The 72089-nt window shown below is 45.6% G+C and overlaps 2 protein-coding genes and 1 pseudogene across 2 annotated transcripts; 2 read left to right on the top strand and 1 right to left on the bottom strand.

Annotated features, from left to right (window-relative positions):
* Nucleotides 1-8498: 8498 nt before the first annotated feature.
* On the top strand, nt 8499-10562 carry LOC109785557 (glutathione transferase GST 23). Its single transcript, XM_020344141.4, has one exon. It carries the CDS (start codon nt 8549-8551, stop codon nt 9257-9259), a length of 711 nt encoding a protein of 236 aa, XP_020199730.1. The 5' UTR covers nt 8499-8548; the 3' UTR covers nt 9260-10562.
* Nucleotides 10563-28369: 17807 nt separating this feature from the next.
* On the top strand, nt 28370-29375 carry LOC109785556 (glutathione transferase GST 23-like; annotated as a pseudogene).
* A 10036-nt stretch (nt 29376-39411) lies between these two features.
* LOC120976224 (uncharacterized) lies at nt 39412-40977 on the bottom strand. Its single transcript, XM_073495627.1, has 6 exons — nt 40786-40977; nt 40391-40706; nt 40211-40312; nt 39971-40135; nt 39767-39881; nt 39412-39440 (listed from the first exon to the last, which is right to left on the bottom strand). The coding sequence occupies exons 1-6, from the start codon at nt 40938-40940 to the stop codon at nt 39412-39414; spliced, it is 882 nt and encodes a 293-aa protein (XP_073351728.1). The 5' UTR covers nt 40941-40977.
* Nucleotides 40978-72089: the final 31112 nt, after the last annotated feature.

Genomic DNA, 72089 nt, shown 5'->3' with positions numbered 1-72089 from the left:
ATTCCATAATGTCATGCTGGCAATTGGGGCACGTCGTGGCCTTGTGGAACCACGGCATGATGCACCGGCTATGGAAGGCATGCGAGCATGGCAGCCTGCTGGCGGTCTCCTGGTCTCCAAACCCAACAATCGTGGGGCACGTCGTGGTCTTCCAGCCCAACATTCCGTCTTCGATCTCCAAGTCCAGCAAACAGATGGCGCACACCTCGCCGGGCTCACCGCGGCGCTTTCGCTTCCGGCCACGTGGGTGACTCCGGGAACCTCGGTCACCGCGGCGGCCTCCTTGCGCACCAAACACACATGCAACTGGGGTATCTTGATGTCTATGACATGCAACTGGGGTATCTCGATGCCTATGTCGCAGCTCAAATCGCCGAAGGTCTCGTCCATCTCACGTACGTACCTAACGATCCCCATGGCAATGTTGAGGGCAGTCGTACGGAGTGAATCCATCCAGCTGAAGTACTCGCTGGTCGCCAGCGCCTCAGTGAGCATCTGGTGGATTTGTCCGCTGCCGGACCGCATGAACTTGAAGATGCTGGGATCGAAGAACTTGACCCGGAGGAGCTCCCTGACGACTTGATCGGTGACGTACACCAACCCGCCCCGTGGTCCGTTCCCGCGCGACCCCTTGGTCAGGATCAGGTCGCCGTGGACGCGCAAGAAGCACGGGTGGTCGCGTGGCTTATGCCGGAAGTGGATGGTCCCTTGCCCTTGGAAACGGCTGCGGGTCTCCGTCGCCGCCGCCGTGTCGGTAGAGTCCTCCATGGTCGGCTGATCAAAGAAAGAACAAGCGGACCGGCGGACGGGAAACAATCGAGGGCCGACCTGCGTTCGCGGCTATGTTTATATATGAACGCACGGGCAGGGAACGCTTCACCGTGTATCACTTCGGATATATCACCGCCGCAGCAAGTCAATAGTACATTAGTACTGTCCAGGTGCATATCATTCGATCTGTACAGGAGAGAATAGAGGGAGGAAGAGAGAGATGACATCTGGGCCACATAGTCAGTGATAGAAGTGCCTGTTCCCGGCCAGGATCGACTTTTTCCCTGCAAGAAACAGGCAAGTGTCGGTTTAGGGTTGGAACTGATCGGGATTGCTAAGTACAGGGTACCGATTTCAGGGATTGCGAGTTCGAGGTTTAATTTCGAGCGACTCTATGAGTTCAAGGTTTTTTTCAGACTTTTACTCTTTTTTTAAAGTAATATATTATTTTTACAAATAGTAAAAATACATGGTAAAAACACAATGGACACTGGAAAGGTGTTTGGTTCATGACCGAAACGCAAGCATAAATGGAGTCAAATAGCATAGTAATATACCCCGCAAAAAAATAGCATAGTAATATGTAAACGCGTATCGACCAAACACGAATCTTGATTGATTACCCTAATGAAATGTTTACCTGGATCCACAATCTCAAGGCAACATGTGGGCATGCGAGCACCGGGCCGATGAACTAGACCTCGAAGAGGTCCGAGGTGACCTCGTAGGCTAGGCCACGCTTGCCTCGTCATTCGCGTCGTCCATCAAGGTCTTACTGGCATTGGGGGGGGGGGGGGGGGGGGAGGGAGGGGGGCTGTTGAGGTGCTCGATGAAGCACTCATTGCGGCAGGATTGAACCATTCATGTTGCCTTATAGTATATAACAAGCAAGCATAGTCAAAACACAAGCCTAAATGTGTCTAGGGATGAGATAATTTGTTCAAAATTTCACATCCAAGGAAAGGCCTCTCCTAGACCTTAACCATATCTTGCATAGGAACACACAAAGACTTCAACACTTGGGGTAATCCCGACGATGGATTCCAGGATCCAGAGAAAAAGCGAGATTAGGAATCTGGCGGATTCCATCTCCCAGATGGAATCTGAAGCAACTACACAACTCATGGAGAAATTTCAGCTTTATGCGAGAACATGAGCTCACTTGTGACTCCGCAATGGTGGCAAGGTCCTTCCTTTACCATTGATCCCTCTTCTCTTATCTTCCCACGCCCAAGCCCACAAACGAACATGGGAGAAAGATGTGAAATTCTTCTTCAGGAAAATATGGAGAGAGAGGAGATATTCAATAAGAAAGTATTTCTTTCTCTCTTGGTGTGAAACTGTGAATGCATCTTTCAGACCCTCGAACGAATTAATTATGGGAAAAAATACCACTGCCCATCAACTCAACATTGAAGACTTGCTTCTTATTCTTTCCGTTCCTTTTATTCTTTTGTTTCCTTGTGTTCTGCATGTCCACCTTTTATCCACTGGTTGAGAGAGAGAGAGAGAGAGAGAGAGAAGGGAGAGAAATGATGGAGCAAGGAAGAAGGGGAGATTTAAAAATGCTGGGTGATTCATTAAGAGTTGCATTTTTTTCAATTGCAGTAGGAGTGTGTATCTTTCAGCCTTTGGGTGGTTTTTGTTAAAGGAGTGCAACTTAATTTCACCATTATGCATAGGTAGGTGTGACTAATCAAGTACATGTAGATAGGGCTGGAAAAAAAGCTCGAAGCTCGTGAGCTAAACGAGTAGCTTGTGACTTGGCTCGAATCGACTCGAACTCGAAGAATAACGATTCGAGCCGAGCTCTAGTTTAAGATCGTTTATAGACCAGGTTAAACGAGCCGAGCACACGAGTACTTGTGTAACTTGTTAGGCTCGGTACAAAAGATCAGCCAAGAACTCGGTGTCCCAGACACACAACAGAAGGCCCAACCGCCCAGGAGACACACGTCCCACAGAACGATTTCTCTTATTCCATTTCTATTCCTAGCGAAGTTATAGGCGGCCGATTTCCCTCCTATCTTCCCTATTTGTTTCTCCTATGAATCATGACGGCGGCGGCGCTGCGCCTACACCGCTGATGGTACTGACAATTGTAAATGATGCTCGTACATGCTTAATTTTTTTTGTGAACACTTTACATGTTTAATACGTACATTATTCATTCCCAAGTAATCATTTTTTATCATATTCGTAAGGTTTTATGTTTATATCTTTAACGAGCTTAACAAGTTAAACGAGCCAGCTCGCGAGTTATACGAGTCAAGCCAATCCTGGATTTGAGCTCGTTATAGTAATGAGTCGAGTCGAGCTAGCTCGTTAAAGACACGAGCTTTAGCGAGTCGAGCCAAGTTGGCTCGACTCGGCTCGAATTCCAGCCCTACATGTAAAGGATATTTCTTGACCCAATTACTAGTCAATTTACTTAACTTTAAAGCCCTCCATTTATGTGTCTTGAAAGAATCTTTTCTTTGCATTTTGCCCATTGATTGATCAATGAAGGGCCATCGTACATCCAAGCTGACACAGAAATAGCTCTGATTTTACATATGGAGGTAACTAGTTAAAGCAAACCATTCTTTGAATTAAAAATGTGAAGAAATGTGCGGGCCTCTAAAAAGGGCGGGAAAAATTAAACAGGTATATGATTGTCTGTAATTTCAATAAATATGAAGTAGGTGTCCAATGGACACGAGGCTTCTTAGGGCATCTCCAATGGTCATATGATCATCGTTGGTAAATCTGTCATGTAGACTGTTTTGTTGAGGTGGCGTAAAATAAAAGAAGAGAGAGAATGAGATCGTATGATCCTGAACCAACGTTCTAGCCACAAGCTCCGAGGTAATTACAGTCATTTCTGTGGGCCCTGACTGACCTGGTGAGAGCTACGGCAGCTGCCTCCCCAATTTCCTTCTCTTGGGCGTTAGTCATCAGGTTTGTTTATTGATTTAATGTGCGTGGTTTCCACCAGACTAACATACGATTCATTGGAGAACTTGTATGAAACGCCGATGACTGCTGACGTGATCCTTATACCAAAGAATCTATCATACAGACTATTGCAAATGCTCTTATAAGCGCGTGAATATTTAGACGGATATACTATAAACACAACATCAATAAATGCAAAGTGACTTCAAGTGTCACATCGAGTAATGTCAGTAGGCCTCTAACGGACAGGAGGCCTCTAAAAAGCACGGGGAAAGTTAAACATATGTATGTTGTGTGTATTCAAGAAATATGAAGTAGGCATCCAATGGATACTAGGCCTCTTATAAGCACGTGAAAATTTAAACAGATATACTATAAACACAACATCAATAAATGCAAAGTGACTTCAAGTGTCAGATGGAGTACTGTCAGTAGTCCTTTAACGTATAGGAGGTCTCTAGAAAGCGCGTGAAATTTAGACGGATATACTGTAAACACAATTTCAGTAAATGCAAAGTGACTTCAAGTGTTACATGGAGTGATGTGAGTAGGCCTCTAGTGGCCTCTAAAAAGCGCGGGAGAAAGTAAACATGTATATGTTGTATTTCAATAAATATGAAGTAGGCATCTGATGGGTACACGGTTTCTTATAAGCGCGTGAAAATTTTGATTGATATATTGTAAACACGATATCAATAAATGCAAAGTGACTACAAGTGTCACATGGAATAATGTTAGTAGGCCTCTAATGGATAGGACTCTAAAAAGTACGGGGAAGTTATATATTGTATGTAATTACAATAACTATGAGGTAGGCCTCCGACATATACAAGGCCTTTCGTAAGCACGAAGAAATTCAAATAGGTATGTTGTAAACACAACATCAATAAATGCAAAGTGACTTGTCTTTTCTCCGAAATAAGTCTGCAACCAAACAACCTGCCTTCCGTTCCGGCACATGCAAACTAGAGGAGATGCAGGTAACTAATCAACACATAGATGTTGTTTTTTTGCTTGCATTTCCTCAACCAGGCCCAATTGGGACAAGTATGCAAAGTGCCTAAAAAAATACAGGTAACCAAACACGCCCCAAGTGAAGGGTCGCGTCCACTCGATGGAGAGCGAGGAAACCGTTGTCACTCCTGCCAGATTGGCAACGCAAGTGCAGTAACACAGAGAGGATTATTTTCTTAATTACGGCATTAATTAAATCCTAACAGGCACATTGCACTTGGTTAAATTGCATGTATACAGATGATTTTTTTTTGCAAATCATGTATGCATAGAGAGATGCTAATGAGCCAGGCCACTTGCCACTTCCACTTCACATAGAAAAAGTGCAATCTTCGGATGATCCCCTTCCACTTCTTATAGGCTTCAAGTTTTCTCAACCTCCTAAGCCTATAAAATTCATCCGCTCAAATTCATCTCATGAATAGTGTAAATATGGAGCACGTTGCGTCCTCTTAAAAAATATATGAATTCCAAAAGGAAATGTGTCACATGTATGAGACAAAATGGAAGTCCACAGGCAGCGGCATAAAATTCATCCGCTCAAATTCAACTCATGATGTGCTCTCCTCATATTAGGCTTACATATATCTGGGTTCCTGCGCCTTCAGAACCTGTGGATTGTTCATCACTATCTTGGGCTACTTCATCTTGGAAGTTGGAACTGTTCATCATCGATCGGCTACTTCATCTAGAAACTGCCCATCGTCATCTGCTTTGAGATTTATGAGTCGTCGGAACGTACCGATCTCTCAAAGCTGAAGCATTCCATAATGTCATGCCGGCAAGCGGGGCACGTCGTCGCCTCGCAGAACCACGGCACAATGCACCGGCTATGGAAGGCATGGGAGCATGGCAGCCTGCTGGCGGTCTCCCCGTCTTCAAGCTTCCAGCCCAACAGCCCGTCCTGGATCTCCAAGTCCAGCAAACAGACGCCGCACACCTCGCGGGGCTCACGGCGGCGCTTTCGCTCCCGGCCACGTGCGGTGACTCCGGCAGCCTCGGTCGCCGCAGCGGCCTCCTTGTGCACCAAGCTCACATGTAACTCAGGCATCTCGATGTCTAGGTCGTATCCCAAGTCGCCTAAGGTCTTGTCTTTCTCACGTACGTACCTGACGATCCCCATGGCTATGTTAAGGGCCGGCGTACGGAGTGAATTCTCCCAGCTGCCGTACTCGCTGGTCGCCAGCGCCTCGGCGAGCATCACGTGGATGAATCTGCTGCAGACCCCCATGAACTTGAACATGCTGGGGTCGAAGAACCTACTCCGCTGGTCGAGCGCCCTAACGACCTGATCGCTGTCGCACACCCCGCCCCGTGGTCCGTTCCCGCGCGACCGCTGGGTCAGGATCAGGTCGCCGTGGAGTCGCAAGAAGCACGGGCTGTCGCGTGGCTTGCTCCGGAAGTGGATGGTCCCTTGCCCTTGGAAACGGCTGCGGGTCTCCGTCGCCGCCGCGGCGTGCGGCCAAGGTGGCTGTACTGCTGGCGCTGCCATGACCGCCGCCTTGTCGGTAGAGTTCTCCATGGTCGGCTGATGAAAGAAAGAACAGGCGGACCGGCGGACGGGAAACAGTTGACAGCCGACCGGCGTGCGCGGCTACGTTTATATATGAATGCGCGGGCATTGGGCGGAGTAGGAATCGAATTCCAGATCAGGTAGGAAACGCTTCTCCTCAGGGCCTATTATTTCCTCTCTTTTTTTTTAACACGCCTATCCTTTCCTTCACCGTGTATATATAGAACTATAGAGACACTACTATCACTTCCTGCTCAAAAAAAAAAAACTAATATCACTTCCGGCAGTATAGTAGGAAATGAACATCCCAATAAAAAGTACTCCCTTCATTTGTAAATATAAGCCATTTCAGAGATTTCAATGCGCACTACATACGGAGAAAAATGTGTGAACCTATACTCTAAAATACGTCTATATATACCCGTATGTAGTCGGTATTGAAATCTTTAATAAGACTTATATTTAGAAACGGAGGAAGTAGTACAGAAAAAACACATGGTAATGTATTTATATGTAAACACAATCGACGGTAGGAATGAAGGTGTTTGGTTCATAACCGAAAATGCAAGCATAAATGCGGTCAAATAGATCTATAAACGCGTATCGACCAAAAACGAATCTTGATTGATTACCCTAGTGAAATGTTTACCTGGATCCACAATCTCAAGGCAACCTGTGGGTAGGTGGGCACCGGGCCGATGAACTAGACGTCGAAGAGATCTGAGGTGACCTCTCGGGCTAGGCCACGCTCGCCTTGTCGTCTGCGCCCGGCCCGCTGCCGCCGCTGTCCATCGAGGTCTTATCAACGTTTGGGGGGGGGGGGGGGGGGGGGGGGAGGGACACTGACGAGGTGCTCGATGAAGCACTCATTGTGGCAAAATTGAACCACTTCTGTTGCCTTGTCCGAGTCTTTTTTGTTTCGGTTGTTTTTGTGGAGGTGGAGATGGAGGCCTAGCCATGGAAGTTGTGGAAAGAGACTAGCATTGTTGGGTTTTTCTGGTAGATGATCTGCACGCCTATATATTAAGATAGGGAGCTAATAAATTTACAGAGTGTTGGTCTGCATGCTGCACAGAGGCTGCCCCTAGACCCAATCCACAAGCAGCACCCTCAGGGAACTACTCACTTAAGACTATCGTTGCCCACTGTTTTTCACTCACGGCAATGATCGCGTATTTCATCAGCCACAACCGATGGTGGAAGGGACGAGTTCCATGACATCAACTTCTTCTTCTCCTTCATAGTGGCCGTAGCGGCGATGGACACCCACATCCTTGACTGCACCCAGACTGGCACAAGGATGGATGCCAGGACGAGTGGCCACCAGTGCTTCGTTCACCTCAACGGCAGCGTGTTCATGTCCCACGAGTACCTGCACACATCATGATCCCGGTCGATAGCGGCGGCATGATGGATCCTGCTCCTCTCTTCATCCGAGGGTGTTTGGCACATGCCAAAAGCGCCGCCATTAGCCAGGCGATATGTGCGCCGTCTATTTGCCGGAGGAGGAGACCGTCAGGCTACCATACTCCCATTCCTTCCACCACCCAGTCATCTTGTCGTGGTTCCACCTCACGGCAACGTGCCCGACCTCCTGCCGGCGTGATATTTTGCAGTGCTTCTCCCATTCGCGCGTTGCTAGCCCGATGTTACCCGTGGATCGTGTAGCCGGAGACGAGCAGAGCATGCCCCTATGCCTCCTGTCTGCCGTCCTCAGCCCGGTGATCCAAAACCCCCGCCCGCCTCGACCGTGGCCGGCCATGGCCACCACCACTACAACCTCCTACAGCTGCCGACACGTCTCCTTCACACCACGGGCTCTGTTGCAAAAAAAAAGTTTCTACAACAAGAGCTTTACTGCAATATGACCTCTGTTGCAACATGGGAGGGCAACGCTCAGCCGCTCGATGACGCCAGATCTGACGGCTCGCGACCCGGCCGGTCTTCATAGCACGCCCCTTAGAACTTTGGTCATGACTATTGATGCTTAGGCTTTATGGATCGACAAGGAATTCAGACGTCACGTGAGAGAGCGTTTACACTACAAACCAAAGACATGCAGGCAGTGGGTAAACAGACTTGATCATTACGTTTGGCATCAGCTTCTCCGTCACAGCAAACTTCAGCAAACCCTCGTCTTCAACGCATGAATAAAATAGAGTACGCAGGCTACCAAAGTTGACTGTCGACTTGATCCTGTCAAGCTAGAAATCCAACATATATGTATGCCATGAGCCCACGTCTGGTAGACAACACACCAGCAATTATTTTCAGCCGTGTTGTGAGCTCGCTGCAGAAACGAGAGAAGCAAAGATGAGCGAGGCGGTGCCGGTGAGGCTGCTGGGCTCCTTCGGGAGCCCGTTCACGCACCGCGCGGAGGCGGCGCTCCGGCTGAAGGGGGTGGCCTACGAGTTCATCCAGGAGGACCTCGGCAGCAAGAGCGAGCTGCTGCTCCGGCACAACCCCGTCCACAAGAAGGTGCCCCTGCTCCTCCACGGCGAGGACGACGACGACGTCCGCGCCGTCGCCGAGTCGCTCGTCATAGTCGAGTACGTCGACGAGGCCTTCGAGGGCCCGCCGCTCCTACCGGTCGACCCGCTCGCCCGCGCCGCCGCCCGCTTCTGGGCGCAGTTCGCCGCCGACAGGTGCTCGAGGACGCTGTTCAAGGCGCTGTGGACGCCGGAGGGCGAGGCGCGGAAGGGGTTCCGGGAGGAGGCCAAGGAGAACCTGGTGCTCATGGAGGCGCAACTGGAGGGGAGGCGGTTCTTCGGAGGCGACTCCATAGGGCTGCTCGACATCGCCGCCAGCGGGCTCGCCTGGCTCCCGGTGCTGGAGGAGGTCGCCGGCGTGGAATCTAGCATGATGCGCGAGGAGGAGTACCCTGCCCTCTGCCGGTGGCGCGGGGAGTATGCTTCCGATGAGGCCGTGAAGAAGTGCTTGCCGAGCAGGGACGAGATGGTCGCCTACTACGCGGCTATGAAGGACCGCTTCGTTCTCCTTGCCAAGTCAACGCACAAGAAGTAAGACCAAAATTGTACCGAACATTGTTGCGTCTGTGGTGAGTTGTGATCCAAAACTTTGCAGAAAAATTATTTGGCCGTTGCAATAACTTTGACAAATGATTCCAAAAACAAACAAACTTTGACCAACAATTACTAAAGCATATCTACGTGTGCTCTAAATATTGCACACCTAAATCCTTTGTCATTGATTTTACGTTAAGATTTGTGTAAATATTTTTTTTTGTTTTTTGCTTTTTTCTTTCTGTTCTAATTGAGTCACTAAGATGTAATAATTAAGGCACATCTAGATGCCCACTAGACAAACTCTTACTATAACTATATGCGGATTGTCTGATGCAAAACTGGTAAACATGAAAAAAATTGGTACGTGTCATCAATCCTGTATCCTGTACATTACGTATTGCTGAATAAATTCTTGTTAAAATAAATGGATTTGCTAATTCTCATCTAGAAGAGAAAATAACACGAGTTAATGCACCATTCGTGCTTGAAATCGGCATGGATGATCATTTTGGTGTCTACAGTTGTGGCATACAGAAAAGTGACGCACGGACTTAACTTTCATGTGTAATAAAATGCGTTCGTTGTCCATAGATGTTAGTTGCGCTGCAGTAGCATTGTATTTCTGTTGGCATGCGTGTGATCGTGCCAACGAGACACCAGGTGCACTTGCAGTGGCTTACACAATATGTGTCTTTACGACCGTTGGGTCCCACCTATCATTGAATGGCACAAAGAGAAAATCCAAATGAAGAATGATGACATGTCCTTTGGGGTTCGAATGAGCAACCTGAAGACTACCTGCCCTAGGATTAACAACTCTAGCCCACGCCCTCTGATGTCTACTAGTGGTTAGGTCCCGTCATTATGGCCCACTTCAGCGAAAGCTATATGCGCGTTTCTCCATCTTAAAGAAAAAAAACTGACCTTCATCTCAATATAAAAAAACTTTCTCGTATCACGTGAACATCATATCCATCTCAAAAAGAAAAAGAAAAGCTTAAAAAAATTCTCAAAAGGAAAAAGGGGAAAGAAAATCCCACTATCATCATCCAAAAAATAATATCCAGAAAAATTAAAAACTTCCTCATTACGTTCAACCACACGCGCCATGTGGAATAGAGGGTTGGCAGCTCTTCTCGTCCGCCTTAATGGGACCAATAGCTTTTTTTTTAGAAGAACTAATGGGACCAATAGCTAGTCCATGAGCCAAGCACTCACATAATAGGGCATAAATGGGCTGAACTCAGTATGACCCTTTTTCCCATTTTAGTTTTTCTGGTAAATTTGTAAAATATATATGTAAATTGTAATCACAATGATCAATAAATATTGGTGTGTTGTAAATAATACACAAACAAATATGTTTTTTAACTTGTTAATGTAATTTCAAAAAATATTCAGGTATTAATTTAGAAATATTCATATAATTTATAATATTTATAAATTATAATTTTTTATATAATATTTAAAAGTGGAGCTTATTTAATAAATGCTTGTAGTATTTTAGAAATATTAGTATAGTTTTAAGTTTTTTATATAGTTAAATAAAGGTTCATATTTTAAATTAAATATTCATGTACTATTTAAAAGGTTTATATAGTTAAATAAAGGTTTATATAGTTAAATAAAGTTTCAAAAATAATGATGTACTTGTAGGAAACAAAATGTTTATGCTTTACGAAAAATCATGTGCAACACCTATGAGTAACTTCTTTGTCTAAATAATATAAAAGGAGGCGGGTTTGTTTCGTGCGACGTGGGTTACCTCCAGATCATCGGTTCGAAACCCCGTGCGCACTATTTTTCCTTCCAATATGATTTGCAGTCTTATCCGATAGCTGGGACCCACTCAGTCTACGCAAGCAACTATTCTACTCACTAAATTTTTCCCTGACAAGTGGGACCCACCCAATGCCATGTAGGGCAACGATGCCATGTCGGCACAATTAACGTCTATGGACAACAAATACACCATATTACACACAGAAGGCGAGGCAAGAACGGGAGCAGGGTGCTCGCGAGGAAGAAGATGAGGAGGGTGCTGGAAGAAAGAAGTTAAGAAGACGACACGAGTAAGCAATTTACAAAATAGTCGCCTTTTATGCACCATGTGAGTTTTTAGGACTTATGCAAAACGTGCACCAGTTAAGTCCTCTTTATTTATTATATGCATTGTTTGGTCGGATTTTGAGGGTTTCGGTCTTAGGAGTTGATGCCTCTTTTACCAAAGGAACGATGCCACCAAATTTCAACACCTTTCCAGGTCCGAATTGTTAATATGAAATTTAACACTAGCAAGATGCCCGTGCATTGCACGGAATACCAATACACTGTTATTTTTTTTTCATCTTTTGTGAATGACGCATGCGGGAGTCATCTCATGTGTAGATCCTCTTCGTCACTCACCTCCGCAAGCACATCGACGGCGCCGTCCGTGTCCCAACAACTCAGACTGAGTGGAGTAGGGGGGGGGGGCAAAAAGAGGAGAGATAAGGCACTACAAGAAATCTGTTAATCCATGATGGATTTGCGATGACAAATTCAAAAACTGTCATGGACAATCTAGTACAGCCCCGCAAGCCCGCCTAAGCCCGCCCAACCATACCCCGTATAAAAGGCTAACCCTAACACACACTTCTCCTCGGCCCCCTCCTATCTCCCTCCTCCTCACAGCCCCTCCCGATTCCCCATCGCCGCTACCCACCAGCTCTTCCCATCCCCTCTGCCACAGCTCGCCGTTGGCCCTCCCCATACCCTCCTCTCATCTTCGCCAAGCAACTTCAAGTCATCTTCGCCTACGGACATACGACATCTTCGCCAACAAGCACCCCAAGACTACGCTCAAGAGAAGCTCCCCAAGCTCAAGTCCGCGACTTCCACGAGCTACTACGACCTCGACATCGACCATGCGATTCCTTTCTATGGGACTCAAGAACCCGAGGAGTATCTCGAGTGGGAGCGCCTCATGGACGACTACCTCAAGCTACATCAAGTTCCCCCCGAAGATCAAGTGAAGTTCGCAACAAGGAACTTCCACGACTACGCATCAACATGGTGGCTTCACACACCTTCGGAGAGCTACGACATGAGTTGGCCCAAGACGAAGAGAGCTTTGCCGAGAGAGTTCGTGCCTCCAACCTACACGGAACAACTTCTACGCCAATTGGAGAACACCACCCAAGGATCCAAGTCCATCGACACGTACTTCAAGGAGATGAAGATTGCCTTGCGACGAGCCGGCGTGGACAACCCCATTTCGATGAAGTTCCACTTCATGATGGGATTGCACAACGACATCTCCAAGACTATCTTCCTCGGGAACTACAAGTCCCTCGACGACAACTACATTGGTGCTCTCAAGGCGGAACAAGAACTCATGAAGGCCAAGGCTTCTCCACCCCAAGCACACTTCTCGACGACCAAGCTCCATGACAATGAGCATGAGGATAGTACCACCAAGATGTCCAAGCCCGACGAGCTCCAAGATGACGGTCCCAAGTTCGACTTCACCGCCATCCCTCTTTGTGGCATTGATGATGCCGAGTCTCCCATGACTCTTTTTGAAGACGGTGCGGCGACGACTACGACTACGGAGACTCTCAAGGACGAAGTTTTAGAGGCAAGCGACATGGTGACGAGCAAGGATGATGCTTCCATCGTTGGAGGCGAGAGTGATGATGTGCCATCTTCGGCCTTCATCCACGGCGATGATGACGAGATGGTTGAGCATGGGATTTTCCCTTCGACCACGATGACGTATGATGACTTGAGTGACTTGTGCCACCATATTGAGCGTGAGAGTGACTTCACCACTAGCCCCATATATGATGAGTTGCCCCGATTCCAATGTGAGGAGAGCCACAACCCCCACCACTTGAGTGAGATGAGTGACTCCACCATATGTGAGATTGAGTGCAACTACTTTGAGGGAGTGAGTGAACCACCACATAGAGACAGTGAGATAGTTGATAGGTCTCGTGAGGCCATTTGCATCTCTAACAACTTGACCTCTACCTCTATTGTGTCTTCTCATTTGGTGCTAGGTCCCATCTATGATGACGCGCCGATTCATGATGACTTCGTCCTTCATTTGGACAAGACGATGGCCATGGTGGAATATGATGCACCCCGGCCCCCACATGGTTCCATCAAGATGAAGATGACCACCATTTGGTCTTTCCCACCTCACTTACACCACATGAGTGGAATGACAATGGTAACAAAGGTGACGGTGATGCGCTAGTCCCACTAGTGGACATTCTAGACATTGCTTGCTTGCATGATGTTGATCCACCTATTTCCATGATTCATGCTAGTGCGACTTCCTCATGTGATGATTTCTTGCCCATTTATGATGAGTATGATGATTCTCATGTGGAGTCTATTAGTTGTGATGCCATGTTACATAGGATTTCTTGTCACAATTCCCTTGGTCACATCATGTTTGATAATTCGCTTGACTTGTCATATGCTATGCATGAAATCAACCATATGTCTTATTTGCAATCTCTTCATAGTGACTATGCATATGCCATTAAAATAAACCCAATTTGCACATATGGCATAGATGACAAGCCCATGGTTATTGGCATTTGTTTTTCTTGTGATTATATTGATATGCTCCCTTTGCATCATTTATCTCATATGCCATGCCATGCCCACCTAGCTTCGGATATGCATTGTTTTGGATGTTGTCCATTTTCTCCATATGATGTTACCAATTATGTTCATGAGGAGACCTCCATAGTTTCCTCATACATGTTAGGAGATTTTTATCCATCCCATCCATTGCATGATCCCAATAATTATGTGCACCATATGTTTCCCATGAATGAAAATGCTATTGATGTGCCATATAATTGTATGCTCAATTTGCATCCCCATCGTGTTATACATAACAACTATTCTTTCATGAGGGATGACATGTTCTTATACCATCAAATTTCTTTGAGCGATGCTTATCTTGTGCTAATTCACACGTGCACATACACATCATGATGGATGATGTGTACATTTACCACGCGCACAATTTCTTTGGTTTGTGTCTCTTTTGTGTAGGTACCCATGAATACTTGTCAACCTCGCAATCCCACGAGTTGACAAAACGAGCTCTAGAGAGCAATGAGGACTTGGGATCCCATGGATTATTTTTCCCATTGCTCTCTTAGCGCCAAGACTTCGTGCATTTATTCTACATGGCTCTCACATGGTTATGGCTTATTGTCCATTGTGTCTCATTTGCCCATATTGCCATGTTTACTTTGCATGATATGATCATTCCTATTACTTTTCCATGCACTTATGACCCATGCTTTGCATTACACATGATGATTGATTCTAGTACTTGTATGTGTATTTGCAAGCTTCACTAGTAAAAAAAGGGCCTTTAGTCCCGGTTCTAGAGGGCCTTTAGTCCCGGTTCTGGAACCGGGACTAAAGGATCGTTACTAAAGGTCCCCCCTTTAGTCCCGGTTCTTATACGAACCGGGACTAAAGGCCCTCCACGTGGCTACTGCCTGGAGGTCCACCTTTAGTCCCGGTTGGTAACACCAACCGGTACTAAAGGATTTTTTTTTATTTTTTTGATTTTTTTTGAAATTGTTTTTTGAAATATTTTCCCGTTTTTCAAATTTCTGAATTATTTTAACCTCTAATCTCTAATCACCCCTCAGCACTACTCAATTTAATCTCTAATCACCCCTCATCATTCCAAATCATCTAACTTCCCGAACGGTCACCCATCCTCCCACTCCCCCAGCCTGAGCACGCTTAACTTCCGGATTCTATTCTCCCTTGTTTCCAAGTCTGCACTTGTTGTTTTCCTGACAATAGTAAGATGTCAATCCTATTAACCCTCAGGAGTTTAGCTTGAGCATGAAGTCACACATTTCATTGTTTGAGTTTGAAACTATTGTTCTAAAAAACAATAATTATTTAGTAACACTAATATTTCTTGAATAAGTAGTTTCGCCATTGTTTGACCAGATTTGACCAAAATTCAAAAAAACCGAAATAATTATTTAGTAACACTAATATTCTTGAATAATTATTTAGTAACACTAATACTTCTTGAATAAGTAGGTTGCCATAGTTTGACCAGATTTAACGAAAATTAAAAAAACTGAAATTTGAGCATAACTTTTTTTCCTTTTTGAATTTGAGGATTCTAAAAATTTGCAAACAGGCGTAGGCGGTCAAAATTGGATGCGGATTTTCATGCTGAACATTTTGATATATTATACGTTTTTTCTGACATCGTATGCAAAAGTTATAGCCGTTTTACATTTTCCCTACACTTTTTGCAAAACATGTCCAAATTGAAGTTTTTAAATTTTCCTAACTAGTAGATGTGGTAACATAACTACATCTCGAAGGATTTTAACTTTTGAGGTTTTTATCATTTTCTTTTGCTTTTTACAAAACTGAAAAGGCGAGACACGGGGTGGGGGGGGTGGGAGGATTTGAAAATTGCACCATTAGTACCGGTTCGTGGCACGAACCGGTACTAAAGGTCTCAACCCCATTAGTACCGGTTGGTGGCATGAACCGGTACTAAATGTTAGACCTTTAGTACCGGTTCGTGCCACGAACCGGTACTAATGGGCATCGCACCCTTTAGTACCGGTTCGTGGCACCAACCGGGACTAAAGGTCCCATTTGAACCGGGAGTAATGCGTGTACGGTGCCCTCGCCGCTTGAACCGGGACTAATGCTCACATTAGTCCCTGTTCGTAATGCAACCGGTATTAATGCTCTTTTCTGGCTGAACCAAAGCCCTTTTTCTACTAGTGCTTGGTGGAGATATTGCTTGTTATTGCCATGTTCCATTTGTGACCCATTCTTATGATGATACTATATTCTTGCTTTGTGTTCGTGCTTGCGATATGTCATGTGCATTGTCTATGCCTATTATTTGTTCACATGGCATGATTGCCATGCTTTCCTCTAGTGTGTTGCATCTTCGCTCCACTAGTTTGCACAACATGATTGATATTCTTGCTTCTGTTGCATCATCCATGATTCATACTTGCTCATTTCATGCGGTTGATGACAACCATCTACATGCTTTGCACATGATTGTTATTGCTTCTTGTCATATCTCTCCATGTGTTGCCTCTCTCATGCTAGATGATTTGACATGTATTGAGTGCAACAATGCTTTTAGTCTTACTCATGATATTGTCTTGCACTTGACCCATGTGTTTAGACACTTCATTTATGTTGGTGTTGTGAATGATTCTTATGCCTAGCATCGACCATTTGTCGAGCGCTTTATGCATGCTTGCTATGACCTTGAGGTAGATGCGTGTTCAATTGTCAAACATATTTGCATCTCTACGTCCCATTTGCATACTTATTTCCATGATGACCTTCATTATGCTCAATTTATGTGCTTACATGCCATGTCACAATCCTATGTCAAACCATATCCTATGCTTGATGACAACACTTGTTTGGTGCATCACCTCTGGAATGCTTGGTTTTGCACCAACGCTAACCACATTTGTTTTTCCAAGTGTTTGTTGTCTTTGCTCCTTTTGAAGGAATCACTAGATGGTGCAACATTGGAGAGTGCCCATTTCGAGCTTCAAGATGACGAGAACTTGGTGATCGTCCACTTCTACACGGCGACGCCATCTCTTTCCCATGGTGATTTGGTTTTCGATCCAAGGTCGGATCTTTCCCAAGGGGGAGGGGATGATGCGGAGCATCCTACGGTCATCTCCTTGTACACCTTCATAGCACCTCAAGCCCCAAGTGGACCTACCGGACTTAAGGTGAACCCGCTCCTCTTTGAGATTTACATGAATATCCATGGGACGTGGTTGCTACCTCACCATGGAACGTTGTGCATCATTAGGTACAAGGGCAACCACCACCAAGCAGCTAGGAAGCTTCCCGGAGGCCAAGGAGAAGGACCCCAAGACCCAAGAGCTGACCGGAGGTGTCAAGATGAAGAAAACGAAGCGTGCAGAAATTGCACTACCGGACAGTCCGGTCCTCACAGCGGACAGTCCGGTCGCACCGAAATTGCAGTACCGGACAGTCCGGTCCCAACAGCGGACAGTTCGGTGGCACCCAAAATTGCATCTGTCCTCACCGGACTGTCCGGTCCTTACCACCGGACTATCCGGTCCGCCCAGTTTTGCTACGAATCGGGCTAAAAAGCCCATGTAAACACCGAGGCCCATACCCCTTCGCCCCTAGACTATATATTCCGTGCTCCTCTCAGTTTTTAGGGTTAGCTAAGATTAGAACTAGACATTAGAGCTTAGCTCATGTATCTCCCCTTGTGGGTTCCCTCTTGAGGGAGAAGACTCCATTGGAGTTCAAGGCCTCCATTGGGGAAGATCCCTAGGGATTCAAGACCCCTTCTAGGGAAAGATCTATCTAGATCATCAAGACCTCATCTCCTTCATAGGATTTGGGATGAACTTTACCATGTATCTTGTTTCCCTTTGATTGTTCTTGTACCTTGTGAATCTCATGTGTTTGTGAGTCTAGTGGATGTGTGATTGGACTTGTTCTTGAGTGTTCCTCTTGTGATTTACCCTCTTGTTCTTCGTGCTCTTCGCGTTCTTGTGGATTCCCCTCCAATTCGTGAAAGATCTCCACTTAGGGTCTCCACCCTACAACACATTGTGTACTCATTGTCCATGACCTTGTAATTGCAAGTTGGAGCATCACCTGAAGCTAGTCTTGCAAATAAAGGGGACCTTTGAAGCACATTGATGTCATTGAGTGTTCCCGGCAAACCAAAATATGCATGCCAAATCCATAAGTCTTGCGATGCCACGGCCTCAAGCACAATGGTAGGATCATGGCTTTTACCGCGATACATTCCATGCCATGCCTTTGGGAAATTTTTCCATTTCCAATGCACGCAATCTAGACTACCAAGCATGCCCGGCCATCCCCTTTTTTCATTTGTCTCCATCAACCTCTTTGTATCTTCCTCATTGGGAGCCCGAAGATACCAATCACCATACAACCGGATGACCATCTTGGCAAACCTACGCACGACTCGGTGGTAGTATCTTGGCCAATGCGAAGATACTCGTCACAGTAGTCCGCGGGTATGCCATACGCGAGCACCCGCATCGCAGCCGATATATTCTGGTATGCACTAAATCCCATGGCACTGGCAGCATTTCTACGACGCGTGAAATAATGCGAGTTGGCCTCGCAATCTTTGACGATTCTCTCAAACAAAGTACAGCGCATGCGGTACCTTCTAGGGAAGAGGCGAGGTGGGTATGTCGGTACCTCTGCAAAGTAGTCTTGCATGAGTTGCTCGTGGCCGAGTGCGCGGTTCCTCTCGATGCAAAGGCGCCCTTTCTGCGACCCCTTCCTCTGATCCAGCAGCTTGTTGCGATCCTCAACATCTTTCACGGCGAGAATGGCGACCATCATCTCCGTGTCATCGTCTTCTAGCAGCTCCTCGATGTCCGAATCGTCCGAAGACGACCAATTGGAAAAATCTGACATCTCCATCTATTGTCAACAAATTAAACAAGCAATTAGACAACAATTAAACAACGGAAAAGAAACAAAAAAAGGAAAAAAGACTTATCGAGTGGCTCGGCGGAGGCGAGCTCGGGCGGAGCCGGAGTCGAGGGGGGCGTGGAGGCGAGGAGGCGGACGGTGACGCGGCGGGGCAGCGGGAGGCGGGGGGCGCTGGGGCGGACGGCGACGCGGCGGGGCTACGGGAAGCGGGGGGCGGACGGCGACGCGGGCTCGGGCGGGGCGTGGAGGCGGGGAGGCGGACGGCGGGCTCGCTCGGGCGGGGCGGGAGGCGGGGAGGCGGACGGCGGGGAGGCCGGGGGCCGGAGGCGGACGGCAGGGCGGCGGGCCGGTGGCCAAATCGGGGCGGCGGGGCGGAGGCGAGCTCGGGCAAATCGGGCGGCGGGGCAGCGGCCAAAACGGGGCGCGGTGGGGCGGTGGTGACGCGGCGTGGCGGCGGCGGTGGCGGCCGTATCGGCGATGCCGGCGCCTGCGGGGCGAGGTCAGGTGGAGGAGGAGGGAGGAAGGTGGGGGAAATTTCCCTCCCGCACGGACGTTGACCGAGTGAGGGTTCGGCCTGAGAAATTGGCACAAACCCTCACTGCTGTAGGTTGGCCTCGAACTTGAGGGTTCGGCCTGGAAAAAAATTTGAGGGTTTAAAGATTTGAGGGTTCTGATCTGCGCCCTTTTTTCAGCTCAACCCTCAAACTGGCGGTTATTTTGAGGGTTTGACCAGTTTGAGGGCTCTGTTAGACATGCTCTTACCAGTCAAGAAACCCTAGCTAATTTTGCTAAAAAAGCTGCCGATGCGAGGAGTCAGTAAAAAAACACTGTTGCGAGCCCAGAGAGGAGCCGTCGGTTTCATCGAGTACCGATGCAGGCGCATAGAAGAGACGTGTGCGGTCTGCCTCCATCCAGCCGAGGCGTGGGTGGAGATTAGGCCAGGTTCGCGAGGGATTTCGGCGAGGGAGGGGATCGACTCGAGGCCTGTTTTACCCGAGACAGGCCCATCTGAGACACACATGCAATGGGGCAAAAAAGAGCAGGTAACTAAACGTGTCCTAGGTTAGCTACATTGAATGTGTGTGCTTGGGTGTGGAATGTGGTTTTACCATGGATGGGTGGGCACTGCATTTGCATCTCCACCTTGATTAGCCCGAAAAATGAACTCTTTTGCCATGTGAGATGTGCTTTCCCATTTCCTCTTCCACACCCCTTCGCATACTAAAACACTGAGCCAACGTGAAACTCCTCAGTGGCAGAGCCAGGCTGGCGATAGGCACCGGACCACCATGGGCCGCCTTCAGCTACAATAGTAATCACTACAATCAATGGTGGATAGGACATCACGTCTCAGGCCCAACCCTAGGGCCTGGATCTTGTCTCTGCCCCTGGAACTTCCCTACATCCGGAAAGTTTCACAGACGTCTTTTATCTCGGCACATAATGCCGGCGGACATGTTTTCCCCCCAATGCAACTACAAAGAGTGTATACATGCTACCATGTGTACTTGGAACTATTTTGAAAAAAATTGCAATTTGTAAACCCACTTTTTGAATTTTTTCACACATCGCAAGCATTTTAGCTCAAGTGCCAAAGTCTGCGGTCCAATCTCGCTAGGGATATTGCTAGCTAGTGTAAATTCTTCGATTGATGTCCTACAACTTGGTAATGAAAAAAATATACAACACGTTGGTGTAAATTCTTCGATTGATGCCCTACATCCTGGTAATGGAAAAGAATAGAGATCACATTGCGTTTTCTTGAAACGCATGGATATGAAATGCATGAATTCCAACAGAAAAGGTGCAATCTTTGGATGATCTCCTTACACTTCATATAGCCATATAGGCTTCAAGTTTTCTCAACCTCCTGGTTGAGTGCCACATGTATGAGTTAAAATGGAAGTTCTCTGGCGGCGGCATAAAATCTCATGATGTGCTCTGCTCATATCAATTATAGGCTTATATGTGGGTGCCTGCGCCACTAGCCTACATGATTTACATACTGCCGAGCGTCAACTAAAGTAACGTTGTGCCCGAATGGAAGCACACACCGGCGGAGCTACGACAAGGCTGAAAGGGCCATGGCCCGCCCTGGGCTGGAGCAAAAAGGAGTTTTACATGGAGTTTATCCAACAATAATGCATTTATTTTTAATTTGATAGTACTGTTTGCACTATCCAGCCCGCCCAAGATTTTTTGGGCAGCTTCGCCACTGGAAGCACACCCCACGACGCACGACCTGCTTGACCCAGCTCGTGTCGTGGCGGAGCCATGTGTGTGGTATGCACATTTAGCAACACCAAATTTGTTGAATAAAAAAAACACTAAAGTAACGTTAGAATTCTACATCTTCCACTTCAGAATTTGTCGATTGTCCAATGTGTTGGGCTACTTCATCTTGGAACTGTTCATCTTCGGGTATGTCATCTAGGAACTGCCCATCATCTGCTTTGAGACGTATGAAGTCGTGGGAAGATACCGATGTCTCAAAGCTGAAGCATTCCATAATGTCATGCTGGCAATTGGGGCACGTCGTGGCCTTGTGGAACCACGGCATGATGCACCGGCTATGGAAGGCATGCGAGCATGGCAGCCTGCTGATGGTCTCCTGGTCGTCAAGCCCAACAATCGTGGGGCACGTCGTGGTCTTCCAGCCCAACAATCCGTCTTCGATCTCCAAGTCCGGCAAACAGATGGCACACACCTCGCGGGGCTCACCGCGGCGCTTTCGCTTCCGGCCACGTGCGGTGACTCCGGCAGCCTCAGTCGCCGGCGGCCTCCTTGTGCACCAAACACACGTGTAACTGGGGCATCTCGATGTCTATGTCGCAGCTCAAATCGACTAAGATCTCGTCCATCTCACGTACGTACCTAACGATCCCCATGGCAATGTTGAGGGCAGGCGTACGGAGTGAATCCATCCAGCTGAAGTACTCGCTGGTCGCCAGCGCCTCAGTGAGCATCTGGTGGATGAGTCCGCTGCTGGACCGCATGAACTTGAAGATGCTCGGATCGAAGAACTTGACCCGGAGGAGCTCCCTGACGACTTGATCGGCGACCCCTGCGTCAGGATCAGGTCGCCGTGGATGCGCAAGAAGCACGAGCGGTCGCGTGGTTTGTGCCGGAAGTGGATGGTCCCTTCCCCTTGGAAACGGCTGCGGGTCTCCGTCGCTGCCGCCGTGTCGGTAGAGTCCTCTATGGTCGGCTGATCAAAGAAAGAACAAGCGGACCGGCGGACGGGAAACAATCGAGGGCCGACCTGCGTGCGCGGCTACGTTTATATATGAACGCACGGGCATTGTCGGACTAGGAATCGAATTCGACATCAGGCAGGGAACGCTTCACCGTGTATCACTTCGGATTTTTTTTAAAGTAATATATTATTTTTCACAAATAGTAAAAATACATGGTAAAAACACAATGGACACTGGGAAGGTGTTTGGTTCATGACCGAAAATGCAAGCATAAATGCAGTCAAATAGCATAGTAATATGTAAACGCGTATCGACCAAACACGAACTCTTGATTACCCTAATGAAATGTTTACCTAGATCCACAATCTCAAGGTAACATGTGGGCATGCGAGCACCGGGCCGATGAACTAGACCTCGAAGAGGTCCGGGGTGACCTCCCAGGCTAGGCTACGCTTGCCTTGTCATTCGCGTCTAAGGTGGCCCGCTGCCGCCGCTGTCCATGGAGAGAGAGAGAGAGAGAGAGAGAGAGAGAGAGAGAGAGAGAGAGAAGGGAGAGAAATGAGGGAGGGAGGAAGAAGGGAAGATTTAAACATGCTGGGTGATTCATTAAGAGTTGCTTTTTTTTTAATTGCAGTAGGAGTGTGTGTCTTTCAGCCTTTGGGTGGTTTTTGTGAACGGAGTGCAACTTAATTTCACCATTATGCATAGGTAGGTGTGACTAATTAAGTACATGTAGATGATATTTCTTGACCCAATTACTAGTCAATTTACTTAACTTTAAAGCCCTCCATTTATGTGTCTTGAAAGAATCTTTTCTTTGCATTTTGCCCATTTATTGATCAATGAAGGGCCATCGTACATCCAAGCTGACACAGAAATAGCAAAGATTTTACGTGGAGGTAACTAGTTAAAGCAAACCATTCATTGAGTTAAAAATGTGAAGAAATGTGTGGCCTCAAAAAGGCGCGGGAAAAATTAAACAGGTATATGTTGTCTATAATTTCAATAAATATGAAGTAGGTATCTGATGGACACGAGGCTTCTTAGAAGAGAGAGAATGAGATCGTATGATTCTGAACCAACGTTCTATCCACAAGCGCCGAGGTAATTACAGTCATTTCTGTGGGCCCTGACTGACCTGATGAGAGCTGCGGCAGCTGCCTCCCCAATTTCCTTCTCTTGGGTGTTAGTCATCAGGTTTGTTTATTGATTTAATGTGTGTGGTTCCCATCAGACATACGATTCATTGGGGAACTTGTATGAAACGCCGATAACTGCTGACGTGATCCTTATACCAACGAATCTATCATATAGACTATTGCAGATGCTCTTATAAGCACGTGAATATTTGGGCGGATATACTGTAAACACAATATCAATAAATGCAAAGTGACTTCAAGTGTCACATGGAGTAATGTCAGTAGGCCTCTAACGGATAGGAGGCCTCTAAAAAGCATGGGGAAAATTAAACATATGTATGTTGTACGTATTCAATAAATATGAAGTAGGCATCCAATGGATGCTAGGCCTCTTATAAGCATGTGAAAATTTAAACAGATATTTTTTTGTAGGAAATTTTTTAAGCAGATATACTGTAAATACAACATCAATAAATGCAAAGTGACTCCAAGTGTCAGATGAAGTACTGTGAGTAGGGCCCTAGAAAGCGCATGAAACTTTAGACGGATATACTGTAAACACAATTTCAGTAAATGCAAAACTTCAAATGTTACACGGAGTAATGTGAGTAGGCCTCTAAAAAAGCGCGGGAGAAAGTAAACATGTATATGTTGTATTTCTATAAATATGAAGTAGGCATCTGATAGGTACAAGGTTTCTTATAAGCGCGTGAAAAATTTGACAGTTATATTGTAAACACGATATCAATAAATGCAAAGTGACTACAAGTGTCACATGGAGTAATGTTAGTAGGCCTCTGACCGATAGGACTCTAAAAAGTACGGGAAAGTTATATATTGTATGTAATTACAATAAATATGAGGTAGGCCTCCAACAGATACACGGCATTCCGTTAGCACGAAGAAATTCAAATAGGTATGTTGTAAACACAACATCAATAAATGCCAAAGTGACTTGTGTTTCCTCCGAAATAAATCTGCAATCAAACAACCTGCCTTCCGTTGCAGCGCATGCAGACTAGAGGGGATGCGGGTAACTAACCAACACACATATGTTGGTTTTTTGCTTGCATTTCCTCAACCAGGCCCAACTGGGACAAATATGCAAAGTGCCTAAATAGATGCAGGTAACCAAACACGCTACAAGTGAAGGGTCGCGTCCACTCGATGCAGAGCAAGGAAACCGTCGTGACTCCTGTCAGATTGGCAACGCAAGTGCAGTAACACAGAGAGGATTATCTTCTTAATTACAACATTAATTAAATCCTAACAGGCAAGTTGCACTTGATTAAATTGCATGTATAGAGATGATTTTTTTTTTTTGCAAATCTTGTATACCGACGATTACTACTATTACTACTAGTAAGAGCATCTCGAACAACTTCGGTAAAAAACTTCCGGTAAAACCATTTTTACGGGCGTGTTCACACACTTTTTGGGAAAGTTGTCAGATGAGATCTTTTGTCAGTTCCATAAACATCTTCCGGAAAATAAGTAAGGCGTCATGGGGAAAACATAGAGAGAAGCTAATGAGCCAGGCCACTTGCCACTTCCAATTCACATACAAAAAGTGCAATCTTTGGATGATCCCCTTCCATTTCTTATAGGCTTCAAGTTTTCTCAACCTCCTAAGTCCTAAGCTTATAAAATTCATCCGCTCAAATTCATCTCATGAATAGTGTAAATATGTTGCGTTCTCTTAAAAAAATGAATTCCAAAATGAAATGTGTTACATGTATGAGACAAAATGGAAGTCCTCGGGCAGCGCGGCATAAAATTCATCCGCTCAAATTCAACTCATGATGTGCTCTGCTCATATTAGGCTTACATATATCTGGGTTCCTGCGCCTTCAGAACCTGTGGATTGTTCATCACTATCTTGGGCTACTTCATCTTGGAAGTTGGAACTGTTCATCATCGATGGGCTACTTCATCTAGAAACTGCCCATCGTCATCTGCTTTGAGATTTATGAGTCGTCGGAACATACCGATCTCTCAAAGCTGAAGCATTCCATAATGTCATGCCGGCAAGTGGGGCAAGTCGTGGCCTCGAAGAACCAAGGCACAATGCACTGGCTATGGAAGGCATGGGAGCATGGCAGCCTGGTCTTCCCGTCTTCAAGCTTCCAGCCCAACATCCCGTCTTGGATCTCCAAGTCCAGCAAACAGACGCCGCACAGCTCGCGGGGCTCATGGCGGCGCTTTCGCTTCCGGCCACGTGCGGTGACTCCGGCAGCCCCGGTTACCGCGGCGGCCTCCTTTTGCACCAAACTCACATGTAACTGAGGCATCTCGACGTCTATGTCGTATCCCGAGTCGCCTAAGGTCTTGTCTTTCTCACGTACGTACCTGAGGATCCCCATGGCTATGTTAAGGGCCGGCGTACGGAGTGAATCCTCCCAGCTGCCGTACTCGCTGGTCGCCAGCGCCTCGGCGAGCATAACGTGGATGAATCTGCTGCAGACCCCCATGAACTTGAACATGCTGGGGTCGAAGAACCTGGCCCGCTGGTCGAGCGCCCTGACGACTTGATCGCTGTCGCACGCCAACCCGCCCCGTGGTCCGATCCCGCGCGACCCCTGGGTCAGGATCAGGTCGCCGTGGAGGCGCAAGAAGCACGGGCGGTCGCGTGGCTTGCTCCGGAAGTGGATGGTCCCTTGCCCTTGGAAACGGCTGCGGGTCTCCGTCGCCGCCGCCGCGTGCGGCCATGGTGGCAGTTCTGCTGGCGCTGCCATGGCCGGCGCCGTGTCGGTAGAGTCCTACGCTGATGGAAGAAAGAACAGGCGGACGGGAAACAATTGACAGCCGAACTGCGTGCGCGGCTACGCTTATGAATGCGCGGGCATTGGGCTGAGTAGGAATCGAATTCTAGATCAGGCAGGAAACGCTTCTCCTCACGACCTCGAGCTAAAGTGGGCCTATTCTTTCCTTTTTTTGAACACGCCTATCCTTTCCTTCACCGTGTATAGAACTATAGACACACTATACTATCACTTCCGATAGTATAGTAGGAAATAAACATCCCAGTAAAAAGTACTCCTTTCATTTCTAAATATATGCCTTTTTAGGGATTCCAATGCAGACTACATACAGAGCAAAATGAGTGAACCTATACTTCAAAATTTGTCTATATACACCTATATATAATCCGTATTGAAATCTTTAATAAGACTTATACTTAGAAATCGAGGAAGTAGTATAGAAAAAAAACACATGGTAATGTATTTATATGTAAACACAATCGACGGGAGGAATGAAGGTGTTTGGTTCATGACCTAAAATGCAAGCATAAATGCAGTCAAATAGCATAGTATATGTAAACGTATGGACCAAAAAGAAATCTTGATTGATTATCCAAGTGAAAAGTTTACATGGATCCGGAATCTCAAGGCAACTTGCGGGCATGCGTGCACTGGGCCGATGAACTATACCTCGAAGAGGTCCGAGGTGACCTCCCACGCAAGGCCATGTGCGCCTCATGTCCATGGAGGTCTTACCAATGTTTTTTTTTGGGGGGGGGGGGGGGGGGGGGGGCACTGACGAGGTGCCCGATGAAGCACTGCAGGATTGAACAACTCCTGTTGCCTTGTTCGGGTCTTTTTTGTTTCGGTTGTTTCTGGGGAGGTGGAGTTCCAGGCATAGCCATGGAAGTTGCGGGAAGAGACTAGCATTGTCGGGTTTTTCTTCGAGAACAGGTAGAAGATCTGTTTGTATATATATATTAAGATAGAGAGCAAATAAATTTATAGAGTGTTGGTCTGGATGGCGCATGGAGGCTGCCCCTAGACCCAATCCGCAAGCAACACCCTCGGGAACTACTAACTTAAGACTATCTCTGCCCACTATTCTTCATTCACGACAGTGATCACGTATTTCATCAACCACAATCGATCGTGGAACAGACGAGTTCCATGACATCAACTTCTTCTCCTCCATCATAGTGGCCATAGCGGTGATAGACGCCCACATCCATGACTACGCCCAGACCAGCACAAGGATGGATGCCAGGACGAGTGGCCACCCGTGCTTCATTCACATCAACGACAGCGTGCTCATGTCTCACGAGTACCTGCACACATCATGATTCGGGTCGATAGCGGCGACATGATGGATCTTGCTCCTCTCTTCATCCGAGGGCTCGACCGTACCGGGTTGAGGTCGCCAACCTTGCCGCCATCTAACGAAGCCGTGAGACATTCCGCGAGCTCATCGACGCGGCCCTCGATGAGGCCCCAGTCACCTGTGAGTATGACCTCACCACTGGCAAGTAGAGGTGTTTCTGCCCGAAAAGCTGGCCGCACATCGTTTTCCACAGCATGATGGGCGTTGCTCAGATAGGCTTCACGTAGTACATCAAGCTCATCCTCTCGATCAAGTTGAACTACAACGAGCCCAAGGCATCAGTCTTTGCTTACAGAGAGAAAGAGACCTAGGCTGCCGGGTGTTTGACTCTTGCCAAAAGCGCCGCCATGAGCCAGGTGATATGTGCGCCGTCTCTTTGCCGGGGGAGGGGACCGAAGAGGAGGAGGAGACCGTCAGGCTGCCGTACTCCCATTCTTTCCACAAACCATTCATCTTGTCGTGGTTCCACCTCACGTCAACGTGCCCAACCTTGTGATATTTGCAGTGCTTCTCAGATTCGCCCGTTGCTAGCCCGATGTCACCTGTGGATCTTGTAACCAGAGACGAGCAGAGCATGCCCCTACGCCTCCTGTCTCCGTCGTCCTCAGCCTGGCGATCCAACACCCTTGCCCGCCTCGACCATGAGCGGCCATGGCCGCCACCACCGCAACCTCCTACAGCCGCCTGCATGTCTCCTTCACGCCACGGGCTCTGTTGCAAAAAAAAGGCTTCTGCAACATGAGCTTTACTGCAATATGACCTCTGTTGCAACATGGGAGGGCAACGCTCAGCCGCTCGATGATGCCAGATCTGAAGGCTCGCGACCCGGCCTGTCTTCATACCACGCCCCTTAGAACTTTGGTCATGACTATTGATGCTTAGGCTTTATGGATTGAAAAGGATTTCAGACGTCATGTCAGAGAGTGTTTACAGTACAAACCAAGACATGCAGGCAGTTGGACAACAGACTTGAGCAAGACAACGAGAACCGGCGACATTACCTTTGGCATCAGCATCTCCGTCACTGCAAACTTCAGCAAACTCTCGTCTTCAACGCATGAATGAATAAAATAGAGTACCTATCCCATGATCCCATCGCCACCAAGTACCCAACATAATGTAATTCCGCAGGCTACCAAAGTTGACAGTCGACTATTGATGTCGTCGGTAGAAAATTGAGTGTTTGACAAGCCAGAAATCCAACATATATTATGCCATGTGCACTCATATGATAGGCACCACACCAGCCATTATTTCAGCCGTGTTGTGACTTGTGAGCTCGCTGTAGAAACGAGAGGAGAAAAGATGAGCGAGCCGGCGCCGGTGAGGCTGCTGGGCTCCTTCGGGAGCCCGTTCACGCACCGCGCGGAGGCGGCGCTAGGGCTGAAGGGGGTGCCCCTACGAGTTCATCCAGGAGGACCTCGGCAGCAAGACCGAGCTGCTGCTCCGGCACAACCCCGTCCACAAGAAGGTGCCGTTGCTCCTCCACGGCGCAGACGACGACGTCCGCACCGTCGCCGAGTCGCTCGTCATCGTCAAGTACGTGGACGAGGCCTTCGAGGGCCCGCCGCTACTGCCTGTCGACCCGCTCGCCCGCGCCGCCGCCCGCTTCTGGGCGCAGTTCGCCGCCGACAGGTGCTCGAGGACGCTCTTCAAGGCGCTGTGGACGCCGGAGGGCGAGGCACGGAGTGGGTTCGTGGAGGAGGCCAAGGAGAACCTGGCGCTCATGGAGGCGCAACTGGAGGGGAGGCGGTTCTTCGGAGGCGACTCCATAGGGCTGCTCGACGTCGCCGCCAGCGGGCTCGCCTGGCTCTCGGTGCTGGAGGAGGTCGCCGGCGTGGAAACTAGCATGATCCGCGAGGAGGATTACCCTGCCTTGTGCCGGTGGCGCGGGGAGTATGCCTCCGACGAGGTCGTGAAGAAGTGCTTGCCGAGCAGGGACGAGATGGTCGCCTACTACGCGGCTATGAAGGACCGCTTCGTGCTCCTTGCCAAGTCAATGCACAAGAAATAACACCAAAATTGTACAGAACATTGTTGCGTGTGTGGTGAGTTGTGACCCAAAACTATATATATTTGGCCAATCAAAGTCGCTCACAATGTAAAAATATATTTGGCTGTTGCAATAACTTTGACCAACGATTTCCGTAACAAAAACTTTGACCACGAATTACTATAAACAGTTTTACTCTATCACACTATAATATAGCGCTTCTTAAAACAAGATGGGTCTACAAACTAATAAATGAAGTCCTCTATAGCACTACTATTATATTATTTTGCACTATGAAGATAGTAACTTAGACTAGTGTCATATGCATGACACTAGTATAAATTACTTCCCACTATGACCAGCCTAAGGGGTTTGCTATATCTCAGTCGACTGAGATTTAGTGAAGTCTCAGTCGACGAGATTAGCTGTACGATTTGCTTTTGCTTTGATCGATCCGTGTTCTGTTGCGCTCATGTATTTCTTGTCCAAAACGTATTGGGCTTTGTCCCAGCAGGCACTAGACCTTCTGCCGCTGCATTGCTTTCCTATCTGGCCCATGGGTTGTCGCTTGCAGTTCTTTATATTTTTTTTCTTTTTTCTTTTTTATTTTCTCATAGGTCTTCCATGTGAATACATTGTATTTTTCTTTATTTTTTTGTTGGGTAAGTGTGCACAGTAAGAAGCTCACTAGGGCAGCTCAGTTTGTGTATTCACGTCTACTTTTATCCTTCTTATTTATTTATTTATTTTCTTTTCTATTTTAGTGTATGTATTTATCATTTTTATTAAGCTATTTTTACATTTATTATATTTATATTTTTTATTTTTATTGAAATATGGACCATCTAAAAAATTGTAAAACAAACATTTTGGCACGCTTGAGCTATTTTTACTCTAACTTTGTTGATGTCTTTTCTACATGATTTTTTTGTTTATTATATTGCCTATTTCTTTTTATAGTTTTTGCTTTTCTCATTTATGTATTGCCAAAAAATATTTTAGTCATGTTTATATGTCTTATTCTTTTCTATGTCAGGTTGATAGAGAAACAATTGCTTTTTCTTTGTATTTTTACCACTAAAAAGATCACGTGTCCCATACGCACAATTGTATTTATGGGAACCACGTGCAACTACAAGGGGGTAGAATGTCTACACAACTGCCTGCATCCAAACTCACGGGCAACTGCAAGGAGTACAATGTGTTTGCAACTACGATGAGGTAGTGTGTGCGAACATGAGATAAGAAACATGCCTGATATGTGTCATTTTACAAAAAAGTTATTTCTTTGTGTTTCTGAAATTTCTTCTTTCCCGACCTGGAAGTCGAGATCCAATGGAACAAGCAACTTTGGGCGTGTTCATTTTGCAAAATCGGCTGATTATGTGACTTTTTTTGTGGTCTTTACAAATATTTTTCAGGCTAATGGCCATTCTTCCTACCTTTTGTTTTAAATTATTTATTAAAAAGTTGCTATTTTTATGTTTATTTGAAAATATTGCCTTCTAGTTTACAACTACATGTCTCTCACTCACTTGTGTCTATCGGTAATGTTGGTGTGGTGGATTTTTTGACGATGAAACTGGTTTCGTTGCTTGTAGGTACATTCACTTACCTCGATAAATAAAGCTCTGTTTTTATGTGCCACCGTCAAGTGTCATTCTGATTTATTTATTTTTTGTTTTTTTTTTGCTTTTTATTTTGAGGTTCTTTCCAGTAAAGATTGTTTTACAACTACCAGTACTAAATTTATTTTAGTAGGCTAAGAGACTGAAGATGAAGTGTGTTTCTCCATTGGATTGTACTGGAAGTTGTATTTTATCAACACATTTTTTATGCTTGTGCGTACTTATAGAGAAATTTTCACACCCCCTCTGTACATCCTCTGTACACAGAGTATATTGCATTTTTTTACACCCTCTATTCATGTGTAGGTGACAAGACAGATGTGTGTTTAGGGTTTTTGCTAAGTTGACATTCTTTTTTGTTTTTTAGGAAATAAACCTCTGCTGGTTATCTTTTTTTGGACACATTTTTTTCATTTTTTAATCTGGTGAGTGCTATCATTTATACTGTTCTTTACTGGGATTTTTTTTGGTGTCTCAAGAAGTGCTTCTCTCATATCCCCTCGTACATATTAGTGAAGCCATCAGCAGGAGTGATTCATTTCACTTGTTTTGTTTTATTCTAGTCGACATTAGTAGGTCGAAGAATATGATTTTGCTGAAACATTACTTTCGCGAAATCATATCCATGTTTTTGAGGATTATCTCCGAACTCAAATCCCCTCATATGTATTACTGGGCCATAACTAGGAGTTGTATAGCCCTTTTCTTGGTTTTACTTGGTTGCAACTCGACTTCCAGTTTTGTTGTGCGGGGAGAGGCGCCAGTTGCATGTCCTACAATGGGCATGCAACTACATGTGTTCTAACTTGGTATGAACTAGGGTGGCCTTTGTTTTCTCGGAGGGGGCTACGTCCAGAGAGATGGGGCTCAGTTGCATGTCTCACACTAGGCGCGTAACTGCATGTCTTCTAACATGATCGCAACTGCATGTCTTATAACTTCGTTACAACTCGACTTCCATTTTTGCTATGCAGGGAGAAGCGCCAGTTGCATGTCCCACAATGGGTACACAACTCCATGTCTTCTAACTTGGTCGCAACTGGGAGGACATTTGTTTTCTTGGAGGGGGCGGCGTTGAGAGAGATGGGGCCCAGTTGCATGTCCCACACTAGGCACGTAACTGCATATCTTTCTAACTTGGTGGCAAATGCATGTCTTATAACTTGGTTGCAACTCGACTTCCATTTTTGTTGTATGGGGAGGGGCGCCAGTTGCATGTCACACAACAGGCACGCAAACTACATGTCTTCTAATTTGGTCGCAACTGCATGTCTTATAACTTGGTTGCAACTCAACTTCCATTTTTTGTTGTACGGGGAGAGGTATCAGTTGCATGTCCCACACTAGGCACGCAACTGCATGTCTTCGACCATGGTCGCAACTGGGGCGGACCCTTGTTTTGTCGGAGGGGACGCCATCGAGAGAGATGGGGCCAGTTGCATGTCCCACAACGGGCACACAACTGCATGTCTTCTAACTTGGTCGCAACTAGGGGGGCTTGTTTTGTCAGAGGAGGCGGCAACGAGAGAGAGGTGTCCAGCTGCATGTCCGACTATACTCATGCAACCGCATGTCTTCTAGCATGGTCGTAACTTAGTGTCTTCTAACTTAGTTGCAACTAGGCGCCTTTGTTTTGTCGGAGGGGCGACAACAAGAGAGAGGGGGGCAACTAGTCATGAAATTGCAAGTGCTGTCCCCTGGACTATAACTACATGTATTTTTACAAACATTTTTCGCAACTAGACTTTTTTGCTTGGTCGGAAGGGGGGCAGCTCTCCCGTGAATCCCCTACTATACCCTTGCTATGTGTCACAAGAGCACCATAACACCCCCGTTTTCTGCAATGCCCGCAAACACAAATCAAACACCCGATCTCACAACCAGTTTATGTTTTTTTTCTTATTTTTTGAAATCATACACATTTTTTTCCTTTTTTTTGTTTTTCCAAGGATGAAGATTTTTTTTTTGTGTCTGATTCTGACAACGGAGCTCATTTTCTAAAGAAAAGGAACATATTAAAGGAGAGAAGATTTACTTGTCTAGATCCTCAGACACATTTTTAATGTTGTTGTGAAGGGAGTTTGCTAGTAGGCACGCAACTGCAAGCTTCGCCCCGACTGCAATTGCATGTCTTCCAATAGTTACGCAATGGCATGCGCATCTTCTGATTGCAACTCCAACTCAATAATGTTCTGTCCAGGTGAAGGAAGGCAATTGCAGTTGCTACTATGCACACAAGTGCAAGCGTCGCCCGACTATAATTGCATGTCTTCAAAGAGAGTGCAACTCTTTATTGTTTTGTGAGGGATGAGGGAAGATTCAAATTGGTATTTTAAATATTTGCTAGCAAACTTAATTGTTTTTCTTTCTTAAATATTTGCCATCAGGTGGCACACACTTCGGCCACATGAGTTGCTTGTCCGTCTACCCAGTTGCACACATGTCAACCGCATGCAATTGCATGTCCTCGATCGGACACAATTACATGTCGCATACAATTACATGTCATTCGCATGCAAATTACTTTTTCCCGTTCCAAAATAATTTTGATACCCATTTGCACACTTGTCGGCCGCATATAGTTTTTCGTTGGTCACAGACAATTAAATTGTCTTCTTCTTTATATTTTGTTTGTTTTTAATTTTTGTATTTGTTGCATTAAATATTTCTTTATCATTTAAAAATACAAAAAAAATTGTAAAAAAAAGATTAAAGAGAAACAAAATGACACAAAAAGAAGGAACAGAGCATTAGCAATGCTAGCGTAAAAAAATAAGAGCTACATTGTGCTGTGTAGCAATACACCAACGGGACAATATTCTAGCAATTCCAGTAAAACGCACAAATAAAAAAACAAAAAAAACACAGGAACAACAAATGAACAATGTCAATACAGGCCAATAGCAGCCCACGTGGTGAGCCAACAAAGGCCAACGCAGGCCAACACAAAACAAACAGGAAACTGACTCCAGGCATGCGAACGGAGTTAAACCTGCGATCAATTTATATATGATGTCAGTCGACCTAGACTTCGCAAAGTCTAAGTCGACTGAGATCTAGACAAACCCTTTTACTAATGCAAATCTACATTTATCTGAGCTCTAAATATTGCACATCTAATTTTTTTGTCATTGATTTTATGTTAAGATTCATGCTAATATTTTCTTTGGTTTTTTCTTTCTAATTTAATTGAGTCACTTAGATGGGTACTCGCATAACTAAAGCACATCTAAATGTGCCCTAAACAAACCCTTATTATAACTAATTAATTACCTAATGCAAAATTGGTAAACATGAAAATTTTTGGCACGTGTCATCAATTTTGTATCCTATACATTACGTATTGCTGAACAAATTCTTGTTAAAATAGACGGATTTGCTAATTCTCATCTGGAAGAGAAATAGCAAGAGTTAATGCACCATTGTTGCTTGAAATTGACATGGATGATCATTTCGGTGTCTACCGTTGTGGCTTACAGAAAAGTGGCGCACGGACTTAACTTTCGCGTGTAATAAAATGCATTCATCGTCTAGAGACGTTAACTGTGTTGCCGTAGCATTCTATTTCTATTCGCATGCCTGGAGTGCCAACGAGGCGCCAGGTACGCAGCGGCTTACATAATATGTATCTTTACGACCGTTGGGTCCCACCTATAAGTGAATGGTACAAAGAGAAAAGCAAAATGAAGAATGGGTTCATTTCCTTTGGGGTTCAAACGAGCAACCTTATGCCTACCTGCCCTAGGATTAACAACTATAGCCCACGCCCTTTGATGTCTACTAGTGGTTAGGGCCTGCCATTACGGGCCACTTGTGAGGAAGCTAAGCGCGTGTTTCTCCATCTTAAAGAAAAAAAAAGCGACCTTCATCTCAATATTAAAAAAACTTTCTCGTATTACGTGAACATCACATCCATCTCAAAAAGAAAATGAAAAAACTTAGAAAAATTTCTCAAAAAGAAAAAGGGAAACAAATCTCACTACCGTATTCCAAAATATAATATCCAAAAAAATAAAAAACTTTCTCGTTGCGACCAATCACATGCGCCACGTGGCATAACTGGTTGGGCGTTCTTCTCGTACACCTTAACAGGTCTAATAGGGCAAATTTGACAATTTTGACCTCGGGACGAAATCAATTCACAGAATGAACTGGGTGCGAAACTATTTCACACCCCTGACCCTTTTGTGTAGCGCCCGCCACGCCGGTGCCACACCCTACGGTGCAGCGCCTAGCTCTGGGGCGTTGCACCTCTGTCCACCGTGGCAGCCCATGGGCCCGCACCCAGCCGTGCAACGCCTCCGAACTAGGTGCCGCACATGTAATGTGCAGCGCCTAGCGGCTAGGCGCTGCACACTTTAGTGTTCCTAACCCTTCACTAACTTTTGGTGGATTCTTCTTATGGATTATTAAGTTATAGTAATAACTAGGAGTATTCTAGTAATGGAATTCCATATCGTGAATCCTTTATTCTTGGCCGCTTCAAGATATGATGACTAATTAAAAAATATCAACCTTGGGATAAAGAGTTTACACTGCTTATGTTTACTTCCACTTTTTTCTTGTACGTAGGAAATGAGATTTTTTCTTTTTACAACAAATTTTTAAGCTGTTTTGTTTCACTCATATAGCTATCTAGTTTAACTTACCAACCCAAATACTAAATAAGAAAAGGAATATAAATAGTTAAAGGCGCTGCACTGTGACTTATCCAGCCACTTGGCTGGGCCCCCCTCCCCCACCCCCCCCCCCCCCCACCACACACTCTCTCACTCTCTCCCCGAGCTTTGCCCCCTCTCCCACTCTGTCCCCCTCTCAAATCTTCTTCCAAATCTTGCAAATTTGAAGAATTTGTCCGTGGATTTCGAAGTCAAACCCTCCCTCAAGGTAATAATCTCCGATCCCCTTGTTTTGATCCAAGTAAAGTTCTCCCATTGCTCATTTGTTGCTAGTTTGGGGAAACCCTAGTTTTGTTTGGATCTAGAGATATGCATGGAGATGTGAGATGTTTGTTAGCCAATTTCTATGATTAGGCTTTGTTAGTATGCTAGGGTTATTCTTATGGGTGTTTTTATGTTGGTGCTAGGGTTAGGTTTAGGGCTAGGGTTATGGTTAGGGTTAGGGTTATGGTTAGGGTTAGGGTTGTTGTTTCATATATATATTAGGGTTTGTATTCCGTGTTAATCCATGGATTAGTACTCATGGAAGCAATGTTACCTTGTGTTCTTTGAATGCTTATAGGGATGGGAAGAACATGTGTGTTTGTTCATCATGGGGACAAAGACACCTTTTTGAAAGGCAATAAAGAACCGGATCCGGATGAGCTTGACATGGTGTTTGATAGTAGTCCTAGCTATGCGGAGCTCTTGCAACAAGTTAGGAAAGATTTGAATTGGATGGACCCTAGTGATATCATTGAGTTGGAGGGAAGGCATAATGTTGGTTTTGGAATGCACATCCGTTGGAAGACAATGCGTGTCAACTCGGAGCAACGTTGGGTTGCATACAAGGAGACGGTGGCCGAATCACTAGACAAGGCTCTTGAGTTATTTGCAACGAAGAAGGTTGATTCAAGTTTGCGTTTGGACTTGAACCGGAACCCCTTCCCTTTGGTTGCTAGTATCCCCCCACCCTTGAAGCGAGATGAAATTGTTGAACCTCTTTTGACCCAAGAAGTGAGGCCAACATTGGGCCCGTATACAAACAACCAAGATGAATCTTTGCAAGAGGACAATGATGAGTATGCGGACGATGACAATGAAGTTGATCTCCATGACAACAATGTGGGTGATCTCGACAAATATCATTTGCAAGAGACAATGGACCATTCCATCCCTTTTTCCCGTGCATATGCATCGGACTCGGATGACGATGGTCCCGATGAACAAGTTGATGCTGCGGAGGGGTTCACGGTGAAGGAGGCCGAAGCTTTCGAGAAGGTATTTGGTCGGGATCATCGGACTACATTGTTCAAGGATGTTAGTCTCGCGGATGAAGTCGTGGTAGATGGTGGCCAATGTGTACCTCTTGGGGTTAGGCCAAGCTCTCACCGTGATTTGGTAGACGACAAGAACCGGATTGCTAAAGGTTCTAAGTTCGACAGCTTGTTGGATTTGAAGATGTGGCTCGACAACTACTCGGTTACGCATTATCGTCCACACAAGGTGGTGAACTCGGACGTCAATGTGCGCTACACGGTTGCATGTGCATGTGAAGATGAAAAGGAGGTCCAACTTGGACTTTCAAGAGGCCGTGGTGGTGGTAGAGCTCGTGGAAAGGAGGTCCAACAAGGAGTGGCAAGACGCCATGGCGGTTGTCCGTGGATTGTGCGTGCAAGACCATGGAAAGGAGGTCCAACTTGGCATGTAGTGAGTTGTGTGCCAACTCACATGTGCCAAGGCAAAAGGGTGGATGGCAAGATTGTGTCCGAAGACCACAAACAACTCACGTCCGAGTTCATCGCTTACAGACTCTCCAACTCAATATCCACACTTCCAACAATGAGCGTCCAACATGTCATTGACCTTGTGAAAGCCATCTTTCATTACAAGGTGAAATACGGCAAGGCATGGAAGGCGAAGCAAGCCGCATTTAAGATGTTGTATGGTACATGGGAGGAAGCATACAACCGAATCCCTAGGTTGTTGTTAGCCATGGCCGCGACAAACCCGGGCATGGTTCATGTGGTTGAGCCTCATGGGCACCAAACAACGGTTCATGAAGGAAGGAAAGTCAGAGTATTTGGCCGTGCTTTTTGGGCGTTCGAGCAATGTGTGAGGGCTTTCGAACATTGTAGGCCGGTCATCGCAATTGATGGCACGTTCTTGACCGGACAATACAAGGGCACCTTGTTGGTTGCGATAGCAAGTGATGCCAATAACCGGGTGTTGCCATTGGCATTTGCTTTGGTTGAGGTGGAAAACAATGACAACTGGGAGTGGTTTCTGCATCTTTTGAGGACGAAGGTGCTACCCGCTCAGAGGGAAATTTGTGTCATATCGGAACGGAATCAAGGAATTCTTAACGCCGTGGAGATTGACATTCCCGGGCATGCTCCGTTGCACCATCGATGGTGCATGAGGCACTTTTGTTTGAACTTCTATAGGGCATGTGGCCTTAAGGAGTTGGCCGATGATCTTCAAGATTGTTGTCTCGCTTTCTCCGATAAGCGCTTCGCCACTTTGTACAACAAATTGCTCGCACACAAAAAACTTGATCCCGGGGGTCAAGATTTTCTCAATAGGCACATTCAATACCGGAACAAGTGGGCACGTGCTTTTGATGAAGATGGCCGGAGATACGGTCAAATGACAAGCAATATGGCCGAATGCTTCAATAGGGTGCTCAAAGGTGCACGTGGATTACCCGTGACGGCAATAGTTCAATACACATTTGACAAGATGAATGCGTACTTTGTAAAGTACTCGATGGAAACCGATGCACAGATAACGGGTGAGAACCCACGGAAGTACAAGTACAAGTTCCCACCCAAAGTTGATGAATGGTTGGTATTTCAATCACGGAAGGCGGACTCAGAAGAAGCTATATTATATGACAACGAAGAGTGGAAGTACGAAGTGAAAGAGCCAGGAGGAACCACAAACGATGGCCGGCAACATGGAGGTCGGGCTTTCAAGGTGTCGTTAACACAATGTGATTGCACTTGCGGGAGGCCATTGTTGCTTCATCTCCCATGCTCACATTTGTATGCCGCCGGTCGCGTTAGGAATGTGGACATCAATCACCCATGCACCGTGAGGGAGTCGGAGTTCTCAATCATGACGGTCAAGAAAACATGGGCTCCCCGATTTCAAGCTAGGCGCTGCACAGGTCTGTAGCTATCCAGAGAGCAACAAAAGGTATGGCAAGTTACAGGCCTGTGCAGCGCCTAGCTTGGAGGCGCCACACTGTACAGTGCAGCACCTGCGAGCTAGGCATTGCACTGTAGAGTGTGGAGCCTCCAAGCTAGGCGCTGCACAGGTCTGTAGCTATCCAGAGAGCAACAGAAGGTATGGCAAGTTATAGACCTGTGCAGCGCCTAGCTTGGAGGCGCCACACTGTACAGTGCATCGCCTGCGAGCTAGGCGTTGCAATGCAGAGTGCGGCGCCTCCAAGCTAGGCGCTGCACAAACACTTAGCGAATTTTTTGCCTCAAACTGGAGGCATACCTTCTGTGGCTCTCTGGATAGCTACAGACCTGTGCAGCGCCTAGCTCGGGGGCGCCACACTATACGGTGCAACGCCTAGCTCGCAGGCGCTGCACTGTAGAGTGTGGCGCCTCCAAGCTAGGCGCTGCACAGGTCTGTAGCTATCCAGAGAGCAACAGAAGGTATGGCAAGTTACAGACCTGTGCAGCGCCTAGCTTGGAGGCGCTATACTATACAGTGCAGCGCCTGCGAGCTAGGCGTTGCACCGTATAGTGTGGCGCCCCCGAGCTAGGCGCTGCACAAACACTTAGCAAATTTTTTGCCTCAAACTGGAGGCCTACCTTCTGTGCCTCCTCCCCCCCTCTACTGGGTCATTTTCAGCCACAGTTCAACAATTCATATAAGAAACATTAAGGTTCAAAAAGGGTTCACCACAGACATCATTTCTTACAAAGGACCATCACAATAAGTTCCAGTTTAACATAAAGCTACCACCACTCCAAGTTCATCGACATAAAAAATTCCACATTACAGGTACGACTGCTCCAAGTTCAACGACATAACAAATTCCACTCTAAGTTCAACATTATAAAAAAATGACGATGACTAGTGCTTTCCACGCTTGCTGGCTCCTCCCCCCTCTTGACGCTTATCTTCTTCACCTTCCTAGGAAGAGGAACCCGCTCCGGCTCCGGCTCCGGCTCCGATTCGACATCGTCATCCAAATAGTCATCCAAAGCCGCCATCCGCGAGGTGCCGACCGTCCTTTTGCCTCTTTGGCCTCTTTGGGTGAAGTCTTCAGGTGTGTACTTGTTGATTCCCTTCCTAGGCTTCAACTCGTATGCAGACCGAGCCTGGTACGTCCCCAGGGTCATATCATCAGCAACCTATGCATCAACAAAAGATATGGAAAGTCCGTGTGTGAGGATATAGTTAGCAATGCATCAACAAATGGATATATATCGTCATGACATACCTCTTCGGTGACCACACCCACATCCTCATCCTCGAAAGGTTCACCATGGCTCTGCCCCGAAGCAGGATCTGATGGTGTCGCCGACCTAGACCGTTCTGGTGATACATACTCGGGGTCACGACAACCAAAAAGGTTTGATAGCCGCCTTAACTTTTGGCCCTGGCGCTGCAACATGTACAAGTGAATGAGACATGGAACGTACCAACAAATGTTAAGTGCTAGTTTGAAGGAGATGTGAACCTTAATGAATGCTCGAAGTGCACCTTCCCCATCGCTTTTGCCAGCCGGGGTTGTTTCCAGAATAGTCTCGGTCTCATCAGCTGCTTTCTTGATCTGGGCACGCTATGAACAGAAACGGTATCAAAGTGTTAGGCAAGCGAAGATGTGAATAGTGCGAATGGAAAAGCAAAAAGGGCTAACCACAAAGTTCATCATTGGAGCTGAAGGGATCACTGAGTTGCCTTTCCTGACTAATGCGTTGTACTGGTGCTGGGCTACCTCATCAAAAACGGTGGGTTCTTCCAGAATCTCCTCAGCATACGCCGGCTGGCATACCTCCACGCGGGTACTTGCAAGAAACCATGTGAGATAGTTGTTGAACGCGATCGGGCAGCGCTCACGAAGCTGGGCTCGTTTTCCAGCCCTTGCTTGCTCCACACTAAGAGCGAACTGCACGACATACTTCCTGTGATGGTTGGCCCAATCCTTGATCTTCTGCTGCTTTTTCCTATCCAACCTGCAAGTTAGAAACAGAATATTAGCATCATCGAAACCGTCGAGAAGCTGCTAAGTGCTCAAGGTTAATTATATCTTACGCGTGTAGCAACTTGTCCGTGTCCTCCCACTCCGGCGGGTGTGGCTGGAACAAACCAAACTGGCGGAACACCCGATGTGGCAGGTGAAGCTCAACCGCCCAGTTGCATATCAGTGGGCACCGCATATGCCAGAGATCCCTATCCCTAATGCACATCGGATTCAGCCGGAACTCTATAGGGTTACCAAAACTCTCTCCTTTTCCATACGGCTCCCATTCCACCTGCAAATGGGATTGAATGCAAAATTGATATCGAGTTACGATACAAGCATGATAATCACTTATGCAATGTCGGTTCACCTGCTCAGGCGTGATCGCGTCCAGCTCGCTCTTGTACAACTTGTACATTACCGAGGGATCATCCGTCGTCTCATTTAACACATCACACTTGTAAGCCCAAGTGGGGAGCCGTAGTGGGTCATCTTTATCGTCCCAATCCTCGTACTTCACGGTCTTCGGTCGTCCAACCGGCAAACGCTCCCAGCTCCATATGGAAAGTGCGAGCAGACAACCACCAATACCTCCAGTGTGCCTACAACAGGCTTCGTCCAACTGCACATAAAAGAGAACATGGTCAAATTTGCCGCAAGAGCACATTGATAATGTATCAATGAAGTGAAAAGGAAACAACTTCATACCTGTCGATACAAGTAAGCTAGTGTCGCCGAACCCCAACTCCATTTGCTATCGAAGACGGTCAACGCCTTCAGCCACATCCATGGAGCATTCTTGCCTGTGCCATCAGCAAACATTGTCCTGGATATCACGTACCACATGTAGACACGAGCATATGTCTTCACCATGTCCTCATTAGCATCATCAAGGCAATGACAGAAGTTCGATGATATCCACGTGAAAGTAGCGCCCGCTGCGACTCTTTCCTTCTTCTTATCTTCTGCTTCTGGTTCCCGAGGCTCCGGAGGAACCATACCGATAAGGGCTTGCATCTGCGCGCGCCACCCATCAGAATCGGTTTTCATACATAAAGGATTGCCATCGATAGGAAGACCGCTGATCATAGCAATATCCTGCAGTGTCACGGTCATCTCCCCGGTGCGAAGATGGAAAGTGTGTGTCTCCGGCCTCCAATGATCAATAAGCGCGGTGAGTGCTGCAGCATTGTTGGGTGGCGTCGACCGGCGGACCAACTGAATGAAAGGGAGAAGTCCTTCCTCCCTTACATACGATGTGTACCGCTCATCATAGCGCATCCCTCCAAGGCTGATCCCCTGAGACCGAAGCTTCAGAGGTGCAAGCTCCTACAAACAAACAAATCATAACATTACATATGGGGCATTTGTGTTTGAAAAAAAATACGAAATTCATAACACCGACCACTTTTAGTATTACCCGCTGCTGCACCGACATAGCGTACGACCGGTGTTGTTTGTCCCAATGATCATCGAGAAGCCAAACCATCCTAACAATTTCAACAAAGCATTCTTGTCAACACGATTATCTTTTCAATTCAAAAAAACTAAAGTAGGCCTACTACATGCAAGATTCAAAGCATATGTATCCAAAGCATTTTTCTCAATACGAGTATAATTTCAGTACAAATAAACTAAACTAGGCCTACTTCATACAAATAACTTTTCCATAGAAATAACATGTCAATCTATGTATCCAAACTATATAAATAACATGTCAACCTATCTATCCAAACCACATTCTAATCTAACAAGGGTTCCCCAAATCTAATATATGCAAGATTCAAACAAAAGTTCCCCAAATCTAATACATGCAAGATTCAAACAAGGGTTCCCCAAATCTTCAAAATATCATATTTTCTATGGATAGAAAGAAGGGGATCGGAGGAGAGTACCTTCTACGATGGATTGGTGAAGAAATGCACAGACCAAATCGTCGGATCGGAAGGATTTGGGAGAGGGGATTGAGAGGGGGAGTGGATAGGGCCGCCGCCCTGTTTGTTCTGTAACTGGCAATGGGGTGGGTGGGGGAGGAGAGGGCTGGCGCGGTTGCAGATAAGTCACAATGCAGCGCCTAGCGGCTAGGCGCTGCACATTACATGTGCGGCGCCTAGCTCGGAGGCGTTGCACTGCTGGGTGCGGGCCCATGGGCTGCCACGGTGAACAGAGGTGCAACGCCCCAGAGCTAGGCGCTGCACCGTAGGGTGTGGCGCCGGCGTGGCGGGCGCTACACAAAAGGGTCAGGGGTGTGAAATAGTTTCGCACCCAGTTCATTCTGTGAATTGATTTCGTTTCGAGGTCAAAATTGTCAAATTTGCCGTCTAATAGCTAGTCCATGAGCAAAGCACTTGCATAATAGGGCATAAATGCGCTGCACTCAGTATGACCCCTTTTTTTCCATTTTATTTTATTTTGGTAATTTTGTAAGAATATATGTAAACTGTAATCACAGTGATAAAAGTAGAACTAAAATATTTGTGTGTTATAAATAATACACACACAAATAAATAAATATTTTTAAAAAAACTTGTTCATGTAATTTCAAAAAATATTCACATATTATTTTAGAAATATTCATATAATTAAATAATATTTATAATTTATTGAAAATTTCTATAATGTTGAATAGTGGAGCATATTTAATAAATGTCCGTAGTATTTTATAAATATTAATGTAATTTTAAGATTTTTATATATTGGAATAAAAAGTGAATAAATCTTAAGTTTTGACTAATTTTTGAAAATGTTATTATTTTGTAAAGTTTTTTAAGTTATGAAAAATAAAATTGGAAATAAAAATAAATTGAAAATGGAAAATACGAAAATAGATCAGAAGAAAAATTATATGTGAGAAAATACTGAAGAAAAAAGACCACAAACGGAGAACCGGAACCAAAAATATCACAGAGAAAAACAAACGGAAAGGCATAACGCGCTCACTCGTGATATGGGCTGGGCCATTATTTGAGTCGCGTGCCTATTTGCCGCTCGCAAGACAAATGGGCCAGTTTAGTTGGAAAGGCCTATGACCGTGTCCGATTCTTACACTAAGCTGTGCCCGTGCGTTCATAAATTTAGACGCGCAAGTGCCTCGATTGCACGGACTCTTTCATCAGCCGCCGCTGTGCTCCGCATACAGATTCGTCGGTTGCAATGGCAGCAGTAGTGCAACCGTGGCCGCACGCCGCGGCGGCCACGGAGACCCTCGTCCGTTTCCATGGCGATAGCACCATGCACGTCCACGACAAGCCGCACGACCACCCGTGCTCCGTGCGCCTCCACGGCCACCTGATCCTGTCCCACGGGTCGCGCAGGGTCGACGCCAAGGGGCTCGACCACAGGCTCGAGATCGCCGACCCCGCCGTCCTCGAGAGCGACGAGGCCTGCAGCGATCTCATCCACGAGATGCTCGCCGACGCGCCGGCGACGGCCGGGTACGACCTCGCCGCGGACAACTGGACGTATTTTTCCCCTGCCCCCACACCCTTGGACATAGCCATGGCGATCGTTAGGCGCTTTCGCGAGGAGATCGAGAAGAAGGGCGCCGCCACGGGTTTCGAGTTCGACATCGCGCTGCCCAAACTCTGCGTAACCTTGGTCTACAGCGAGCCCAAGGCGCTGCTCCTCGCGTGCAAAGAAGAAGCCTCCGCAAAGACCGAGTCTGCCCGGACTCCGGCGACCGGCCGAAAGCGCCGCCGTGAGTCCAACGAGCCGTGCGCCATCTGCTTGGCGGAAGTGGATACTCGCGACGAGGAGACCGTCACGCTGCCGTGCTCCCATGCCTTCCACTGTGGGTGCATCCTCACGTGGTTCCACCGGGCGTGTACGTGCCCAACCTGCCGCCTTGACATTATGGAGTGCTTCAGTTTTGTCAGATCGCCGTCGTCCGAGCAGTTCACGGATGACGTAGACGAAGATGAGCAATGGCTATTTGTAGACGAAGCTTCCAATTCTGAGTGGAGAGATGAATTCTTAGATCCGATAGATGGATTCAGGGATGACGTAGACGAAGATGAGCCAGAGATCGATGAACCATTGCTACCGTGCTTCTACTACCCAGATGATGTAGACGAAGCTTCCAATTCCGAGGGTAGAGATGAATTCGTCGACCCGATAGTTTTCTCAGATCCCGAATTGTTTGAAGGTGAAGACTTTTTCGCAGATTGTGAAGCCCAAAGTGAGCCGCTCATGTAGATTGTTGCCGAAAATAAGAATTTGTAGATACTATAGCCCTGGATCAGCTGAGCACACCATGATCGACATGGACTAGACGTGAACATTTCACGAAATTTCGGTGGAGCAATTCATCATTTGTATATTCAACAACTGGGTGTGGTAGCCCAAGGATAAGCAACGCATATGCCATATCAGATACGGAAGATAGCCAGGTTTAGGGCCAAATTTTAGTGGGTGAATTCTTATATCGAACAACATTTGTCTTTTGTGCAGGTAATATAAGAATTTTAATGGATGCATGCATTACCGACCACCCCTTCATGCTGATATATGATTAATCTAGAGATGATGCCCAGTGCGTTGTTGTAGTATTTTTTTTTTGCGAAATTATTTTAAGGATATCTGGTTGTACTATTAAATATGCCCGTGCGTTTGCAACGGGAGACAAGAACATTATGTGCTAACCAAATAAGTATGACTCAATATCAAAAAGTCACTTTGGTGGACGGGTGCATCGGAGCCCTATATTTTGAATAGTGTCACAATGGTATTTTTGAAGTTTCAGAAATTCCAAAAATAATTCCACATGTTCATATGGATGTACGTTACACATGTGCAAGTTTTGATGATGAGATAAGTAACCATGTGAGTTACACACAAATCACAAAACCGTGATTTTGGAAAGATGAACAGTGCATGTATTATTCACTATTTAGAAATGGCCATTTTGTCATTTTCGTACAGCTCACATGTTTACTTATTTCATCACCAAACTTTACACATGTTTAATATTGATCCATATGATCAGGTAAAATTCTTTTCAGGAGTTTTTGAAATTTTAAATGTGATTTTTAAACTATTGAAAATAACGTCCTCCAATGCACCCATGTCCGAAAATCCACTCTCGACTCAATACCTGATATATGAGCGTACTCTATTTTAACAGGGTGGCTCACCATGTCGCCACTTACTTTTTTTCTCACCCTCGCCGATGATGGTCGCGATGTCCACGTGATCACAATGCATTCGACGTGCTAAATCCCAAGACTACGAGCTTGCCGGTGCATGCCACACATGTCATTATTGCGCAAGAAAATGTTTAATACTATAAAAACAAATGTCATCGACCACGAACTACTCCCAATACCAAGACATATAAAGACTTTTGAAAAACTAATCAAATTGTAGACATAAAAGGATTTTGAATCGAGGAACAATTTTTTGAATTAACAATTTTTTTTTGAAATTTTGGATTTGCTCAAAAATATTATGATCATTAGTTTTGTTTACAAACATTGTTTAAATGCATGAATAGTTTTCATGTTCATCAACATTTTTTGATTGAGCAAACATCTTTTGAATCGATGAACTATTTTTAAAATTGGGGAACAAGTTTAATTAATTAATTTATTTTTGTGAACATTTTCTAAAATTTCATGGACATTTTTTTTTCAGATTCCCAAACATGTTTTGAATACACGATCATTTTTTCAAAATGGCGAACATGATTTTATTTCCTGAACATTTTTTTTCCAAATCGTGATTTTTTTAATAATTTTTGAACAGTTTTGCAAAACCACCAACATTTTTTTGAATCTACAAGAATTTTATGATTTCCCAAGCATTTTTTGAATTCACATATGTCAAACATTTTTTTAAACTCACAACTTTTAAAATTTGAAAATCCTGAATTAATTTAAAGAAGGAAGAAAACAGAATGAGAAAAGAAAAGAGAAAAAACAAAATGAAAAAAACAGGGGAGTGAAGCCCTGCACATTGGCCGGCCCATGAGCGCATACATGGGGAGGACATGCATGACAAAAGGGAGTTAAACAGTGCAGAAGATGGGGATGGAACCCTGGTCTCCTCGCTACGGGAGCCATATGTTAGCTAGTCTGCTGCTTATGGATCTGTGGCTCATATCTGTCTCACCTTTATAAAACAATGAAGCACGATGGTGATTTTGGATCCGAAAAATCGAATTGTTTTCTTCACTTATGGATGACATAGTGGGTAATTTATAACAACTTCAGGGGTTTTTTTTTGGACAGACCACCAGACACTAGTAGGAAAAGGGGCTTTTACCCCGGTTTGTAAGGGCCTTTTGTCCCAGTTTTCGAACCGGGACTAAAGGGTCGTTACTAAAGCCCTAACCCTTTAGTCCCGGTTCTTACACGAACCGGGACAGAAGGTCCTCCACATGGCCGCTGCTGCCAGCCCAGGCAGGGGGCACCAACCGGGACCAATAGGCAGGGCCTTTTGTCCCGGTTGGTGTCACCAACTGGGACCAATAGGCATCCACACGTCAGCATTTCAGGGGCTGGGATTTTTGTTTTTTTTGAAAGGGGGGGGGGGGGTGGGGGTTTTGGGGGGTTAATTTAGGTGTTTCATATATTGTGTTAGCTAGGTAATTAATAGAGAGAAGTGTCCTCTCTTATCTCCGTGCTTGGTCGACGCTACGTACTATATACGTATGGAGAGGACTAGACACGCTAGCTAGTAAGCAAATGAAGGAAACAGAAGATCGTCATGAACATATGCATACAGAGAGAAGTGATATCGACCACCTCTCCTTCTTCGAGAGATTGGTCGAACAACAAGTTCTCGTATATCTATCTGACACTACCGGCTACATATATACAATAATTATCTCTTACAATATAATCTCCTAATTAAATTGTAAGAACACAGGGTCCACATAGTATTCTCCATTTTCAGCGATCACGTGGTCAAGGAAGAATGCCGCCAATTCCTCTTGAATTGCTCGCATACGATCTTATGCTATGAGTTCATCCCGCATCCGAAACATCTAATTTGAAGAAGGGGGTCAATACATATATATATATATATATATATATATATATATATATATATATATATATATATATATATATATATATATATATATATATATGAATAAATGAAACTCGACACAAATGATGGTAATAAAATAAAATTGTGAATATTATTGCTTACGCACTTCATATTGTTCGTCAGAGTAGCCCCGCTCACAGGTCGTGTGGCGGATAGACTCGCAAACGTAGTATCCACAGAAATCATTCCCTTGTTCCTGCCACAACCACTTTACAAGAAATAGAGGTCAATCTAACTGATAAGCAAGCATGCTAAACGGTATTGATGAAACTAGCGTTTGAATCACTAGGAGATGTGCGGAATATGCTACTATAGTACTTATTTTCGGGTGTCTACATTGCAGCTTCTTCGGCAGTCCCGGAGCTTTTGTGGTGAATTTTCTCCAAACCCTGCCAGACAAAGAAAACAATTACTTGATATCAGGAAATGAACAAAGTTGCTGATATGGTGGATAATGATCGATTTAACTTACTTCTCGAGCATTTGAGTCATGTCCGCATAGTCCTTGGGATCTTTTCGTCTCGAGTCTAAGACGGTTACTACTCCTTGCTCAAGCTTAATCTCTAGGAGAATATAGTGGAAGCTGCGCATGCATGCATAAGTCATCAATTACATTACCATAACCTGGACTAATAAGGGAAACCGAATATGCACAAGACAGTAACACTCACTTGAAGAGTTAAGGAAAGAGTATTATATCTTTGTTTTGATTTAATACCAACGATCGTAGCAAGTTGGCCTCGGCTTCTTTGGCATGTTTTTCAACCGTATATGCATCTATGAGATTTGTGTTAATGAACCCAATATCACCGATTTGTCTTTTCTTCAATTCGCCGATCTTCAATCTGCATAATATAGTGAGGATAATTATAAATACATGCAATGAAAGAGCTGACCTATATAGAGAGACTTAGTGACAGAAGTAGTACTACTTACAGAAAGTAGCAAGTGATCATTGATTTATCGAGGGCCTTTTGATTGAAAAACTGGAAGAACTCCTCAAATGGAACATTCAGCAGTTCAATTCCAACGAGGTCATGCTCCGGTTTAACTCTCAGCGTCAAAGTATTCATCCCATCAGACTCTCTGCAGGTTTTCATGTACCAATCATGTAATCTTCGCATCATCGTTGTTAGAGATCTTTCATCTTTGACGAGAGGCTTCCTGTAATGGTATTTGTGTTCGTCCACCTCCATGATTTCATAATGTACATCGTCGAGCAGGTAAATGTCTTTGCAATAATGCGCTCATAGTTGCCTTTCGGCGGAGACTTTGGTGGTTTTGTCAGGGCATCCAGAGTGCGCTTCGCTTTCACCAGATCTACCTTCTCCTCCGGAGGTGGATGTTTCTTTGCTTTCACCCCTTCAAAGAAGTTCTTCACTTCGGCTCGCATGATCTTCGTGTTCTCCTCCTCGGTCCTCTCGTATGGTAACTTCTCTGGAGTCTTCAGAGAAGGACCGAATCTGTATTGCCTCCTGCCTCTGGTAGCTGTACTGCTAGACGCCGGCAGAGCAGATGGAGCGGCTGCGGCTGTCTTCTTTCCTTGCTTACGAGGCGGAGGAGAAGGACTTCAACGCGCCGGAGCAGCCGGAGCGGCGGCGGGTCTCTTCCGCCCTTGCTGACGAGGCGGAGAAGGAGGAGGTTGGCTGCTCTGGCACGCCGACGTGGGCGGAGAAGGAGGTGGAGTGCCGCCACGCGCCGGAGAAGGAGGCTGATGAGTGCCCTGATCACTCATCGTCGGAGGAGGCGGAGGAGGAGGCGGAGTGCCGCCACGCGCCGAAGAAGGAGGCTGAGTGCCCTGATCACTCGCCGGAGGAGGAGGCAGCGGCGGAGTGCCCTTACTCGCCGGAGGCGTCCAGTTCGGAAGGTTAATGAGCTCCTTCCGCCATAGGCACGGAATCTTCAGAGCTAAACCCAGCTGAGTCTCCCCTTCACCGGTAGGGTGGTCAAGCTGGAGGTCCTCAAATCCCTCCGTTATTTCATCCACCATCACCCTAGCATATCCTTCTGGAATCGGCCGGCAGTGGTAGGTTGCGCCGGGTCCAGGAGGTAAAACAGAGCCAACAGCCGCCTTGGCTTTGATGTTCTGCCATTCCGCCATAAGGTGGCAATGTTGAGACTCCGTGATAGCATCCACGGGGTAGCTAGCAGGAGCCGTCAAGACATGCTCCGGCTGAAGCAGCTCGGTGGAAGCCATGCTGCTTTTCTGCTGAGATGGCGGGGTAGCTTCGGGGGTAGTTTCGGCATGTCGATTGCCGTCTCGTTCCTCTAGCGCTTGAACCCTTTCGTGCAGCTTCTGAATTTGGGTCTGCTCCATTTTTTTCCTCCTCTCCTGGCTTTTGTAACCGCCTGCGTCCGGAAAACCAGCCTTCCACGGAATGGAGCCTGGCGTGCCTCGTGTCCGTCCAGGGTGCTCAGGATTCCCGAGGGCCATTGTGAGCTCGTCGTTCTCTCTGTCTGGAACGAACGTCCCTTCCTGCGCTGCATCGATATATTGCTGAATCTTCTTGACTGGTATTCTCAAAAGCTCGTTCGTCCAAACGCACCTCCCTGATATGGGGTCTAAGGTTCCGCCAGCCCTGAAGAACCAAGTCCAGCAACGGTCTGTCCAGTTCATTGTCTGTGGTTCGATCCCTTTTTCAAGTAGATCATTCTCAGCCTTGGCCCACTTAGGCCGGGCTTTGAGGTAGCCACCTGACCCCGTGCGATGGTGAAGCTTCTTCTTCGCAACATTCTTCTTGTTTGTCGCTGACATCTTCTTACTCTTTTCCGATGTCTTGTGGGCCACAAATGCGGGCCGGTGATCTCTGATCTTCTCATACCGGCCGATGAATTCTGGTGTCTCTTCTTTGTCGACAAACATTTTCAGCTCATTCTTCCACCTCCTGAATAGGTCTGCCATCTTCTTAAGAGCTTGAGACTTGATTAATTGCTCTTTAACTGGCTTCTCCGGATCCTCCTCTGGCGGTAGGGTGAAATTTGCCTTCAGCTCAGTCCAAAGATCATATTTCTGCATATCATTGACATAAGACACCTCAGGGTCTTCCTTCTTAGGCTTATACCATTGCTGGATGCTGATCGGGATCTTCTCCCTAACTAGAACCCCGCACTGAGCAGCAAATGCATCCTTTGTCCGGATGGGTTCAACCGGTTGGCCGTCGCGCGCGATTGCTGTGATCTCAAACCTTTCATCTGAGCGCAACTTTCTCTTCGGGCCTCGTCTCTTTACCGAAGTTGTGCTTGATTCGGAGGGCTAGAAAAAAGAAGAAAGACGAGTGTTAATTAATATGTGTACATACGAAAACAATGAATGCATCAATTAGCTAGTCAACACAGGCTTAACTAATATATTTACCTGGCCGGACTCTGTTCGGTCACCGGAGCCGTCACCACGGGCTCCTTCTTGCACCAGCATTGGGTCACCGGAGCCATCATAATCATGTCTTTCCTCCTCCACTCTTCAATCACCGTAGCCTGCTTCTTCACCCTGTTCTTCCAGACCATCATTGTCGTTAAGATACGACAAGATATCACCTCCGGCTAAGATTATGTCCCCCAACACCTCTTCTGCTTGCTCGTCTCGTCCGTGCTCCATTGTTTCTGCAAATATTACAACATGGCAATTATTACACAAACATGACAGCAGGTGGATATATTAGTGCAAACGTAGACCTAGCTTATTCCGGGTTTGGGGTGGCCTCGGCAAAGCTTCAAGGGTAGGGGCGCGGCGGGAGGGGGTAGGAGACTGACATCGTTTTTTTCTAGGGTTTGGGTGTCCTCGAGAGTTTTGGTCGAGCGAGAGGGCCGGGGGGTGCTCCCATGGTATAAGTTATCACGGTCGAGAGGGGGTATAAATATCGACCGTCCGTCATGTCGAAGTTATCTGGGAGGGAGTTATATATAACGACAACGACGACATACATACATGGGAAAATAATGCTATCGGGGAGGGGGTATATCGACCCCCCCCCACGTGTTGAAGTTATCGGGAGGGGGTTATATCGACAACGACGACATACGTACATGGGAAAATAATATTATCGGGGAGGGGGTATATCGACCCCCCCTCTTGTTGAAGTTATCGGGAGAGGGGTATATCGACGACGACAGACCCGATAAAACATAAGAAAACGAAGAAGAAATAAAAAGAGGAGAAGAAGAAAAGGAATAGAGGAGAAGATCGAAGAAAAAAAAGAAGAAAAAAAAGAGGAGAAGAAGAAAGGAATAGAGGAGAGAAGAAGAAAAAATAGAATTTTTATTCTATTTTTTCTTCTTCTCTTCTATTCCTTTCTTCTTCTCCTCAAGTTTTTCTTCTTTTTTCCTCTTCTTATTTATTTCTCCTCTTCTTCCTCTCCTCTTCTTCTCCTTTCTTCCTCTTCTTATTTTCCTTTTTCCTCTCATTCATAAAAAAATGTTCAAATAGAAAATTTCGAAAAAAAGTAAAGGTTTTGCCTAATGCATTGTTCATATTTCATCATGTTCTATGAACAAAAAAACATCATATTTCATCCACATCCATGCATACACCATATATGTGATCATCTATGAAAAAAACATCATATTCTATAAAAAACATTACATATATATATATGAACAAAAACAATTATGATAACAAGCATATATATAAAAAAACAAGCATATATATGAAAAAAACAAGCATATATATGAAAAAATGCTAGGGAGGGCGCCGGCCGGACCAAGGTGAGGAGAACCGCGGGGTCGGCGGCGAGGATGGCGACGGGGCAGTGCGCGCGCGCTCGGGGTAGGAGGCGACGACGGCGAAGGGCGGGGCAGGGCGACGGTGACGACGGGGACGGCCCGGGGCGGCGCGCGTCGGGGCAGGGGCGCGGCTGACGGCGAGGGCGCGGGCAACGGCGGGCGACGGCGAGGGCGCGGGCGACGGCGACGACGGGCACGGGCGACGGCGACAGGCGGCGTCGGGGCGGCGGGCGGCGTCGGGGCAGCCTGGCGGCATCGGCGGCGTCGGGGCGGCAGCTGCTAGGTGTGAGTGAAAATTTCCTAAGTGTGAACTTATATAGCAAAGCCTTTAGTCCCGGTTCGTGGCACCAACCGGGACTAAAGGTGGGCATTAGTCCCGGTTGGTGCCACCAAACGGGACCAAAGCCCTCTTTTCAGCAGCCCAAAGGGCGGGAAGCGGCGGCCTTTGGTCCCGGTTGGTGGCACCAACCGGGACTAAAGGGGGGCATTGGTCCCGGTTGGTGGCACGAACCGAGACCAAAGGGGGCATTGGTCCCAGTTCGTGCCACCAACCGGGACCAATGGCCTTACACAGCGGCGTGGTGGTGGGAGTTTAGTCCCACCTCGCTAGCTGAGAGAGAGCCGCACCTGTTTATAAGGTGCGGTGCGCCTGAGCTGTCGAGCTCCTCTCTAAAGCAGGCTTACGGGCCTAACCTCTCTATACATGCCTGTGGGCCTACTGGGCCTTCTGCGGGCCTGAATCCTGGCCCATGGATGGGTTTCTAGTCGTATTCAGGCCGTGGTTGCCCAGTAGGTGGCATAATTTTTATTTTTTGCCTGTTTTTTGTTTTCTTTTTTGCTTTATTTATTTTGTTTTGTTTCTACTTACAACAAAAAACTTATTTATTTTATTTTATTTTGTTTCTAATTACTTATTTATTTTACTTTATGATAATTCTTTTTGCTATTAAAGTTTCTAACAATAAAAGTTCTTTATGAAAATTATTTTTGCTTTCAATGATTTTGAACAGAAAATACTTCGATAATTTTAGTTGCATCAATTTTATATAATTTTAGTTTCAATAATACTAGAGGTTGCTTATAATGTTTTGAACAGAAAATACTTTGATAATTTTAGTTTCATAAATTTTATTTAAGTTATTAAAGTTTATTTTATTTTGTTTCTACTTATATATTTTATTAAAGTTTATATTATTTTGTTTCTAATTACTTATTTATTTTATTTGTTATTTTTCATGCACCATTTTTCATGCATTTACTGATTATTTTGAGCTATAAGACCCTAAAATTGAAAAGCATTTCAAATGAACTCTGAAAAGGTTGAAAGTTGGCATGGTATCATCATTTCATCCACATAGCATGTGCAAGAAAGTTGAGAGGGTTACGGCAAAAACTGGATGCACTTCGTGTATAAAACGGACAATCTCTTTCGAAGTATCAGGATTTCATACGGAAACTCGTCTGTTACAAAGGGATTTCATTTTTTAAAACTTATTTGAACTCCTGACTTTTTGTGTGTTCAAAATGCACCATTCAAAGCCACATCTCATCAATTTTCAACCCCTTCTGACTTCATTTGTTATTTTTCATGCACTTACTAATTATTTTGAGCTATAAGACCCTAAAATTGAAAAGCATTTCAAATGAACTCTAAAAAGGTTGAAAGTTGGCATGGTATCATCATTTCATCCACATAGCATGTGCAAGAAAGTTGAGAGGGTTACGGCAAAAAACTAGATGCACTTCGTGTACAAAACGGACAATGGTATCATACTCGTCTGTTAGAAAGTTGGCATGGTATCATCATAATAGTTGTGGGAGAAAGTCTTCACTTTTTCTTCGCTTGTGTCATTTGCTTATTGCGCCGTAACCATGGATAATCTTCATCGTTTATCAGGATGCTTGGGTCAGCCTTGACTTTGAAGGGAGGAATTTCATGAAACTTTTCATAATCTTCAGACATGTCTGTCTTGCCCTCCACTCCCACAATGTCCCTTTTTCCTGAAAGAACTATGTGGCGCTTTGGCTCATCGTATGATGTATTCGCTTCCTTATCTTTTCTTTTTCTCGGTCTGGTAGACATGTCCTTCACATAGATAACCTGTGCCACATCATTGGCTAGGACGAACGGTTCGTCAGTGTACCCAAGATTGTTCAGATCCACTGTTGTCATTCCGTACTGTGGGTCTACCTGTACCCCGCCTTCTGACAGATTGACCCATTTGCACTTAAACAAAGGGACCTTAAAATCATGTCCGTAGTCAAGTTCCCATATGTCCATTATGTAACCATAATATGTGTCCTTTCCCCTCTCGGTTGCTGCATCAAAGCGGACACCGCTGTTAAGGTTGGTGCTCTTTTGATCTTGGGCGATCGTGTAAAATGTATTCCCATTTATCTCTTATCCTTTGTAAGTCAATACAGTCGAAGATGGTCCCCTGGACAACGAGTACAACTCATCACAAACAGTGGTGTCACCTCTGAGACTTGTTTCCAACCAACTGCTGAAAGTCCTGATGTGTTCACATGTAATCCAGTCGTCACACTGCTCCGGGTGTTTGGAGCGCAAACTGTTCTTGTGTTCATCGACATACGGGGTCACCAAGGTAGAGTTTTGTAGAACTGTATAGTGTGCTTGAGACCAAGAATATCCGTCCCTGCATATTATTGAGTCCCCTCCAAGCGTGCCTTTTCCAGTCAGTCTCCCCTCATACCGCGATTTAGTGAGACCTATCTTCTTAAGGCCAGGAATGAAGTCAACACAAAACCCAATGACATCCTCTGTTTGATGGCCCATGGAGATGCTTCCTTCTGGCCTAGCACGGTTACAGACATATTTCTTTAGGACTCCCATGAACCTCTCGAAGGGGAACATATTGTGTAGAAATACGGGCCCCAGAATGACAATCTCGTCGACTAGATGAACTAGGACGTGCGTCATGATATTGAAGAAGGATGGTGGGAACACCAGCTCGAAACTGACAAGACATTGCGCCACATCACTCCTTAGCCTTGGTATGATTTCTGGATCGATCACCTTCTGAGAGATTGCATTGAGGAATGCACATAGCTTCACAATGGCTAATCAGACGTTTTCCGGTAGAAGCCCCCTCAATGCAACCGGAAGCAGTTGCGTCATAATCACGTGGAGGTCATGAGACTTTAGGTTCTGGAACTTTTTCTCTAGCATATTTATTATTCCCTTTATATTCGACGAGAAGCCAGTCGGGACCTTCATACTGAGCAGGCAATCAAAGAAGATTTCTTTCTCTTCTTTTGTAAGAGCGTAGCTGGCAGGACCTTCATACTGCTTCGGAGGCATGCCGTCTTTTTCGTGCAAACGTTGCAGGTCCTCCCGTGCCTCAGGTGTATCTTTTGTCTTCCCATACACGCCCAAGAAGCCTAGCAGGTTCACGCAAAGGTTCTTCGTCACGTGCATCACGTCGATTGAAGAGCGGACCTCTAGCTCTTTCCAGTAGGGTAGGTCCCAAAATATAGATTCCTTCTTCCACATGGGTGCGTGTCCCTCAGCGTCATTCGGAACAGCTAGTCCGCCGGGACCCTTTCCAAAGATTACGTGTAAATCATTGACCATAGCAAGTACGTGATCACCGGTACGCATGGCGGGCTTCTTCCGGTGATCTGCCTCGCCTTTGAAATGCTTGCCTTTCTTTCGACATTGATGGTTGGTCGGAAGAAATCGACGATGGCCCAGGTACACATTCTTCCTGCATTTGTACAGGTATATACTTTCAGTGTCATAAAAACAGTGCGTGCATGCGTGGTATCCCTTGTTTGTCTGTCCTGAAAGGTTACTGAGAGTGGGCCAATCGTTGATGGTTACAAACAGCAACGCGTGCAGGTTAAATTCCTCCTGTTTGTGCTCATCCCACGTATGTACACCGTTTCCATTCCACAGCTGTAAAAGTTCTTCAACTAATGTCCTTAGGTACACATCAATGTCGTTGCCGGGTTGCTTAGGGCCTTGGATGAGAACTGGCATCATAATGAACTTCCGCTTCATGCACATCCAAGGAGGAAGGTTATACATACATAGAGTCACGGGCCAGGTGCTGTGATTGCTGCTCTGCTCCCTGAAAGGATTAATGCCATCCGCGCTTAAACCAAACCATACGTTCCTTGGGTCAGCTGCAAACTCAGCCCAGTACTTTCTCTCGATTTTTCTCCACTGCGACCCGTCAGCGGGTGCTCTCAACTTCCCATCCTTCTTACGGTCCTCACTGTGCCATCGCATCAACTTGGCATGCTCTTCGTTTTTGAACAGACGTTTCAACCGTGGTATTATAGGAGCATACCACATCACCTTCGCAGGAACCCTCTTCCTGGGGGCTCGCCGTCAACATCACCAGGGTCATCTCGTCTGATCTTATACCGCAATGCACCGCATACCGGGCATGCGTTCAGATCCTTGTACGCACCGCAGTAGAGGATGCAGTCATTAGGGCATGCATGTATCTTCTACACCTCCAATCCTAGAGGGCATACGACCTTCTTTGCTGCGTATGTACTGTCGGGCAATTCGTTATCCTTTGGAAGCTTCTTCTTCAATATTTTCAATAGCTTCTCAAATCCTTTGTCAGGCACAACATTCTCTGCTTTCCATTGCAGCAATTCCAGTACGGTACCGAGCTCTATGTTGCCACCTTCGCAATTGGGGTACAACCCTTTTTTGTGATCCTCTAACATGCGATCGAACTTCAGCTTCTCCTTTTGACTTTCGCATTGCGTCCTTGCATCGACAATGACCCGGTGGAGATCATCATCATCGGGCACTGGTTCCTCTTGATCTTCAGCAGCTTCCCCCCTTGCAGCATCATTGGGCACATCGTCTGGTTCCTCTTGATCTTCAGCAGCTTCCCCCGTTGCAGCATCACCGTATTCAGGGGGCACAGAGTTGTCATTGTCCTCTTCTTCTTTGCCGTCTTCCATCATAACCCCTATTTCTCCGTGCCTCGTCCAAACATTATAGTGTGGCATGAAACCCTTGTAAAGCAGGTGGGTGTGAAGGATTTTTCGGTCAGAGTAAGACTTCGTATTCCCACATATAGGGCATGGACAACACATAAAACCATTCTGCTTGTTTGCCTCAGCCACTTCGAGAAAATCATGCACGCCCTTAATGTACTCGGAGGTGTGTCTGTCACCGTACATCCATTGCCGGTTCATCTCCGTGCATTATATATAATTAAGTGTGTCAAAAACCATTACAAAACATCATGAATAGATAATTAAGTGACCAAATTAATAGAAGTTCATCATCACATTAAAACCAAAGTACATACATAGTTCTCATCTAACAACATATATATAGCTCTCCAGAGCATCTAATTAATTAAACCATACATTGAAACTATGTAAAACATTTCAATGCGAAAACAAATGCGATCATAATTGCAACCAAGGTAACAATTGATCCAACGGCATAATGATACCAAGCCTCAGTATGAATGGCATATTTTCTAATCTTTCTAATCTTCAAGCGCATTGCATCCATCTTGATCTTGTGATCATCGACGACATCCGCAACATGCAACTCCAATATCATCTTCTCCTCCTCAATTTTTATTATTTTTTCCTTCAAGTAATTGTTTTCTTCTTCAACTAAATTTAACCTCTCGACAATAGGGTCGGTTAGAATTTCCGGTTCAACCACCTCCTAGATAAATAAAATCTATGTCACATTGGTCGGCATATTTGTCATAAACAATAAATGAACCAAATAGTTATAAAAAGATAATATATACCACATCCGAATCGCAGACAGGACGAGGGTCGACGGGGGCGGATACCAAAACCATCGCACTATGTAATAAGAAGGAATAATAAAAGTAACAAAATTAGACAAGTATCTATCTAAAGTAAGAATTTTTTTCTTTCAGAAAGAAGATAAGAACAAGAGGCTCACCACGGTGGTGCTGGCTACGAGATCGGCGCGGGCGATCGACGGCGGTGAAGACGGGGACGGGACGTGACGGACCGCTAAGCCTAGACAAATCTCGGTGAAAATGGAGCTCGGAGGTCGAGTTTCGAGAGGAGAAAGATTAACTACTGTGGCTCAGATATTTCATCGAACACCTCATGTGCATAGGAGGTGAGCTAGAGCACCCAAATGCCCTCCCCTCGCCGGCCAGAAAAAACAGAGCACTGTGGAGTGCTCTGCTGTGGCGATGGGGTATATATAGGGAACTCATTGGTCCCGGTTCGTGGCACCAACCGGGACCAACTCATTAGTCCCGGTTCGTGGCACCAACCGGGACTAAAGGCCTTTGGTCCCGGTTGGTGCCACGACCCGGGACCAATGCCCCCCTTTAGTCCCGGTTGTTGGCACCAACCGGGACCAAAGGCCTTGTGCTGCCCCGCATCAAAAGTTTAGTCCCACCTCGCTAGTTGAGAGAGCTCGAGAGTGGTTTAGAAGCGCTGCTGCGCCCACCCTCTCGAGCTCCTCTCAACTGCAGGCTTTCGGGCCTAACCGTTCTCTTTGCCTGTGGGGCCTACTGGGCCTTCTGCGGGCCTGAATCCTGGCCCATGGATGGGTTTCTAGTCGTATTCAGGCCGTGGTGGCCCAGTAGGTGGCATAATTTTTTTCCTCTGTTTTTTGTTTTCTCTTTTGCTTTATTTATTTTGTTTTGTTTCTACTTACAACAAAAAACTTATTTATTTTATTTCTAATTACTCATGTATTTTACTTTAATTATTTTATTTTTATTTATTTTACTGCTGCTATTTTTATTTATTTTACTGCTGCTATTTTTATTTAATTTATTAAGGTTTATTTATTTTAGTTACTATAGTTTATTTTATTTTATTTTATTAAGGTTTATTTATTTTATTAAGGTTTATTTATTTTATTTACTATAAAAAAATGAACATAGATGCGCCTATAGAGAAAATTCAACTTAAATTCATAATAAATTTCTATGAAATTCAAAGAAATTTACTGTGAATTTAGGTCAAATTCCGTGTATAAGGACATCTATTTTCACTTTGAGAGGAGCTCAACAAGGCAGAGAGGGACGGGCTTATAAACTGGTGTGAGCACCCTTCGGTTGGCGAGGTGGGACTAAACACTGACCGCAACTAGGACCAGCCCTTTAGTCCTGGTTTGTGGTATGAACCGGGACTAAAGGGTGAGCCTCTGGTCCCGGTTCAAGCCACCAACCGGGATCAATGGTGGTGGGCCAGGAGCGAGGCCCGTTGGTCCCAGTTTGTCCCACCAACCGGGACCAAAGGGGCCGGACGAACCGGGACCAATGCCCCACGAGGCCCGGCAGGCCCCTGGCCACACGAACCGGGACCAATGCTCACATTAGTCCCGGTTCGTGACTGAACCGGGACTAATGTGAATATTGCCCTGTGACCAAAGCCCAGTTTTCTACTAGTGAGAAGCGATAGACGCTTTATTATTAGGTAAAGATGAAACATCAGTATTTGGAATCAGAATATGATAATTAAAACTAAAAATAGATCTGTGCAAAAAAAACTAAAACTAAAACTAAGTATACTTTATTATATTTTATCATTGTATAATTGTAGAATCTTTATTAAATATGAGTAGAATGCATGATGCATGTTAAGGTGTGTCTTTCCCACGCATGATGGTATGGTGAGTTGTCATTGTTGAATGTGGAGAGAAGCACATGTTAAGGTGGTTTTTTTCACGAACGATGACCTGGTAAGTTGGCATAGTTGCATTTGTTAAAAAAATAGAGTTAGCTCAGATCAATTACTCATATTTAGGTATATAACATTACGTATACATATACATGAGTCATGAAAATCTTCTAAAACACCTATACCCTACCCTGTTGTACTACATATGGACCTGAGGGAAAGAAGGAAAATAACATGAAAAGAAATCATGCCGAATGAGACTTTCCCTAAGGTTGACACCATGCATGAGCACAACATGGTAGCTAGATATGGACCCCTTTGTAATCCTTGAGGGAGAGAAAAGACATCTCGATGAAGTCAATCAAGTGGTCCCCTCAAACCTCCAACCCCGGCACGGGCGGCATAAATCCATCATCGAAAATGATCCTTGCACTCAGAGCTTCCCTGAAAGCTCCTTCAACAACCAGAGAAACTCAAATCATTTGTTCTTGACCGCTCACATGTTCTCTCTAGCTAGCCCCCCCCCGCGTGAAGTTGAGTGGGTCTCATACATGTAGTTGTAGCTAGGTTATGATCACTAGAACTTGTTGGTTTACTTCTGAACTCGACCTACGATTCAACAGAACCAATAGAGAAAGAAAACCAAAAACTAAATAAAAAAGAAAACCCCAATAGAAACCATGGAAAAAATGAGACAAAGAAGCTAGAATGGAAAAGCAGAACCATAGCATCACGTCCTTATGGCTAAAAAGAACCACAATTGTTGCTAGGTTAGAAGAAACGACCATTTTACGGCTTTTTGTCCGCCCAAAAGTTTGGCCCAATGCATTCTCTTTGCAAATATCACTCATCGGCAGCTTAGCATGTTTTGATGCTGAATCCAATAGGTGGCCCCTCCTTTTTCGCCAACTTCGCCACATGGAAACATCTAGCGTCCGAGGGAGCAAACAACCATTCCACCATTGAGCCGTCGGTTCGCTCTCCAAGGCCAATCCAAGTATCGTCCTAGTCGTCTTGCATGTGAAGGCAAAGCAACAAACACGAGTGCGGCCACCCACGACTCTGCCTCGGTGTCTACCTGACACCAAAGGCGTCGGCACGCGCGCGGTGGTAGCTATTGCATCTGACTGGACCCTCGGCCCTGCCAACATGTCCACCACACCTACTTCTCTAGCTTAAGCTGAGTCGCTAGTAAGCAATGATCAAATGTAATTGTCTGATCTAGAAAATGATATAGTTTCTGAAATAAAGCTTCTGATCTTACTTTGTTTGATCTAGCAATTGATGCATTTGATTGTACATGCTATCAAAAAGTGAGTATATAAGTCCATATGCCCGTGTTATGCCCCTATTTATTGAGTGCATATTCATTGAACCTTGGATGTATTCATATGTCTGAATATTATTGCCATTGATCGAGTCACTCTCTGCATATTTTTCCATGTCTCACTGTACAAAGCTGCTAGTTAGCACTTAGTAGTAGACTATAAGAAGTAGTAGCCAGATCACTATGAAGGAGTTGGTTGCAAAAATGGTGGTCGTCCATGACTACTCACTCAGGATGGTGGAACATGAGTGGTTCAATATTGTGATGAAGTACTCGAACCCACTATATTAAGCCATTGGCAAGAAGGCAATAAGAGTTGAGTGCTTGACCATTTTCAAGAAAGAGAAGGAAATCCTGAAGGCAGCCTTGAAGAATGTGAATCACATTATTATCACTACCGATATGTGGACAGGTAACCAATGTAGTGGAACACTATATAGATAAACATTCGAGAATACAGACTCATGTGTTCGCCATCGTGCAGTTATATCCCCCTCACAACGGAAGCATCATTGCTGTTGCGTTGTTTGTTTGTGTGACAGAATGGAAGATACAAAACATTATAATGTACATCACACTAGACCATGCATCAAACAATGATGCGGTTGTTGAAGATTTGAAGGCAATGTTTTCTGTTCGAAGAGGGACATACTTTGAAGGCAAATATTTTCATGTCCGGTGTTGTGCTCACATTGTCAACTTTAGGGCAGGATGGGACAATATGTATGAACACCTTTGTAATGAATCGAACGGATACAATGGAATACTTCAAGAAATCCCCTGCCCGGTTGCAAAAGTTTGTTGAGATTTACAGAAGTTTAGGCCTTGAAATTGGATGGGATTTTATGCTAGTTGTTTGCACAAGGTGGAGTTCTACTTACAAGATGCTGAAAACTGGCCGACCATATAGGCAAGCTTGGCTTATTATGCTAAGTCGGATGACAACTACAAGTGGAAGCCTACAAACAAAGAATGGGAGGCGTTTTAGCTTATTGAGCCATTGTTATTTGCTTTTGCTAGAGTGACTATGGACTTTTCAGGTAAATCATATCCCACCACAAACATATTTTATCCCCGCATTGTGAGTATCAAAATTGCTTTGAGAAAAGCTATGGTTCATAAGGATAAAAACTTATAGTGTTATGGTTCATGATATGATGGACAAGTTTAACAAATATTGGGAAGAACCAAATAGTGTCATGGTTCTTGCCACCTTTCTGGATCCAAGGTACAAGATGTAGTATGTGGAGTGGTGCTTTGGGCAGATCTATGATGGGGATAAGGCCGAAACTGAGTTGTCTGATTTCAAGAAAGATTTGGACAAGTTGTATGAGAAAATTGATTCCCAAAAGAGGCAAGCTGAACCTCAATGCAAGTATACTTACTTGCATTACAAGTACCCCAATGCACTACAAAAAAAGACACTTCCGTGATGATACGTGTTTGTCATAGTAGGTCGCATTTTTTGTCATGCATGTACATCCATGACAAATTTATGACAGAATCAAGATAGTCATACCTGAGCTGTCGTAGAAGTGTTCCATGACATTACCAAAACTATCATCACGGAAGTGTCCACTTCCATGACGATAAATCGCGCGTCACAGAAGTGCTTTCGTCAAGGGTGACGGACACGTGGCATCCACCGTAACGGAACGCCGTTTAGCTATCGGGTCCGGTTTTGGATCCGATAACCCGTTAATAGCCCCGACCAATGGGGATTTTCCATGTGTAAAATCATCATTGGCTGGAGGAAACACATGTCGGCTCACCGTTGGGACAGATGTCATCCACTCATTGGACCCAAAGCGCCTATGGTACGTCGACACATGGCACGGCCCAACAGAGGCCCATATAGGTTAAAAAGGCCGGCCCAGTCAAAGGCCCGTAGTACTTACTCAGGTACTAGTGGGCCAGCCCAATAACGGCCTGCTTAATAAAGGCCCATTTACGGCCCGAAGCCAGATCTGGCCCGTTAATTGTTCGCCGAATATTTGGGCCCATTTATGGCCCGAAGCCAGATCTGGCCCGTTAATTGTTCGTTGAATATTTGGGCCCCATTATAGCCTAATGACTTTCCGCCTGTTAGAGGCCCGATGTAGACATGGGCCCATTTCAGCCCGGTGTGACTTTCGGCCTGGGAATGGCCCGTGCTGCCCATGGGCCATATATGGTCCGACGGGACATCGGGCCCACTAACGGCCCGTGATAAAGGTGGCAACAGTTAAGCCCAACGTGACTTTGGGCCTCTTAAAGGCCTGTCGCATAATTCGGCCCGTTGATGTCTGTACTAAGCTTTCGGCCTCTTAAAGGCCCATGATATCAGTGGGCCAACTAAGGCCCGAGATATGTTTCGGCTTGGTAACTGCTCGTGATATAACTAGGCCCAAAAAGGCTCGGTTTACATTTCAGCCTGCTGAAGGACCGACGATGACTAGTGAAAATTGAGGCCCAATATGCATTTTGGCCTGCTAAAGGCCCATGGTTTCATCTGGGCCATAACAGGCCAGTACAATATTCAGCCTGTTAATGGCCCAACGCTACCTGGGCCAAACTAAGCGCTGGGTCCACAAAAGGCCCAACTAAAATATAGGCCGGTGTAAGTTGTGGGCCTCGCGCAAAGTGTGAAGGCCCCAATCATTCGGGCCCAAGAATGATGCAGGCCGGCCCAATTGTGGCCCGCTCACCAGGCCCGTTAGAGGCGAATGTTTCGGCCCGGTCGACTACATCTGATTTTTTTTCAGATAGTGAATGATGGCAGTAACTAGTAGGAATTAAGAACAAACCTACTCTATACAATAAAGAAATTACGGCATAGTAACTAAGAATAAACCTACACTATACAATAAAGGATTTATGGTATATTACATCCACTGGGCATCGAAGTTCGCCACCAGTGATCATAAAGCGCAACGAAGAAGCAGATTACAAAAACCGGGCACCATTGCAGCGTAACAAAATAATACTGAACCGAGACCACTTCCAGGACAGTTCAAGAAAGGTTAGCCTTGCGCGGGAACTGTTGCGGAAGCTGTTGAGCAAGGCTGTGAGACCGGCCTAGCATGTCAGTCATAGCTTCCTGGTGTAGCTGTTTAGCGATGAGGTTCTCATTGGTGTTCTCCGCAATCTTTCTTAGAGATAGGACTTCAAGTCGAAGTTGAGTTGCAGAATGCGTTTCTGCTAGAACTTGGGACTGAAGAAGTCGAACTGATTCAGACAACGAATTCTGTGAGCTTGTCTGACTGCTAGTCTCAAGTAACTTGAACACTGCATCAAGACAAGACTTTGGGGTTGTCTTGCTATGTTCAAGATATTTTGCCTTCTTTGCTGAAATATATGTTGGGTTTGTCGCACAGCCTTCAGCAAACTTGTGCATGCCATCAGGCATATCACCCTGAAACAAAGCAGAGAGATGACATGTTTTGCACATGTATAAACAAAGGTGATAACTGTGCTGTCAATTCCATCCAATTTCAAATTAGAAAATAAAGAGTAAGTTCAAAATATCAATAGCATAATTTGGCATTGTTCATAATGCTGGGAGCTTCACCACACTGCTGGATTACCATGTCAACATAACAAGCATAGATGAAGGGCAAAGAAAATCATTGTATCTATTTTGGTTAATGTGCATGGCATGTTGTTCAAATGTTTTGCACATGTATAAAAAAAGATGATAACTGTGCTGTCAATTCCATCCAATTTCAAATTAGAAAATAAAGAGTAAGTTCAAAATATCAATAGCATAATTTGGCATTGTTCATAATGCTGGGAGCTTCACCACACTGCTGGATTACCATGCCAACATAACAAGCATAGATGAAGGGCAAAGAAAATCATTGTATCTATTTTGGTTAATGTGCATGGCATGTTGTTCAAATCATCAGCCACATCAGTAAGATAAAACAGGAGATGACAAGGTGCAAACGTGGGCTGCTTCACCACACACTGGATTATAGATCCACAAAAACAAGCATACATATAGGGAGTATTGAGTAATGTGCATGGTATGAATAAGGAATTTGGTTTTACAAGTAAAACTTATAACTTACGGTTCTTGCGAACATGCATTTTGGTAGACACAGCAAACTAAACAGTAGTAAACGATAGGGAGTATGAGCAAATTAAACAGCAGTTGAGGATAAAGGCTTTAGAAGGACTGACTTACATTAACAGTTAACACCGGCTTTATAATGCCCTTCTCCATGTCAAGGGAAGGATAACTCAAGAATTTCAGCACAGAATCTTCTTCATAAGCATTGCCTGTACTCTACATTTTGTAGAGAGTAATTATAGATATGATAATACTGGATGGGATATAGGATAATGAAGATAATATGCAGATTGATGCTACATAATCAACTACCAATCCCTGGAAGTACAAGCATTACAGGACAAAATGTACTGACAAGAGCAATGGGCTACACTTCTGCACTGGCATTGTCTGTGTATTCTACTTTTTGGTAAGATTAAATATAGATCTAATATTTTTTAGTAAATGGTGGGCGAGGGAGATAAGATGCAGAATGCTACACAATGAACCAATCCCTCTTCCCATAATACAAGTGTGTTTTGAACACTGGTGTACTGTACAAAACGTTCTTATATTATGGGACGGAGGGTGTAGCTGTTAATGTAAGTACAGTCATAGACGACGTTCAGTCCTTACAAGAGGACTGCAGAGCTAAACCTCTTCAAAATCATTGGGTTGATTCGAAATTTATGTAAGAGTCCATACGAATCTTATAATGTCCACCAAATGGACGATAACGAGGCTAACATGTGCAGTGATGCTACATAATCAAACAGCTATGAAAGTAAGTATGGTCATACAGGGCAAGAGGTACTCACAAGAGCAATGCAGTGTGCAGTATAGTTGCGAGATTCTGTGGTCCCTTGAGAACGAATGTTCTCCTGCTAACAATTTTCGTACAAGTGAGACGTTAAGGCAAATGCAGAAATGTAGTTCAAATTGTGATGTGATACCATAGATAGTACCTTACGCTGTAGCCGAGGCCAATGTGTAACAAGATTATTCCAGTCACCCTCGGATAAATGTAGCACTGGAGACTTTACAGAAATTTCGTTTAGAGGCTTGCCATCGAAGTGCGCTTGCCTCAGGTAGGAACGATACTTCATCAACGAGTGCTTGAAAAGCGCAACCAACCCTTGCTCGTCTTCACAATCCAGTTTGGTCCTCGCCTATTAAAAGAATGAAATCTTGTGTCTTCTGTCAGCAGAAACATATGCAGTAATGGCCATGAATAACATTAGTACATTACTTACGCGTAAGTTGCGGAGGAAGACTGGAAATTGTTCTATGCCTGCGGTATAATCTTTCCATGAAGGAAAGATGCGCACAAAGTTCCTGACAACAATATAAGCTTTGTCTTCTAAACTGGGAAGAAATGGAACAGGGGTCCTATTTGCTGAAATTGGGGCTCTCTCTGGTGCGAGAAGGGATTTGGCAACTGGATTTGGTGTACTCTTTGCTGGAATGGGGGTTTTGCGTCGTAGAGCTGGTGCTATGTCAACTGGCATAATCATAATGTTTGCTGCAGTTGGGGTCTGCTGAGTTGGGGCATCAGAAATGACCAGTGTAGTAGTGCTAGAGTCTGCTAGAGTTGGGGTGTTTTGTGGGTCAGGTGATATTGCAACTACACCTAATGGGCTATTTGATTTATCAGGTGCCACTACCTTTTCCAAATACTTTGCTTGCGCTCCTCCACGATCAGCAATCGCCCTCTTCCTTTTGAACGTCTGATACACAAAAACAACATTTGAATGGATAAATATGGTATATGGTATGATTGCAGATGGAATATGTACTGAAAATGGATAGGCAGGCCGTATTCACATCTACGATGTGTAAACTAAGCTAATGGCAGTTCAACAAAGTAGAAGCAATGCAAAGCATCAGTTGCAAGATATGTGCAACAAATATAACCTTGGAATGTTAGAGCAAGCACCTTGATGGGTGAATAAGATAGGGCATCTTCCTCTGACTCCTCCACTAGGGAGCTACATTGACTTAGGTCTCCCTCTAGCTCAGAATCACTGTTAGGATCATATTCTGAGCATGAATTTGTAGGTGGAGAGCGTTTGCATTGCATTGCATCCAGACTTGATTTCAGTCCCTTAATGCCAAGTTTGACAGCCATGGCATTGTTCTGCTTTATTCTTTTCATGCGCGCAAGATCATAATCATTATGATGCTGTTCAGAATCTGAGATTCATGAAAACATAAAAGGTAGTCAGATTATCTATGGAATGCATTGCGGATTCAACTCGAAGAATGTCTCCCTATAAACCCCTGCATATGCAAAGTTCACCCCCCAACCGTGCTGACCAGACCACACACAGAAATACAAACCCCTTATGTCTCTATAACAGGCAGACACACATTTCAAAACTGAAGTAGGAACATTAGAATTATATGAAATTCGTATTTGAACAAATAAACTAAGGAATTATGAGTGGCATAATGTTTAGCTTCAAGGGTGGAGCGTTGGTAGTGCGACACAAAGCAAGTAGGCAGATTGTATTCCCTGTAAAAGATCGAAGCCTATGTAAAAGCTGGAAATGACACTTTCTTTCTATACAATGTAGTGTTCGTTGCCCACACATGATGGAAGAGATCACATAGAGAAATACTATTCACTCATGTATACGGTTGCAGTATTTAGAAACAGGGTGGTCCACCCTAAAAGAATATTGACAACAAATATGACAAGGCAAGCATAGATGTAGTGAATCAATCATTTACTTGTGAGCTCACTAGGACAAGTATGCAGAATTGTAACTGCAGTAAGAGACCGTCCAAAATCTGAATCAAGAAGTTTGTCTTGCACTTATTGTTTGCAACTAATCGACATGAATAATTGGATATTATATCGAATGAGTAAGAAAGACAAGTAAAATTTTCAACAAACCTGGCTTGCAGTAGTAATCTGGGTCAATGTCACTACGACCAACAATCCAAAATGACTAGTGTCTGTTCCTATGGCCGGAATTTTGAAAACCCTGTGAACTTTACAGGTACTAAAGATTACCGAAATACATCTGAACCATTAAGTGTAGGTAGCACTAAACACACAACAAACCCTAATGACAGTCCTTAATTAGAAAATGGCTGATGAGTGTTGAGGAGTTATCTCAGGATAAAAGGGGTTGCCTTAGTGGGTGCTGCACGCCTGAGCCCTGAACAGACTAGGAAGGTAGGCACGGCGGCGCGCCCGGGCAGCGGTGACGCTGTTGGGCGAGCGGCTCCTGACCTCCTGTTAGTCCGGCGTCTCCTCCTAGAATGATGCTGTCCGGGGACGGCAAGTCGCCGGCGAGGCAGGCGGCTGGGGGCGAGTAGAGATCGGAAGCGCGCAGCAGAACAGAGGGGAATCGGGGCCTGGGACTACCCAAAATCCTAGGGTGGGCCGGCCCACCGTGGGCTGTCACGACCGGTTTTCCAATAAAACATTTATTGAGAAACCGATCCCTTTTACGGACCAGTAGGGAAGAATTCCTCCTTACTGGTAGACAATTTCTTGATTTCAGAAAAAATCCAGGGGTACTAAATATAATACAAGGTTGAGCGGAGGCCGCTCAACAATTTATTACAAGCACACCGATATTACACATAAAGGCGGATATGGTGGCATAATTACTGACTCACAATAAAAGCGGCGGTGGATATGTCACAGTGAAGTGGGTGACATGACTCCTGAATCTAACAGCTCTTCGAGCGTCGGAGTGAGGCTCGAGAATTCTTATTGCGGGTGGCGGAAGCGTATATAATACAAGTGACCAATATCCAGGATTGCACGGGACTGACTGGGACTCCTCTAGGCGTCCGATAAACTCCGGTTGTTGCGAGCAGGAGAGGTTAGCAACTTACTAAACCGTATTCTTTGCAGAAAACATGTGGCAGCACGAAAGGGGAAGAACGGTAACGTGGCTCGGTCCACGTTAACGTCGGAGTTTATCGGATGACATAAGACTGGCATGCTACAACAATACCATCTTACTACCTCTCATGTCACCACATGATCAGGTCAGCTCTCATCAAAGATCACAGTAACTTCGAGGCACACGGTTAGTTGCCTTGCATGCAACGTAACACTCACCGATGCTCATATGCCATGCACAAACTATTCAAGCAAACATGCAAAACACCCATCATATCAATGGTTCAAACATGCTTGCCTGGTTCGGAGAAGTCGGAGTCTAGCTCGGCGAAGTTCGCGGCTCCGTCACCTCCTCCGGAACCTACGGTATAACGAAACCGTATACTAACGTGAAAACCATTGCGTGCATAAAAAGTGTTCCAAAGTTTTTCTGAATAAATACTATAAAAAACTAGACAAAAATATAAGACTGACAGAAAAAGAATCAATAAAAAAGCATCTTTTGTTTAAAAGATATAAGGGTTTTAGTCCAAGGACTAATCTGTGATGAAACAGAAAAGATCCAGGGGCTTGTTTGAGAAAATAGAAAACGGTTCGATAGGAAATACGTTAGCCCAGAGATAAAACACATTTCGCCCGAAGGCGCTTTCAGAAATCGGTTCGAAGGGGAAAAGAAGAGAGGCTGACGGGGGGGTCCCACCCGTCAGGTTCAAAACTTCCAACAGAGTTCGCCGGTGCCCGAAGGCTGCGGTGGTCGCCGGCGTTGAACCACGGCGAGGCAGAGTGATCGGAGGGTACCTACAGGTTAAGGGTGTTCTTCCGCGTCGGTGGGTGGTGGACTTGACCATCGGAGAGCACCACGTCGACGGCGACACTATCTCCGGCGGACGGTGGTTCGGGCGAGGGTGGAGCTCTCCGGTGGGTGCTGCAAACTTCAAATTGATGCGCGGGTCAGAAAGGTGGATGCACTAGGAGACTACTGGCATGGGCTGAGAGGTAGGGGTGCACGCACGGGGGTGAATCGAGCTGGATCCCGAAGCGGGTCGAGGCGGCCGGAGTTGGGGAGGAAGACTTCCTCGGGGGCTGCCCAGTGGCTTGGCGTGGTACTAGTGGTGTGTAGAGATGGTGTGGGTTCGAGTTCGAGATCGGGGCCTCCTTTTATAGGCGATCCGAGGGGGTGGCCGTGAACGGGATAACGCCGGCGAGAAATTACGGCGAGGCAGAGGTTGGGCAGTGGGTTTAGGTGGCTAGGCATCATCGTGGAGGATCACTAGCGCCGTTCCTCCGCTAAAGCTCGGCCGGGCTTGGTGTAATACGCCGGTCCTCGACGGAACGGCCGTACGGGCACGGCGGCGGCAGGGAGCGCGCTCCGCGCCTACCAGTTCACGACGACGGACCTGCAGCGTGCACAGGTGAGTGGACGGCCACGCGGTGGCCTCTGGTGGCTTGGGCGGCGCTGGACGGCGCCGTCCAACACTGCGCCTCTCTGGCAGCCGCAAAGGGCGCTGCTGCCGTCGCTCACGGGGTGGCGCACCTCCACCAGCTCGTCGCTGACGCCCGCAAGCTTCCAGGCGGTCGTGCGGCGCAGGGATAAGAAGGAGGCACAGGGTGCAAGGCGCCACCGCGGCTACTGGCGAGATCGAGTAGATGTTCTGAAGAAAACGACAGCGGCTCACTGAAACTGTATCCCTGAACTTTCTGAACTTGACAGGAACAGTGTCCTTCAGGTGTTTGATGATATGATTTGGCATGAGGAAATTTTTTTCTGGAGCTGGGGCTTGGTGAGGTGACCTCTCGATGCATCCAGAGGCTGCCTGAATTTTCTCAGGTTTTTAGGAGGAGAAAACAAATGAATTTCATCAAATTTGACAAATATGGTCCAAACTTGCAGCAAGCACAATTTGAAATTTTTGAACTGGAGACCAGTGGATCTTCATGGATCTTGGTTGAGGGCTCTAAGGACTAGCCAGGGAAATTTTTTTGGAGGCAAAACTCAAAGGAGAAAGGGTAGTTCCTTTGTAAATCTCCAAGGGTCAAAGTAGAAGGCAGAAAATATTTTGATTAGAAATTAAATGGAAACAAAATCATGGGGGAGTTCAACTTGCTGGATTTGAAGTATATCTAGACACCAAGAGGGGGCCTTTGGGAGGGGATTTCCACTTAGGTCATGGCAAGAGGGGATTTTGAAAGGGGAGAGGATCACTCCAAATGTCATAGGGCTATTTTTAAAAAGAAAAGATTTTCAAGAGTTTTTCCCAAATGAAAAACATTTGTGTTGAGTCAACATAAGATGGAAAAACCTCCAAGACCAAAGATCAAGTCTTGGGTGAATCCAAACAAAATACTTGTCATAAAAGAAAGGTTTTTGAGAAGGAGAGTTCTTTAGATGAAAAATTTAAATACCCTCCTTCAAATCAAATAATTTTTTTGATAAAACCAAAATAAAATCTTTGGGTGTCACATGGGCACCCTGTAGAGACACACACCCGAGCGGCGAACATGCATTTTAAAAACTAATTTAGGAACATTTAGCTGACCAATTAAATGAATCTGTTTTAATAATATCAGATTCGTATTTGAACAACTAAGCTTGTTTAGCTTGATGGGTCGAGCAGTGCTATTATGACACGAAGCACGTATTCTGATCGTATAGTGATCATAAAAGGGGGAAACCGAAGAAATGATATTTAGCAGCCATTGTTTGCTTCGAACTAAGAACTAAATTCTAAGAGCTGAAAAGAAAGTGGAG

The sequence above is a fragment of the Aegilops tauschii genome, chromosome 3 (assembly GCF_002575655.3).
Source record: "Aegilops tauschii subsp. strangulata cultivar AL8/78 chromosome 3, Aet v6.0, whole genome shotgun sequence".
In the NCBI taxonomy this organism is placed as follows: Eukaryota; Viridiplantae; Streptophyta; class Magnoliopsida; order Poales; family Poaceae; genus Aegilops; species Aegilops tauschii.
Note: the sequence above shows the minus strand (reverse complement) of the source record. Positions and strands in the feature narration are given on the sequence as shown.

Coding starts and splice junctions, on each gene's coding strand:
- LOC109785557 (XM_020344141.4), top strand. CDS start 8,549: ATGAGCGAGGCGGTGCCGGTGAGGCTGCTGGGCTCCTTCGGGAGCCCG.
- LOC120976224 (XM_073495627.1), bottom strand. CDS start 40,940: ATGTGCATTAGGGATAGGGATCTCTGGCATATGCGGTGCCCACTGATA. Junction 40,707..40,785: donor ACGGACAAGTTGCTACACGC/GTAAGATATAAT, acceptor TCTAACTTGCAG/GTTGGATAGGAAAAAGCAGC. Junction 39,441..39,766: donor CACCCAAAGAGGCCAAAGAG/GCAAAAGGACGG, acceptor GTCCTTTGTAAG/AAATGATGTCTGTGGTGAAC.